Source organism: Onychomys torridus, chromosome 8, assembly GCF_903995425.1.
Source record: "Onychomys torridus chromosome 8, mOncTor1.1, whole genome shotgun sequence".
Taxonomy (NCBI): Eukaryota; Metazoa; Chordata; class Mammalia; order Rodentia; family Cricetidae; genus Onychomys; species Onychomys torridus.
Window position 1 is genome coordinate 80,283,193 of NC_050450.1, and position 72,089 is coordinate 80,355,281.

Here is a 72,089-nt window from a genome sequence, read left to right on the forward strand (position 1 = left end):
CATATATAATATCTTAGATAGAATATATTAAGTATTAGACTCAGGTTCTTTAGGATAGGATACCTTTTGGAATGATCTTTGTAACATGCCACCTACTCATGCTCTAGACTTCCCTGGATTTTAGTATGTGTTTTTTTGCTTGATATTGTTTGCACTTATTGTAATTCCAACTTATCTAGGTCATTATCCCTCATTACTCCTGGAAAATATTTGATAACCATTTCTTTGTATATAGTCTTGTATTAGGTTAGAACTTTCTTATTTATACAAAAGGGGGAGATGTAGTGGATAGCCATCCCAGCATTGGCCTGGAAGTTCCAACCCCCACTGAGGCTTCAGTAATGGTCACGCCCACAAGGCGGGGCGGAGGAGGAAGCAGAAGACCCAGGATTGAGAGGAGGTCTCTCTCTTGGTGCTGGGATGCTGGACACAGGAGGTAGACTGAGCAGAGTTCTCCAGAGAACACTGCCAGACTGCACCATACCTTTGCCAGACCCTACAACCAATCCCTTCATTTGTAAGTTACCCCACAAAATAAACCTCCCTTTTAACTACGTGGAGTGGCCTTAATAATTTCATCAATATAAGCACATAAGTTCAGATTGCAACACTCACATAAAGACATGGGCACTAGTAAACCTGGTGTTGTGGAGGGCAGACATAGGAGGACTGGTGGGTTTTTCTGATCTTTAGTTGACAGTGTAAGTTCAGGTTCAGAGGGTTCCAAGTTTTCTGGGGAATAAGATGGAGAGTGATGTTGCAGGAGAACAAATGTTCTCTTCTGGACTGACTGTGAACACACACACAAATATATGCCATATCCACATATGCACATGACAACTCACAAACAGAAAAGTCAAATGATGATGTAACAAGTTAAACTTTTTAACCCGAACTCTGTAGCTACAAAATATAAGAGGTAAATATCAAAGAAAAAATGAATTATAATCAGCAGTCTGTGTGGGAAAGATAAGTGTATACTCCTCATTCAAAAGCACAGCAATAATGAATAAACATAAAGAAAATGTGGACAACTAGAACGATTATAAAAGTCCTTCAAAATACAGCAGAAAATAAACAATGTATTCTATTTGTTACACAGTCTTAAGACATCATACCTGGATAGGTCCTGTGTGGTGGTATTGTGTTCCTCAAAACATTGTGTAGACTAATAAACTCACCTGGGGTGAGAGAACAGAACAGCCACTAGATATAGAGGCCAAAAAATGGTGGTGTACACTCCTTTAATCCTATCACTTGAGAGGCAGAGATCCATCTGGATCTCTGTGAGTTTAAAGCCTCACTGGGAACAGCCAGGCATGGTGACTCACACCTTTAATCCCAAGAAGTAAGCATTTAATCCCAGGAAGTGAGAGCAGAAAGCAAAAAGGTATATAAAGTAAAAACCATTCACTAGGCTGATTAAGCTTTTAGGCTTTTGAGCAGCAGTTCAGTTGAGATTCATTCTAGATGAGGACTCAGAAGCTTTCAGTCTGAGGAAACAGGATTAGCTGAGGAGTTGGCAAGGTGAGGTGGCTGTGGCTTGTTCTGCTTCTCTGATCATTCAGTGTTCACCCCAATAGCTTGCTCCAGGTTTGCTTTTATTAATAACTTTTAAGATTCAAGCTACAGTCCTAGAAAGAAGCAAGCTCTTTCCTCCCAGGAACTCTCATATCCTCATCAAAACATAGACACTAAACATGCACATAAACACATACATACTCATTTACACATATACATAGGTGCAGAACATTGATTTTAAGCATGAAATAAAGTAAGAAAAAGGAAAATCTGTAAATTTAGATAGGTATACTAATCTGTTTTCTCCAAGTGACTGATAGATTAGTAGGATACAAATAAGAAGCATTTCAAGTGTTAGAGTCTAAACAATATAGACAGATTTATGTCAGACAATTTCAGTGAACAAAGAGGCAAAGATGAGTGGGTACATCGCAGATTTAAGAAAAAGAGTATTCACATAGATGCAGATTTACAAGCCAATAAATTAAACCCAGAGGAAGATACTTACCAACTTTCATTTCATGTTTTTAAAGCTTGTTATATGTATATAGTTACATGTTTATTATTGTTTCATTTCATTCTTATAAAATATTCAGTAGGATTCTTTTTGTTTTGTTTTGTTTTTCTTTAATTTGCTTGTTTTGTTTTTGTTTTTGTTTTTTGTGTTGTTTTTTGAGACAGGGTTTCTCTGTGTAATTTTGGTGCCTGTCCTGGATCTTGCTCTGTAGACCAGGCTGACCTCAAACTCAGAGATCTGCCTGGCTCTGCCTCCTGGGTGCTGGGATTAAAGGCATGCACCACCACCACCCAGCGTTTAGTAGGATTCTTACAATCAATGAAAATTAATGTGAATAAAGCTAACTAACTCTCTTGTACTTAAGTGTTTTGATCAATATAGTTCATTGCCTTATGTAACCCTCTCTATATAATTGAGATTGCAAATCTCCATCCTTTTCATGTAACACAATAATATCAACTGAAATTATAATTTCTAGAGATCAAAGCATTCAAGATTTTATCATTGGTATTTTAATCATTCCAGATTGTGACTTTTTGTTTTTTCCTTGGTTTTTGTCTTCCTGTGGGTTTCTGTAAGGGACTAGGTGGTACAGATAGATCTCCTAAGGAAAGGAAATCAGAATAGATAGTTATGGTTAGACAACAGTACTGAAATGGAAGGATTGATTAGGGAAGGGAAGAGGAGGCCAAGAGAGAGAGATAATGGATAAAAGCAGATAAATTATGGGCCGTTTGAGAGGTAGTATGGAAACCAAAGAAAGAGAAGCTTCTTAAAATATATACAAATATAAATGTGGTCTAAATGAAATAACAAAATACTGGGGGAAATAGAGCCCCAACTGGGCATCTCTCATAACCAAAATAAGGCTTCCAGTACCAGAAATGGGTTAGATCTAGTTGAGTTGCTGGCCAACCTCCAAATAATCCAGGCTATAGTCCAGGATATTTGTTACTCTCCACAAACAAAAGACTAGGGCCTATTGTTGAAGACAACACCTTTACAACTCACTGAACACAGAGAAGTCGATCTAGTGCGTATCTAGAGTCTTCACAACTACTGACTAGTGTTCACTGTATCAAAATATACTCTGCATGCTACCAGAGGAGAAATGTAAACACCACCTGAGCTACAAACTCTTTGATCTAAAATGGTGTCTTGTATGCAAGATTTGCTAACTTCATGGTGGCACAAAACTTGTGGGAGAAACCAACCAATATCTGATTTGACTTAAGACACACTCCAGGAGATAGAACCCCTACCAAGCTGCTTTGGTGACCAAGAACCTGAGACTGTACAGGGCAGGGACCTAGGGAAAACACAAGTACTACTATTCTACTGAAAGAATGTAGCTACAAAATGACTCCTGGTGACATTCTGCCATACTCAGATCAATTGCCTGCTCAGCTATCATCAGAGAAGCTTACTCCTGCCACAGATGACATTAAGAAAGCTTTTCAAATAACATGTTTACATTCTTGCTGAAGAAGACAAATGTCAATGGTCTAATTAATATCATGAGAAATGTGATGCTGACAAATAGAAACAGTGGAAAGGGCTGCAGTGTTGTAACAAGTCATTCTTTGTACTGCCAGCCAGCACCCAAATAATGACACAGAGACTTCTTATCAATTATGAAAGATTGGCCTTTAGCTTAATCTTATCTCAACTAGTTCTTATAACTTAGAGTAACCCATTTATACAAATCTGTTCTGCCACATGGCATTACCTCTCTTCTATTTGCACCTCCTGTTTCCTCTCTGTGTCTCACTGGCAACTCCAACTTTCTTGTCCCTAGAGTTCTCTCAATCCCTGAAAGTCCTGCCTCACCTCTTCCTATCTAGCTATTGGCCATTTAGCTCTTTATTAAATCAATCTCAGTGACACACCTTCACATAGTATATAAATATCCCACAAGAGAGCAGGACATTATTGGAGGTGTGAGTCTGAAAGCAACACTAGATACTCTGGGGACAAATTCCAAGTTGGAAATATTCAAATATTTATGTCCACATTATTTGTTCTGGTAAAAAAAAATCTAGAAACATATCCTTGATAATCATTATGAGCAATAATAAATTTGATACACACACACACACACACACACACACACACACACACACACACACATATATATATATATATACAAACTGTGAGTCTTACAAATTGAATTCTTTTTGAAATATGTGTGAATCTCCCAAACATAGTTAAGAATGAAATAATACAGTCATACAACCAGAAAAAAAGAGCTGAGTTAACAGAAAACACAGCAACATTTTCGTTTCAGAGGGGACAACAACCTGAAGAGGTTGACAAGTTTCTTCACAGGAGCTGCCGATATCTGATTTTCTAACATCAACAATTGTTTAAATATACTTGCTTTGTGAAATTATCCATTCACTTATGGTTTATGCAGTTATGTGTCTTAGGATTCCTTCTACATTTTTTAAACTAACTTCTGTCCATTGATTAATTTCAACTTGATAATAGGGAAACATACAGTTCATTCAATACATTTGTTGCAGGAATCTTAAAAGTACTTGTTAATGAAATCAAACCTGAGGCCAGTTATTGGGGTGAATGCCGGAAGATCAGAGGAGCAGAACAAGCCACGGCTATCTCACCTTGCTAGTTCCTCAGGTGATCCTGTTTCCTCAGGCTGGGAGCTTCTGAGTCCTCATCCCAATGGCTCTCAGCTGAACTGTGCTGCTCCAAAACCTAAATGCTTATCCAGCCAAAATGCTTAACCAAATGCTTAACTAACTACATGCTTTACTCCGATATTGGTGAAATTATTAAGGCCACTCCACGTAGTTAAAAGGGAGGTTTATTTTGTGGGGTAACTTACAAATGAAGGGGTAGGTTACAGGGTCTGGCAAAGGTATGGCACAGTCTGGTGGTGTTCTCTGGAGAACTCTGCACAGTCTACCTCCTGTGTCCAGCATCCCAGCACCAAGAGAGAGAGACCTCCTCTCAATCCTGGGTCTTCTGCTTCCTCCTCCACCCTGCCTTGTGGGCGTTACCATTACTGAAACCTCAATGGGGGTTGGAACTTCCAGGCCAGTGCTGGGATGGCTATCCACTACATACATTGGTTAATGTTGTGATTGTTACAATATGTCTTTGAGTTAAACATAATGTTAACTACACACAGGAGCCATGTCCAGATAAATGGATAGATTTTAATAATTGTAGAATATGAATGGAGATGTTTCTCCTTTATATTCATTAGTAAATAAAAGCATTTTGCAAAGTCCCAACATATGATTTCAGTCTTGTGAAATTTGCTTTGGTGAGGATAATTTAGTAGCAATTTTTATTGTCTGCTTTCCTCATGAAATGAGATGTTGCCTGAGCCACACAATCAAAGATGAAAACTTGATGAAATAAGACACTCAAAACTTGTTGTACTGAATCAATGCATTTATGATGTTCCTTTGGATTTTTCAAATATTGTTTCCTAACATTCGAAGCTAATGCTGCAACTCTTCCACAGAGAAGAATCAAAATACATGACTTCTTCAATTTTTAACAAGAAAATGCTCAATAAAATTTGAATTGCTTCAAAAATTTAGAAAGTTCGAGCAAAAGGTAGCCTTGATGTGAAAAAAAATTAAGTATTCCTTTGATTCATCTACTTGGATAGGATACCATTTCTGGTTATGTTTGAAATTCTAATAGATTCAGTCGGGGTGGCATGTATTTAATTTGCTGGGAGATACCATCCAGATGCAACTTAACATGCTGTTTCCCACTACAAACATTATTAAATGACTTAAAATGAAATTGAAGGTTAATATTTTTAAGCATGATGAAATTATAAAGTTTACTACTAGGTCATATGGTCTGCATTGAATGTTTGTTCACAAAATTGTTTACATAAAATTTAAGAAAGAAAAATCTTAAGATGCTAATAAATAATTACAGATTTTAAAGTCTCTTGTAGAATGATTACATTCTTGAAGTTCTGCTTATTTCTTTGTTAGAGGACTCTCTTGCTTAAGATTGAAGTCTACCATGTCTGTCTGGACAGTTCTCTGTGCTGTCAAAATGGAGTAATCCCTTCCCCAGAAAGTCTTCCTGATCTCTAACTGACCTTATTTGAAGGCTATCCCTGATTCTGGATGCCTGATGTAAGTGTGATCTTTGACACAGTTCCATGCAAATACCTCCCCATCCCTCTTTCCATATGAAAATTAGATACTATGCTCCAGCTATATGTCAGGATCCCGCTGCCAAATGAAAATTAGGTGATGCCCCAGCCACTGTCGTCATCCTGTACATTCTCCTTACTCTGAAATAAAGTCTCAGTGAATCCCATCCCTGAAAGCTGATTCTGTCATACTCACAGGCTATACAAAACCCTGAACACTACCTCTGTTCCCTTTGTTTTCTCAGACAGGTGGGCAACAGGCCATGAGGAAAAGGGAGATCCCACAATTCTTCATTTATGTAAAACATCTTTCCAACTACAAATTTTGTGCATGTGCTAAAAGTAAATTTAAAAAATAAACAGAGGTTAAAAACATGAAATAAGACAAATTAGTAAGAAAAGAATCCAAGAGAAGGCATAAGAATCAGAGACCTACTCATTTACATACTCAGGAGTAACACAAAAACATTAAACTAGAAGCTATAATATATATGAAGACCTAGGGTTTTGGATGAAAAATAAAGTAAAAGAAGAAATAAAAAGAAGAAATAAAGATTTGCATGTCACTATACAATTGAACCATCAGTAGTAGTAAAGTAATTTCTAGTGTTATTAATCCATTTGTTAAAAGGGGTAATACTTTACATATAATTTTAAATGACATTCACTATATATTATTGTATTCATGTTTCAGTGTTATTTATCTATTTTAATGCACAAACTATAACCTGTTTACGGTGTACAATGCTGTAGCAGTGTATATTTATACAATAGATTATATTTATTTAAGTGTATTAAGTACTATTATAAATGAAACCTCTATATTAGCAATTATAGCTTTATGAAAGATTATCTGAAATTAAACTATCAGATCATGTGTATAACTAACTTTTAATTAGTTACTTCAGTAAAGTTTTTAAGCAGTTATTTGTCAAACCATCCATGGGAATATGATTGAATATTGAGTTATATATATCTTTGTCTACCAGGTTTTCATTTGTGTATGAAACACTAATTCTGATCATTCTACAAATACAGCATACAGCACTTTTAACCGAGGCATGTGATTGAAGAATGTTGTTTATAAATCATATTATACTACTTTTTCTTAGGCTCCAGCAATGTACCCTCTTATAATTTCATTTCAGATTCTCATATATCTTAATTCAACAGGTAGGTATATGTATAGATGGGTAAGTAAATATATATGTAGGAAGATATGTATGTGTATACATATATTTACAATACATACATACATGAATGCATACATACATAAATATTTAGATGCATAGATACATATGAATAGACACATAAATATGTAAATAGATGATAGATACATATGTACAAAAATATTTAGATACATGATATATAGATGGATGGTATATTGATGGATATATTCATATATAATATACACATATAAATACATACATATACCATCTGGCATTTAGCTAACTAGGTATGTGAAAATGGTTCTTGACTTATCTGATAGCTCACTGATTATAGATAAGGTGTAAATAATGGTAATTTGCTCTTCAGTTGGATAGTGTTTATTAATAAGTAAAGCAAGCTTATGAAATCCATATTCAAGACTAAAGTATCTATAGCACTTCACAGGTTATGGAATGTGAGGTCACACTAAAGAATTTTACATATCAAGTATCTTTACTGAAATATGTACTGTAACAAGATTGGTGTTATAGGAAAAAAATTGAATTTAGTTACAAGTGAGAGTCTAAAGGGTAAGTCAAAGAACATCAGCATAGAATATTCTCCTTTAATTGGCAATGAATCATAAATTCACAGAAAGTGTTTGAGAAAGACACACAGATCTTCTAAAGTTTCTGTGCTATTTGGAACTCCCAGAAGATCTGCTAGAAATCCACCATCATATGAGATGTGTGGGACATTTATTAAATATTTGCCCAGGATTCAAGATGAATTGCATTATTTAGGGATTATTTTACCTGTGTAGTGTTTGATTCTACCCAAAATCTTGAGCGGGTCTGACTGCTAGACAGTGTGCTGTCACTCAGTGTCAGTAGTCAACATTAGATCTAGGGGAAATTTGGTAAATTAGTGCCATTTTTGTGCGTAGGCAAAAAAAAAAATGTCTTTGTAGCTAGAGTTTTCTCTCCAGGTCCTGCCAAGGCCTGGCAATCTGACAGCCCACTTATAAAATAATCACACAGAGACTTATATTACTTGTAAACTGTATGGCCATGGCAGGTTTCTTGCTAACTGTTCAATCTATAAATTGCCATGTGGCTCATGACTTACCAGTACCTTACATCTCGCTTCACATCATGGCAGCTGGCAGCCTCTCTCTGCCTAAACCTTCCATTTCCCAGAATTCTCCTCTCTCTTTGACTCACTTATACTTCCTGCCTGGATACTGGCCATTCAGTGTTTTATTTATTAACCAATCAGAGCAACACATTTAACATACAGAACATCCCACAGCATGACAAGTCTTATTAGAGATGTGTAAAAGTCAACTAAGTGATTAATTAATTAACCAAACAAAACATAGTTCTTGACTCCTTAACCTGTGCAGTCACTTAGGAAGAAAGAAAAGGAGTCTCAGTTAGCATTTATACATAATCACTGTGGGTAAGGTAAAAAATTGAAACAATGACTGCCTATAAATCTGAACAGGGTTTTAGTATGTCTTTCCTATGTGCTCACTACTAAGACTGCATTTCAATAAAATTTGTTACATAATGTATATATAAAGCTATATTTCTTTTAGAAAAGCTCATGTTTACTTATGCAATACATGCCACTCCTAGACTGACACAGGGAAAGACTTAGCATTTGCATAAACAAAATGCCTTTGTTTGTAATAACAAGTAATCACATTATCTTACCAAGTGGGATCATGAACATGAAGGCAACTCACTGGTAATTGGTATTCCTTTTAGTTCATAAAAGATGGTAACCTATAGCAATGTTCCAGACATGCACACCTATTTTTATACACTTATAATATACGTCATTAAATTATAAGTGAACAACAATGAACAGAAATCCTATCTACTCGTAGGGTTAAATGTTTAATAAAGGCTCCATTCTGCTGGAAGACATTAGATGTATGTGAAATGAAAAGCAACAGTCATGGACATCCAGTGATAAATATCCATTCTTATCAAACTGTCACTAAATGTATCATTTTTAACTAATTTGATAAATTTCTACTCAGAAAGATTTTGAAATCCTAAGTAAATAATACCTGATCATTACCAGTGGAACATATTCTCTTTATAAATTAAAAGACTGTCACATGAGTTTCAGAGCTGACTCATGTTTAAGAGTGCTTGCTGCTCTTGCATAAGACCCAGGTTCTATTCCCAGCACCTGCAAGATAGCTCACAATCTTCTGAAACTCCAATTCCAGGGGTTCCAATTCCTTCTGCTGATATCCTTGGTTATTGCATGAAGATTGTACACATACACGCATGCAAGAAAAAAAAACAAAAAAAACCCCAAAAACCCACTAACAAGGGTTGGGGATTTAACTCAGTGGTAGAGCACTTGCCTAGGAAGCACAAGGCCCTGCGTTCAATCCTTAGCTCCAAAAATGAAAACAAAACAAAACAAAAAAAGCACTAACACATAAAATAAATTATCACAAAATAACTGTCATAGTACTCTTTTTCACAATCAGTGAATGTGATCTCTGAGGGTGGATTGTTGGTAAACATAAGTTTTTGAAGTCAACTTCTGGATTTAGAACTTGTCCTTGATGTATTTATCAGCATAATATTCCACTGTAAGACCTTCCTGAAACGTGATCCCTGCATTCATTTCAATGCGTGCATTCACCTTCAAACTTCAACTTACATCTTATAAAGAAACCCATAAAAGCCAAAATAGTAAACCCTGAAAAAGGAATCCTAGATGCTTCTTTAACTCTTTTGCTGCTAACTGAATGGCACTGAGAAATTTCCCTTGGTAATTGTGGTTTCAATATTATCATATGGAACACACATATGGGGAATTAGTTGCTTTTTGGCTCTTTCCTAACTGTAAATTCCATACTGCTGTGCTTTTCTGGATGGGGTAGCTCTCAGGAGTGACACAGATTGCAAACACAGTATCTGTATTTATAATGAGATTTGAGCCTCTAATGGTCATTATTGTTCATGTCTGCTCAATGATCCCAATTAAAAACACTGAAGTTGATAATGTTTAACTCTCTACTCACAATAATTCCACATATTTTCACGCAAGGTAAACTATTTGATTCAGGCAAGAACTTATAAATGAAAATTCCTGGAAAGATGCTGTGTCTGCAAGGACTAATTGTCTGATGAAAACTGCAGTGATGTGGAGAGATTAGACTATCGGAGGTCCAGAGCCCCATTACCTTATCTCAGACTAGTTTCAACTGATCAAATAGCCATCCTTTGACCACTTCTGTGTTGGAACCTAAATCCCATGACTAAGCAATAAAACTTATTAACAGACTATCCATTTCCACCAACTCAAATATTAAGAACACACACCAGCTAGTACCAAGGCCTACAGGACAGATTTCCTCCATCTTGGAACTGCCTTACATTTCCACCAATATATTTTAAAATTGCCTAGATTTATGACTTTCTTTGTTCTGTTCTGGTAAAACTGTTTCCATGTGGGAACATGGAACCCTTGAGTAAGCTAGCTCTATGTTTCTCAGACCACTGTTGCTAAAATTTGGCTTGCTAATGAAATTTATTCCCTTTGAGGTGAGAGTTGTATCATCATGTTGTTTCCCATAGTAATTTTGATTATTACACATTAAAAACTCATACCCCAAGCTGTGTAACTAACAATGTCCTGTAGGTGAAAACAAAAATAACCCTTTAACCTCGTACAAACATGAAGATAGAAACAAGTATTCAAGTCACAGCCACTGAAGACATAGGGACTGTGAGACTAATTAAAGTCACCAAAAGAAGAAACAGTGGAGTCTCAGCAGGTAAGTATAGTACAGACAAGGTTATGTAGAGCAAGCAGTTATTAGAAGTCTAGACATCAGGGCTTCTTCATTCAAAGGTTATTAGTAGAGATCACACCCTAAGTAGAGTCCTTGGAGAAGTAAATGCCTCAAACTGAGGGCAGTCCCGAATCCTATAAATATTAACTGGCATGCATTATATACTGAGGTTTAATTTACAAATTAGAGAAGTAAGCAATTGTAGTTAATAACAAAATAATAATTATGACAGCATACATTAATAAAAGTATGATGGTCTCTTGAAAAGTCTGATTGTAGTGCTCTTGCCTTTTTTTCTTGTGATGATGTGAGCTGAGAAAAGCCTGGGTGAGGAGAGGTGAGTAGGGTAAAGGGTGTGAAGTAACCTGGGCTACTACTGACTTTGTGGTGTTACCAGTGAAAAAGTATTTGGATAACGATGGATCGGCAAAGCATATAGAACACATTACGCAACTAGGATATAGCAGGGCCCAACTGAAAAGTTGTCAATGACTTATTTCTAGAATTCACCAATTAATAATTGCAGAGCATGATGGATCATAGATAACTGAAAACTCAGAAAGCAAAAATCTGAAAAAGGAGGAATTGCTATATACTGGTCAGAAAGTCAATGGGCTTATTATCATGGGGGAAAACAGAACCAATGTAAATGAGAAAAGGTCACCACCTACCATTCCCTTTCACCTTATGTTTAAAAGCATTGATTAACGATGCCCGCAACTTTGATCTGAGAAGGGTCCTTTTCATAGCAGGCAGAAAACAATACAGAGACTCATAACTACACACAGTTCTGAGAATAAATGACTGCCACATGTTCAGCCTTAAAGGCCAAATTCATATTACCCTCATAAGGCTTGGGAAATACTACAGAGTAGGAATAGAAATTCAAGAGCCCATGGCTAGTGAGAATTGCAGTGAAGTGGTGTCTTCTAGGCTTAGTTTATTCAATGAATTCATGAACTAAGAGCAGTCAAATTTACTCTTACATCACCAGTCTACACCAGATCAGACAGTAAATAATTTCAATAAGGATGAGGGAGGGGTTTATAATGTTCTACCACTAATTGAGTAGTTATTGTTAAATTGATGGTTCCTGAGGAAGGAAGAAGTCATTATTCTTTATGTGTGTGGCAGCTGGTAGATTACCCATGTGCATGAAGGCAGCCCAAACTATATTCAGTGAGTTTTGAAGAAGAAGGTGAAGACAAAGAAGAGGACACAAAGACGAGAGAGGCACAAGGTGTTATGTGGAAGCTGGAGAGTTGGGGGTTTATATAATCAAGATATATTGTATATAGGAACAAAATTGTTAAGGAATACATTAAAGTATTATAGAAATAAAAAAATTTAAAAAAACAGATCCATAAGCTAACCTTCATGGGAACAATAATATTCATAATAACAAGTATAAAATAAAGGACATTTTATGAAAAATTAATGGTTGGAAATAATGCTGGGTTCTTAATACAGTAATAGTGAGGAGCCATATGCTTTTGTAGGGGAGAAGCTGTGAGTAACTGAAAGACATTTTGAGGTAAAGTTAGAAATGGATAGTAGTAATATTTTAAAATTTCTTATTTTTCCTTTTTAGGTTGAAGATTCAAGTGTACATTTATCGCTCTAATATTATACCTAAAGTATTTTCTAACTATAGAGTTCCTTAAAAGTTATTACTAGTGTAGGGAAAAGGGGCTGGCTAGAGAAACCTACCCTGACCCTGGAGCCCAGAATTAGGGAAGGATGGCTCAGAAAAAGCCAGTGAGAGAAACACTGTTTAGTTAAGATCAGAGCCATCTCTGTCCCTGTCCAACTGACTTGTGAAATCAACCAATCACAGAGCAGGACAGCAGAATCCTGGCTCTAGGGCCCAGGACCAGGGAAAGAAACACAGCCTGTGTTGGGGACCTGAGCCAGAGAAATGAACACTTTATCCCCAAACCCAGAACCCAGGAAATTAAATATGCCCCGACTCTGAAACTAGTACCAAAATAACACTCTTGGCCCCTAAAATCAGAGTCAATGAATGAAATGTGCCCTGGCCTTAGAGGTAGTGTCAAAAAGCCAAGAAAGGCCAGTGAAAGAAACACAGTTTGGCCCTGAAATCAGGGCCATCTCTGCCCCTTGCTCACAAAACTGGCCAATTCCTGGGCAGAAAATAAACTAACCAATCACAGTTGACTCCACCCCCTAGACATCCTATATAAACCACCCTGCCTGCTTAGTTGTGAGTTGATCTCTGCATCCTGGTAGAGACAGCTACTCTCCTGGACTCCTCCTTCCCAAATAAATCTCTTTCTCAAGAGTATTGGGTAAAGGCCTTCATTGACTGGTGAGCAGAAGAACCTTGCTGGGATGTCCCATAGTGGACTGAGTGAGAAAGAGCTGGTAACACTGAGCCAGAGATTGTGGCTCTCCAGGAGAAGAGCAGGATTGCTGTGTCCTGCAGGGAGACCATCTTCCATCACACCAGGTATACCCTGATTTTCCCAAAGAGTCAGGATACCCTCCCTGACTTTCCCAAAGAGTCAGGATACCCTTCCTTACTGAAGCAATTCCAGGCCTGAATCTCCCGAGAAGTCAGAAAACCTTCCTTTCCAATGTTGGGCTCTTTCTTTGCAGTCCCAGCCATCACAGCTGTGCTAAACAGCTTTAGGTGTCCGGACTAGCATTTTGGTGCTGAAACCTGGGACACCAAACCCTGAGATTTGCAGTTTGTTTACTTACATTTGGTGCCCAAACCCAGGACACCCAAACCAGAGTTTTTGCAGTTCACTTACAACTAGGACTAGAGCCAGCATTGGGATCTTGTCATTTCTGATGGTTTACTTACCAGAGCTAATTAATAATACCCTAAACATTGTAGCCACCACACTTCCTAGATGTAATATATAGAGAAATTAGGTTGACACTAGCTAAGAGATTCCTCACTGCTAGATAGCTCTTACAATGCCAAAGAATGAAATACAGTCTTCTGGTAGTAAAGGTATCTACAGTCTAACACAAGTGTGAACTTCATGGACTATAATGCCAACCTTTAATGCAAGCTGATGTAATAGTGGAATGATTATTGGTGTAATAGTAACCAAACACTCCATAAGTGTATTTGAAGATTACTCTAAGAAGGAATCCAAGTCTAATATAAACATAATCCAAAATCTATGACAAAAAATATCTCAGACTCTGAGGGGAATGTAAAATGGCTGCTTAGCTTCATTAACATAGGATCAAGCTACCTCATCAATATTGGTGTCTATATCCACTGACAAAGCCTAATCTCACCCTAATAGAACTCTTATCTTTCAGAAAGTTGACATAAATGCAAAGGAAACTTGCATAGATGTAGGCTTTTCTAGGTTCTACTTTGTCCCACAACAGCTTCCAAATAATCACTCAAAGGTCTGTATTACTATTAAATGCCTGGCTAGCAGTTCAGGCTTATTCCTAACTACCTCCTACACTTAAATTAATCCATAATTCTTATCTTTGTCTAGCCATGTAGCTTGGTACCTTTTTTTTCAGTACAACTTTCTCATCTTGCTTCCTCTTTGGCTGGCTGGTAACTCGTGACACCACACTTCCTCCTCCCAGTATTCTTAGTTTGGTTGCCCCACCTATACTTCCTTCCTGGCTACTGACCATTCAGCATTTTATTAAACTAATTTGAGTGATAAATTTTTACAGTCTACAAGGGGATTACTCCATAGCCAACTTGGCTATACAAATGTTAAGAATAAAGAATGGTTGAGGTCTCAGCCCTAGGCAAGACATTTGTATCACCCTCTTAAAGTTCAGAGAACATTGTAGAACTAGAGGCAATAAAAAATGTAAGCACCTTGTTCCTGATTTTAGTGGTATTGCTTTGAGTTTCTCTCCATTGAATTTGATGTTGGCTGTTGGCTTACTGTAGATTGCCTTTATTATGTTTAGGTAGGTTCCCTGTATTCCTTCCTGATCAATCCAAGACCTTTATCATGAAGGGGTGTCGGATTTTGTCAAATGCCTTTTCTGAATCTAGTGAGATGATCATGTGTTTTTTTTCTTTGAGTTTGTTTATATGGTGTATTACATTGACAGACACCATTGCATCCCTGGGATGAATCCTACTTGATCATGGTGGATAATTGTTTTGATGTGTTCTTGGAGTCTGTTCGCCAGAATTTTATTGAGTATTTTTGCATCAATGTTCATGAGGGAGATCAATCTGTAGTTCTCTTTCTTTGTTGCATCTTTGTTTGGTTTAGGAATCAGGGTAATTGTAGCCTCATAGAAGGAGTTTGGTAATATACCTTCTGCTTCTATTGTGTGGAACAATTTAAAGAGTATTGGTGTTAAGTCTTCTTTGAAGATCTGGTAGAATTCTGCAGTGAAACCATCTGGTCCAGGGCTTTTTTTTTTTTTTTTTTTTTTTTTTGGTTAGGAGACTTTTAATGACTGATTCTATTTCCTTAGGGGTTATTGGACTATTTAAATGGTTTATCTGGTCTTGATTTAACTTAGGTATGTGGTACCTATCCAGAAAATTATCCATTTCTTTTAGATTTTTCAGTTTTGTGGAGTAGAGGTTTTTGAAGTATGACCTGATGATTCTCTGGATTTCCTACTTGTCTGTTGTTATGTCCCTCTTTCCATTTCTGATTTTGTTAATTTGGATGCTCTCTCTCTGTCTTTTGGTGAGTTTGGATAAGGGGTTGTCTTTATTGTTGATCTTCTCAAAGAACAACCTCTTTGTTTCATTAATCCTTTGTATTGTTCTCTTTATTTCTATTTTATTGATTTCAGCTCTCAATTTGATAATTTCCTGGTGTCTGTTCCTCCTGGGAGACTTTGCTTCTTCCTGTTCACGAGCTTTCAGGTGTGCTGTCAAGTCACTAGCATGAGATTTCTCCAGCTTCTTTATGTGGGCATTTAGTGCTATGAATTTCCCTCTTAGCACTGCTTTCATAGTATCCCATAAGTTTGGGTATGTGGTGTATTCATTTTCATTGATCTCTAGGAAGTCTTTAATTTCATTCTTTATTTCTTCCTTAACACATTGGTGATTCAGTGGACCATTATTCAGTTTCCATGAGATTGTAGGATTTCTGTAGTTTTTTCTGTTGTTGAATCTAACTTTAAACCATGGTGCTCTGATAGAACACAGGAAGTTATTGCAATTGTTCTGTATCTGTTGAGATTTGCTTTGTGCCCAAGTATGTGGTTGATTTTAGAGAAGGTTCCATGGGGTGCTGAGAAGAAGGTATATTCTTTTTTGTTTGGGTGGAATTTTCTGTAGATATCAATTAAGTCCATTTGAGCCATAACATCAGTTAAGTCCATTATGTCTCTGTTAAGTTTCAATTTGGCCGATCATCCAGAGGTGAAAGTGGAATGTTGAAGTCTCCCACAATTAATGTGTGGGGTTTTATATGTGATTTAAGCTTTAGTAATGTTTCTTTTACATATGCCCTTGTGTTTGGGGCATAAATGTTCAGAATTAAGACTTCATCTTGGTGGATCTTTCCTGTGATGAGTACGTAATGTCCCTCATCATCTCTTTTGATTGATTTTAGTTTGAAGTCTACTTTGCTGGATATTAGGATGGCTACACCAGCTTGCTTCTTAAGACCATTTGATTGGAAAGACTTTTCCAAGCCTTTTATTCTTAGGAGGTGTCTGTCTTTGAATTTGAGGTGTGTTTCTTGTATGCAGCAGAAAGATGGGTCCTGTTTTCATATCCATTCTGTTAGTCTGTGTCTTTTTATAGGTGAATTAAGTCCATTGATATTAAGGGAAATTAATGACCAGTGATTGTTCATTCCTGCTGCTGTTTTTTTTTTTTTTTTTATTTTTTGGTGGTAGTGTGTGTGTACTTCTCTTCTTTGGGGTTTACTGCTGTGGTATTATCTATTGCCTGTGTTTTAATGGGTTTGTCTGACTTCCTTAGGTTGGAATTTTCCTTCTAATGCTTTCTGTATGGTTGGGTTTGTGGATAAGTATTGCTTAAATCTGGTTTTGTCTTGGAAGGTCTTGTTCACTCCATCTATGATGATCGCAAGGCAAGGCTCTCCCATCTCCCCATACTTATTCAATATAGTACTTGAAGTTCTAGCCAGAGCTATAAGAAAACATAAAGAGATTAAGGGGATACAAATTGGAAAGGAAGAAGGCAAGCTCTCCCTATTTGAAGATGACATGATAGTATACATGAGTGACCCCAAAAATTCAACCAAGGAACTGATACAGCTAATAAATACCTTCAGCAACATAGCAGGATACAAGATCAACTCAAAAAAATCAGTAGCCCTCCAATATACAATATACAAACAGGCTAGAAGGAAATCAGAGATACATCACCCTTTACAATAGCCACAAATGATATAAAATACCTTGGGGTTACACTAACTAAGCATGTAAAGGACCTATATGACAAGAACTTTAAGTCCCTGAAAAAAGAAATTGAAGAAGATGTCAGAAAATGGAAAGATCTCCCATGCACATGGATAGGCAGGATTAACATAGTAAAAATGGAGATCTTACCAAAAGCAATCTACAGATTCAATGCAATCCCCATCAAATTACCAACATAATTCTTCACAGATCTGGAAAGAATAATACTCAACTTCATATGGAAAAACAAAAATCCCAGGATAGCCAAAAGAATCCTATACAATAAAACAACTTCTGGAGGCATCACAATCCCTGACCTTAAGCTATACTATAGAGCTACCATAATAAAAACAGCTTGGGACCAGCATAAAAACCGACATGTGGACCAATGAAATCAAATTGAAGACCCTGACATTAACCCTCACACCTATGAACATATAATTTTGACAAAGAAGCCAAATTTGTACAATGGAAAAAAGAAAGCATCTTCAACAAATGGTGCTGGCATAACTGGATGTCAATGTGTAGAAGGCTACAAATAGATCCATATCTGTCACTGTGCACAAAACTTAAGTCCAAGTGGATCAAAGACCTCAACATAAATCCAGTTACTCTGAACCTGATAGAAGAGAAAGTAGGAAGTAGTCTTGAACGCATTTGCACTGGAGATCACTTTATAAATATAACACCAGTAACACAGACACTGAGAGAAACAATCAATCAATGGGACCTGTTGAAACTGAGAAGCTTTTGTAGAGCAAAGGACATGGTCAACAAGACAAAGTGACAGCCTACAGAATGGGAAAAGGTCTTCACCAACCCCACATCTGACACAGGGCTGATATCCAGAATATATAAAGAACTCAAGAAATTAGACATCAAAATGCCCAACAGTCCAATTAAGAAATGGGATATAGACCTAAACAGAGAATTCTCAACAGAGGAAGTTCAGAATGCTGAAACACATTTAAGTAATTGCTCAACATCCCTAATTATCTGGGAAATGCAAATCAAAACGACTCTGAGATACCACCTTACACCTGTCAGAGTGGCTAAGATCAAAAACACAGAAGACAGCTTATGCTGGAGAGGATGTGGAGCAAGGGGAACTCTCCTCCACTGCTGGTGGGAATGCAAGCTTGTACAACCACTTTGGAAATCAATATGTCCCTTACTTAGAAAATTGGGAATCTGTCTCCCCCAAGACCCAGCTGTAGCACTCTTGGGCATATACCCAAGGAATGCTCAATCATACCACAAGGGCATTTGCTCAGCTATGTTCATATCAGCATTGTTTGTAATAGCCATAACCTGGAAACAACCTAGATGCCCTTCACCTGAAGAATGGATAAAGAAAATGTGGTACATATACACAATGGAGTACTACTCAGCAGAGGAAAACAATGACATCATGAGGTTTGCAGGCAAATGGATGGTTCTAGAAAAAATCATCTTGAGTGAGGTAACCTAGACTCAGAAGGACAAACATGGTATGTACTCACTCATAGGAGGATACTGGATATAAAACAAAGATGACTAGACTGCTACACAACTCCAGGGAGGCTACCTAGAAATCAGGACTCTAGGAAAGATACAGGGATCACCCAATGACATATAAATGGATGAGATCTACATGAACAACCTGGACGACAGGAGGAGTAATGAAGGGCAAGATTTGAGGGAAAAAAGCTTAGGGGAACAGGAGATCCCAGCTGGATCAAGAACAGAAAGGGAGAACAAGGAATAATAGACCATGATAAATGAAGACCACATGAGAACAGGAATTGGCAGAGTGCTTGAGAGGTCCCCAGAAATCCACAATGATATATCCTCTGTAGACTGCTGGCAATGGTCGAGAGAAAGCCTGATCTGACCTAGTCTGGTGATCAGATGACTAAACACCCTGACAGTCGTCTTGGAACTCTCATCCAATAACTGTTGGAAGTGGATGCAGAGATCCTCAGCCAGGCCCCAGGTGGAGCTCCAGGTGTCCAATTGTGGAGAAAGAGGAGGGACTGCAAGAGCGTGGATTGTTGAATCCAAGACTGCAAAAAGCACAGGGACAAATAGCCAATTGAATGGAAGCACATGAATTATGAACCAACGGCTGTGGCGCCCCCAGCTGGATCAGGCCCTCTGGATAAGTGAGACAATTGAATAGCTTGATCTGTTTGGGAGGCACCCAGGCTGTGGGACCAGGACCTGTCCTTAGTGCATGATCTGGCTGTTTGGAACCTTGGGCTTACACAGGGACACATGCTCAGTCTGGAAGGAGGGGACAGGTTTACACGAATCCCCAGAGGTGTCTTGGTCCTGGAGGACATGGGAATGGAGGGGAGGGGCTGGGGGGAAAGTGGGGGGGGGGGCATGATGGAGCTGACAAGGGAACCTATGGCTGATGTATAAAATTAAAACACATAATAATAAAAAAATAAAATTTTAAATAAATGTAAGCGCCAAAAAATGATTGCGAGAAAGACTGACTGTGATGTACCATGTTCAAAGGAGAACACTGACTTGTGGAACATAAAGTGACAGGAATGGTGCACGTCTGGTACTGGGTCCAACAAAGCTGGGACATACTCACAGTCACCTATGAAAGAAGAAGATACTTACAGGCCCTCCCACACACTGTTGACTTAGGCCCTATCACTGACCTGCTTTCAACGGACCAATTCTGAATGGCAGGGAATAAATTTGTAAACACACACTAGTGAGCTTACCAAGCTCTAGTGATTATTTCCGAATTTATAATCACACAGATGGTTCTGAATAAAATCCATAGGACAATAAACAAAAATAACAATATTACATATGTAAAAAATTTAGAGGGAAGAGGCAAGGCTGGTAGGATCAGGGGGGAAGAGGGAGGGGTAAGAGCAGAGGATCTAAAGTGAACAGTGTACATGTATGAAACTGTGAAAGAACAAGTTTTACCTATAAATAAAGTTTAAATTTCTCAATTTTACATGTATTTGACAGCAAAGATATACATAGACAATCTGTCAACTTTTAATCATGCTTGCATAACTATAGCATTATTTTGAGGTTTATATTTATAAATTGAAACTTATCCATTGCATGATTATGGGAACAGTTTACCCATAGCTTCATTCTTGGATAATTCATTCTTGAACCATTAGAAAGCTATCATTAATTATCATCTTGCTTTGATATATGGATGCCTTTGACAAGAAGAGCAGGAGAAATGCACTATAATGATTTTTATATGGACACTTTTTCCTTTCAGGTGGAAGAGTAGGACTCTAACCTCAGGTGTGCTGCTCCTACGTAAGGACTTAAAAGCATTAATAGTCAATAAACATTAAAGTTAAAGCCTAAAACAAAATGATTATAGCAGCAGGATGGTCCTGTGAGTGGCTTAGCCAGAATTCTTCCCAAATCTATCTTTTCAGTGAATTTTCTGTTCTTAACTGCTTGTGATGAATTACTTTAGATTGATATGACTGTGTGCATAAATGTATTTTCTGGTAGCATCTTCAAGAAATGAAATGCACACATTGTTTAATGATGCATAGACTCAAATCTTATAGGAAGCAGATATTCATATCACCCATTAAAAGAAGCAAATGTTGATGTCTCTTTTTCTTCTCTTAATATTTTTCTCTGTGTATCTGAGTAGCATGTTTATTGGATGTTGATTAATACTAAAGCTCATGAAGTGTCACAGAAGCAAAAAAGTGGATGAGTGGAATGCTGTAAACCACACTGTCCTCCAGGAGGACTTGGGTGGCTGTACATTTGAGCTCACAGCAGCTGGTATGACATGTTCTGACCTGCAAAAGATTGAACTTCTCTACATTCCAGAATGGATGAGGGAGGTCAGAGAACCGCACCCTTCTTTCAGGATTTATAGGCAGTTAATGCTTGGTGGGGAATGGGAGAGATACATTCTTTAGTGGGTTCGTCAACAATAAATTGGAGATGCTTCTGTAAATAAACCCTCACCCCTACAACTATAAGTAAAACTAGTCAGACTCATTTGGGTCATTAAAAACATAAGGTATTAGTTTGCAGGGATTCGTGAAGTTGACCTAATATAGCTGCCTTGAGAGACACATGTCATAGGTTTTTCAGGTTAGAGTCAATGGCTACTGGAACTTTTGTGTGCCTTTCAGTTCCTGAGAAACTGAGGCACTTCATCAGGCTGTAAAGCATCCAGGCCACCTCAGTTTCTCAGCATTCCCTAGAAGTGAGTGAAGCACAGTGAAGCTTTGCTGGGCAATTAGTCTTAGTCATTAGTCTTGTGTAACCTGTGTAGCTTGCAAATGGCATTGCATCTGGCAACTGTCACTGTATTCTGTTTCTGATAAGTGTATTAAAAATCTAATTATTTGCAATAAACTTGTCTCAGCCTCAGTCTTTCTGGGAATACACTGCCACTGACCTGGCCTGGTTAGCCATGGCCTTCTGACCATATGGATTAATTCTGGCTCAAAAAGTAAGTAAAACTTACATTAGCTCATTTTTGGTAAGGTTTAATCACATGATCCTTATAAAAATTATATACACAGTAAGCATACATAGACCCTCAACATTGCTGTTTGTTGGTATTGCATCTCCTATACTTATAATTGCAAATTAAACATAAAGACACGTGACAAACATATATCTATAATTTTATATGTATTATAGCATAACTTTCCTCGCCTTTCTGCTCTCTTCTTTTCTTTCTTCTTCCACCTTGTCTTACAAGAATTTTCAAGAACTTACTAAGTATTTGCTATCACTTGGTTAATTAAATAGCCCATAAGAGAGAATAATTCAAACTAGTAAGCAAGCAAATGAATCCATTATAAAACTTCTAAAAATGAGGAAAACAGATTTCATTTTGCACAGATAAAATGTTAATCCCTACAAAATATTATATATCTTTATTTCTTTGGGGCCTCAGAAACTGTTTCCTGTATATTGAGCACTTAAAAGTTTTTGGTGATTTATACACATGATGAATTTGTGTGATGGCTTTGTAATTACCAAAAGCAGTTTATTTTGAAAATGGATCTAGGTAATTTAATCTTTATAGTCTGCATTCACATATGAAAAGTTGAGTTTGTTTTATTGTATGTTAGGCCACTGACCATTGTTCTCAGCCTTGTGTGTTGTAAATCATACAATGTTATTTGGACACAATATACAGTAAAATTTAGCACAATTACCCCTTTTGCCACTTAATGGAGGCAGGGAGTGCAGAGAACAAGAGTGCTTTATTAATTCATAGGAAAAAGTCATTTCAACTTGCCTTGCAATTCCAATACTCCATGGGCAAACTGAAATCCTGCCTTAAGATTGTACTGGGCTGACAGTGTCATGCCCAGTTTAACAGTAGATAGATAAATGTGATTAAATAGCATTCTAAATGTGATTGTGCTGCTTTGGGGAATGGGGTAGTAAAGTTGATTATAATTATTGCATAATGTCCCAGTTATCTTTATATGCGTTGCTTCTGTTTACATAAGCAGTCAAGCCTCAGCAGTCTGCATACTTTGAAAATACAACTCAAAATGCCTTTCTTTCATCAGATTTCACCAAACCTTTCATCCAACATACACAAAACATACAAAAAGATCTATGTGTTGATGTTAACAATAGGAATCAACTCTCTAAGCTAATTAGTATTATTGAAACCTTTCCTATATATTTTGAAATTCATCGAAGTGGACCTAATTAGTTTGTTTCTTGTGCTGTGTGTTCCTTGGAAATAAAAAGAAATTTCTTCTCTAAAAAACAAAATTACAACATTGAAAAAAATATCAAACAGTCATTTTGCAATACATATTGGATTGTCTGTTTTCGAAACAGTGGACTGTGAAAGAAAACTAAATTATACTGCTGCATTTCCCTAACAATGTCAGATGTAAATATAAATGTCCCTTCCTTCTGATCATTAACATCTAGAAAGCTTTGATTCTTGATAATTTCTAATTTTCTCTGAAATGTTCATAAATCCTGTAATGTCTCCAAATGTAAAATTAGACACCCACAATCTAGTAGCTATGACCTACTTTCTTTCATTCAACCAATGTTCCCTGTTTTTATTCAATAATAAAAACCTCTTCCTACTTCTGATTTTATCTAACTTATTTTGAATTTCTATAATCTTCAGTATCACCCTGAGCCCCCTCATGATAATGACATATTCACTGTTCATTTATTCTCTTGTTGGCCTGAATTTTCATAAAACCAGAGCCTGTCTCTTCCACCCATGCATTGTAAGAGCACATTAGCTTAGTTCTGACATACTCTGGGCTTTCAGGGTATATTGAAACAATGTGCAAAGCAAAACCCTTAAAAACCTCTAGACATTAGGCTTAATTTAAAATTAACATACATGCACACACATACATATATGCATATATGTATTGTGAAAACTTTTTTCAATGCTGGAGGTCTATCATAAAGTATGATAAAGTCAAATATTCTCATGATAATTTAAAGAATCTATATTACAGTTTCACTTGGGAATATTAAAATAAATAATGAAGTGTACATCTTTAGATTGGGTTTATCTTCTTGTTTTTAGAATTTTGAGTAGTGGATGTTTCTCCCATTCTGGTTGCTCATGTTCATCCATGTTTGTATCATGCTATAGTTCTTTTAATATAGCTGACTTTAGTTGATGGAATAGATAAGAAGAGAAGACAACTGAGGTTATGGCCAGAGTAGCTAAGACGTCAGTCATCACTGAACCACAACAAAGAGACATGCTCTTCTTTTAATATATGAAATACTCAATACTGGATAAGGATTTCAAGGTAAATAAAACAGCATCACCATCTGAAAAAAAATAGAGCTTCAATATTAGTGTTATATAACATTGTAACTAACAGAGTGGAGACTTCATTCTCTAGGTTATTTCATTATGGTGGTATTTGTTTTCCATGGAGATGGCAACTTTAATCATGCATGCTAAGATGGAAGTGAGAGGGCTACTTTGACAAGTCACTTCTCTCCATCTAGCTTAGGGAGCCTGTGAATTGAAGGGTCATTCTGCCTTTTTACTTTTTGAATTACCTCACTGGCCCTTGGTTTCTCCATTCTCATCAAGCCCTGAATACAGCTATTCTTTCTTCCATGGTTTTTAAGAGTGTGATCCATCATGGCTGGAAAGTCATGGTGGAATATTGCAGAGGCTAGTACATTATGTCCACAGTGAGAGAGCAAAGAATGATGAATATGCATACTGAATTTTCTCTCTCTCTCTCTCTCTCTCTCTCTCTCTCTCTCTCTCTCGTAGGGCTCTGGCCCATGGAACTCTAATACCTGTACTTAGATTGTATCTTCCCACCCCAGTTTACCCAACCTAGGTAATCCCTTACAGTAATGCCTACATTCTAGATGATTCTAGATCAACTTTTGGTAATAAAGATGGTCTGATCCACAAGCTTATTTAAAGATAGTTAACCATCACTCTTTCAGGTGAAAGAAATGTAATTCCTTGAGGAGGGAGGTACATTAGCATATTTATACACTGGGAATTTTCCTTAATCCCCCATAGATAAACTGTACATACAGGAGAGAAATACCAACAAACAGCTATTCTGATAAGGATTATCTAGATGCTCAAACATCACAGGTTCAGCAATCAAGGTCAAGGGGTCTAATGTCTACATATCTGACTTAAACATTCTGCTGACAGAGTCTGTAAGAATAAATACATATATTGAACATATATCCATTACTGTGGTGGCTCATTTACACACATGAAGATGACTATGGATAAAACATTAACTATTTGCAAAAATAACAGCATATTGGGGGGAAATCACTTAAATTGGCATCAACATGAAAATGTTAACAAATTGGTATGTAAATTCTTGTCATCTTCCTATTTAGGACCCTATGATATGTCATCAGAAAAATACATTTACCTGGGAGACCGAGCTTGACATCTTAAACATGACCAAACCATGATTGGAATGCAGCTGCTGTTCCAGACACGGTATTACTGCAGGGTAGATCGATTTAGAAGCCAAGTAGTCATTGACCTGACAAATACTTTTTCTCCATTTCAGTAAGACGAAACAGAATGGGAGGATTCTTTTAGCCTACACCCCAACCATAAAATGTTATCATTTGTGTCAGGGTCATCTGCCCTCTGTAAACAAGTACCACTAGTCTTTAAAACACCATCAGTTTAAAGAAGACCTAAAATTAAAAAAAAAAGAAAACCTAAAATATTCTTGTATATATACAAATTAGAAAAATAAAATGAATATTGTGAAAAATGTTCTGTCGCCCAGAGGCAATTTGGTAAAAAGACAGTGTCTACCACTCCCCCTACAACACTTTTTTTTTTTTTCCATTGCAGACACAGTCTAGCTCCAAGGCCCAAAAATGGATGAACCAAGTGCAGTTTTAAGATCAGTTTATACCTGCTTCTTTCATTCAGCACCTACATTCAGTTCTAGCTGCATCTTTCACCAATCAGCCTGCTTGGGGGGGAGGGCGAGGGCTTTTGTCATACCTTCTTCCTATAGGTTGTGTCCATTTAATGCTTCTTCTATGTATATGTGGTGTATGTGTTTAGAGCTGAATACTTGGAACTAGATAACCTATATAGAGGCTAATCCTGGAGTAATCTGACTGTCTATATTAGTAGCCATTAATTAACTGTAGATCTTAGTAGTGTTTTGTGTGATTTCCTCCATCTACCTTGACATTTCAAGTTGTTATTGTACAAACTTGTTTAGGCAACTGTATTCTCATGGGTGTGTGCAGCTTTCCCTTTCTAAATAGAAGACAATATTCACAAGACAACCTGGTCCACTGCTGTTATATCTTTTCTTCTCCTCTTCCACAATATTCCCTGAGCCTTCGTTATTGGGATTGCATTGTAGATGTATCATTTGAGACTGGAACAACATGGTCAGTTGTTACCTGCAGTTTGACCAATTGAGGATTTCTGTACTGATCTTTAGCTGCCCCATCAAGAAGGTTGTTTAGTGACATGTGAGAGCTGCATTCATATATATATATATGTGTGTGTGTAAGGATAAGCATTTAGAATGCAGTTGGGTATTATACTGGTTTAGGAAAGCAGTAGGTTTTTCTCTCAGGCCAATGGCCTCACTATGGGATGATGGGTAGGTTTGCAGTACTAAACATGAATTCCTTACTATTGGATAGGCCAATGTCCGGTTAGACAATTAGTTACACCTCAAGACACAAGTGTCACTATTGCACCCTTGGGGATATCTTACCACTCCGGTCATTTGGTTTGTAGACTTCACAGCTTGGTAAGAATATTAATTATTTTTCTCCCTTAGGAACTTGCATAGCAACTTAAATATTATAAGAGCTAATACTCAGGAAGTAAGTTCTTCATTTTCCAGGTAAGTTCTTAATTCCCTCAATTCCTGTGTCCTCAATGTGTGGTCTCTTCAGAAATGGGGTCTTAACTTTATGTTCTGTGAGACAGCCAAGAGCAATGACAATATTATTTTGGGAGACTCTTTGATATCCTTAACCTATAACTTGAGTGGAGTTTCCCATGCCTAGCACACATAGTCTACCGTGTTTGGGAGAAAAGCATTGTTAGTGCAAGTGGCATAGCATTCATATTCATTATAAATATACATCATCTACTTTTACATAAAGTAATATCTCCCACCCTTTAAGTGCTGTCCATTAATGGTTTCTGTTTCTCTACATCTGACATCAAAGGCTTTTGCTCTTCTACATTTCTCAACAGTAAGTGGCTGAAGCAGGTGGGCAGGTGCAGGAGGAGATAGTATCACATTATTACAGCTCTTTTTTATTTTATAATTTAATTTAATTTTACATATAAGCCACAGATTCCCCTGTCCTCACTCCTCCCACCCTCCCCCAAGCACACACCCCCATTCCCAGCTCCTCCACGGCAAAGACTCCCCTGGGGATTCATTTAAACCTGGTGGATTCAGTACAGGCAGGTCCTGTCCCCTCCTTCCAGGCTGAGCAAAGTGTCCCTGTGTAAGCCCAAGGTTCCAAACAGCCAGCTCATGCACTAAGGTCAGGTCTGGGTCCCACTGCCTAGGTGCCTCCCAAACAGTTCAAGCTATTCAATTGTCTCACTTTTCCAGAGGGCTTGATCCAGTTGGGGGCTCCTCAGCTATTGGTTCATAGTTCATGGGTTTCCATTAGTTTGGCTATTTGTCCTTGTGGTTTTTCCAGTCATGGTCTCAACAATTATTGCTCATACAATCCCTCCTCTTTCTCACCAATTGGACTCCCAGAGCTCCACCTGGGGCCTGACCGAGGATCTCTGCATCTACTTCCATCAGTCATTGGATGAGAGTTCTAGCACGACAGTTAGGGTGTTTGGCCATCCGCTCACCAGAGTAGGTCAGTTCTGGCTTTCTCTCAACCACTGCCAGTAGTCTATTGTGGAGGTATCTTTGTGGACTTCTGGCAACCTTTCTAGCTCTTATGCAGGCCAAGAGTTTGGAGGCATGGAAGGTTTTTCCTTCTGAGTCATTGAAACAATGTTCCACAGCCCTGTGCCACAACCACAGACAAAGCATCCTTTTCATTGTTTTTCAAGTAAACATCCATTACAGTTTAAAGAATTACATTGGTGCATTTATGGAGTTAACCTCAAGGCAGCCAATCTCTTTGCTCTTCATTTCTGCTTATCCTAGGAAGTGTCTTCAGTAGGTGTAGGTTATACAACTTTTTTTTACTCTTAAGGATTATTATTTTATGTGCTTATCCTGAAGATGTGTCTCAGACCTACCTCTTATGTTAATGAAAAGCCAAGATGGGCAGTTCCAAGTAAGTTCCCTAGGGTTCTGAAGCTCTGTGGAGCACTGTTTGAAAAGCAACAATTATAATCTTTCAAAAGCAACTCAAGCTCCTAGAGGCAGTTTTGGAGAATGAACATCTGTTCATGGAATATCCATTGACTTTTTTCTAAGCAATTTTTGCTGAAATACTTGGATACTTACCTACTCAGGGGATGTCAGGATGGCTCATAGTAAAGTGTTAGCCATGTAAGCACAATGACCTGATTTGATATCAAAACTCATATACAAAAGATGATTCCAGTAGGTTGCATGTGAATCCCACCACTGGGGAGGTGAAGACAGAGGATGCCTGAGGCTCAGTGGCCAGCCATCTTCACCTACTTGGTGAGTTCCTAGACATCAAGAGAATCTTTTTTTTACATAATGGTACTGGAGGTGCACACATATGTACATGCACTCATTTATACACTTGCACACAAAAAGCCCATCCAGCCATTAGACTCATGTCCTCTCATAACCCAGTATAAGCAGTGGAATATAATCTATATGAAAGACCAAGTCCAGGTAGCTATTAAAAATATACTACAACCACAGAAGCAGGCTGCCACATTCTCAATGTGCCCATTGCTACTCTGCTATTGGGTCTCTTTTTAAAGCACACTTACAGCTTTGCATGGATCTCTTTACAGGCCTTTACAAGAGAAATGAAATTCCCATCCCTGCCTGTTTCTTAAGACTTCATATGCTTTACTCTTGTAAAATTTGCTGTTTGGTATTAAAGTGCCTGTATGGATACTCCTGCTTAGTGCCAGAGAAGCTTCACTGTGTGTTGTTATTCCTGGACAAGAGGTTTAGTGACTGGCTATGGTGTTTTGTGAGCCTGGTTTCTGCTCATGCCTTTTCTATGTGAGTGCTTCCAACGGTGGTGATTTCAGATTATACTTTTGATAGTGAGATTCATAGAGCTCTATAAATTCCTTTTATGCATTTCATTGCCTTCTCAAGACTAGGTATATTTTTGTGAGTAATCTTATAATTAACTGTACAATATTTTGTTATTCTTAGGAAATAATAATGACAAAATGTAACAAGGAAGTATAGTATCTAGAAGTTTCACAATCAGTCTATATGCAGAATGTTTTGACATTGTTGCTTGTCTACTCGGGAGATTATGAATACATTTGGTTTTGTTGTGAACTGTGTTGTTCCCACCCTCTTCAAGGAAATCTCTTATTGAAGCAGATAGAGACCATTATAAAAAGCCACAACCAATCAAAATTTATAGTTGTGGAGCCCACATCTAGAAGGAATACATCAACAAAACAACTACTGCACCCAAGGCTTAGGGAAGATTGTTGATGAGAGGGTGGATCAGAGCCAGAGGATCAGGGAGTTTGCTGTGAGATTGTGCCTCCCAGTAATGTCAGAAACTAAACCAATAAAGTCACACCAGTGTGACCACCTAGGCATGGCCTGAACAAGTATGATACCACTAGACATGCCAAATTGGATGAGGACAAGACCAGGTGGCCTCAATTCTACATAAAGAACTTCAGGCAACTACAGAATGCTGAGAGTCTGAGAAATAATATTGCACAGGGAAGAACATAGTAATTAATTATCCAAACAGTCAGCCTTGAAAACATATACAAGTAACATTATTCAAAGTCAGCATGCTATATTTCAGAATATGTATATATATGCATATAACTGCAATTAATTAATAAAAAGACCATGAATGTGAAAGAGAACAAGGAAGAGTATATGGAAGGGTTTGAAGGAAGAAAAGGGAAAAAATTATGTAATTATAATCTCAATAATAAACCAAAACACATCTACAAACATAAAATAAAAAAGTTAATAAATAACTATCAAATGTGTAAAAACACATACCTTGAATGAAAAATTGGCAGTATATAGAACCTAGAGAGAAATATACTTAACAGCTCTACTGGCTTCTGCTCTCCTTTGTGTCTTCAATACAATCCAAGTTTCAGTATGAGTGTGTGTGTGTGTGTGTGTGTGTGTGTGTGTGTGTGTTTGTGTGTGTGTATACACATTCATGTCTGTGTATGCTTCCATAGTAAATTAAATGTATAATCTCCTCCTGGTGAGTTTTATTTAGTGTACTGCCAAAAAATATTTTGATTCATTTTTGTCTTGTTCAAGTCCCATCTGCTGGAGCCTTCCTCAATCTTATATTTCACAATTCCTTCCCAAAAATGACTTACTTCTTCATTAATAAATTTTTGTTGTGTTAATCTTAAGCTTATGCCTTAGCCAGTATTTCCTTGTACACTTTCTCCCCTATTAAAGTGATATCATATATCAATGTATGCCCAAATTTCTGGTTTATTCACCAAACCATCAATTTGGAGTAACTGTCACTTATGTCTTGTTTTTAAAGCATTTTGAGTTTTTAAATTTAGAAACCATTGTTTTATGCCTGCAGTGATGTACTTATTGAATTAGATATTTAAAAACTCAGAAAGTCGCCAGGCGGTGGTGACACATGCCTTTAATCCCAGCACTCGGAAGACAGAGGCAGGCAGATCTTTTTGAGTTCAAGGCCAGCCTGGGCTACCAAGTGAGTTCCAGGAAAGGTGCAAAGCTATACAGAGATCCACTCACGAAAAATAAAAACAAACAAACAAACAACAACTCAGAAAGTAATTTAAATACTATTTTATGTAGTATGATTCTGTAAACATAAATGTGATCATTTAACATTCTTCCATGTCCTTACAATTACAAGTGTAATATGCCTGTTTTGCATAGCAACTGTTAACACAGAAATATGAACATGCTCCTGAGTAATTGTACATTTATTTATATTTCTCCTTACTTTTGACAATATTTGTTCAAATATTTTAGATAACATTTTGGATGAATGAAATGTTAAAATTTTCATATCATATAGATGCTTTTATCTATATATTTTTCCTTTTAGATATATTTATTTTTGTATTAGCATAGCCCCAGATTTTGTTTTTTGTTGGACTATATCTTTATTTCTTGTATTTTAACCTTTTTTTAATACATCTAAGTCAAATGCAACTTTCTTGGGTCACATGATATACTGCTTATATTAATTAACTCAGAAATTTTGTTTTTAATTGGAAATTAGTTCATTTATATTAATTGTTATGAAGTATGCATTTATATGAATCACTGTCTTGACACATGCTTATATACATTTCCTGTTATCTCTTATTTGTACATTTGACTGCTTTCCATTTTAATATTTTCCCTGAGATTATTTGCTTGACTGGCTATTTATGTATTTCCTTATTTATTTTACTCTTGGTTTCCAATTGTATTTAGGCTGGTTGGTCAGTGAATATCAGGGTTTTGTCTGATTTCTCTACCACAGCTCTGGGCAGCCATCTGAGCCATCTCCCCGGATAAAATTTCTTTCTATCAAATGTTGCTTTCATCTATTCTGATTAACCATTTAGTTAAAAGATGAAATTAGCTATAACTTTTAAAATTATTTAAAAAAAATAAGGACACATTTCTTAAATCAATATTTATTGATTAAAAAACTTAAAATAAGAAGTCAAAAGACTTCCTTATCACTGTTTTTTATCATTATATGTTGTATGTATGCTCTCAGAGGTGCTGCAGTTACTGGACAACCACCTGGAACTGGTTCCATCCTAGTGCTACTTTTGGCCTTGGCAGAGCTTGAACTCCGATCATCAGGACTGGCGGCCAGTGCCTTTACCACCTGACCCTTATCAATGTTCCAAGATTTGCTTACTTTTAAGTGGATTGCCTGTCAGACTTTTCAGCTTCTAACAGCAAGTAAGCACAGTGGGCATAAGTGCACCATGCAGCTTAGTGACTTATGTGAATATCATATACATTCTACATATCCTTTCAGTATTAGCTATCTGAATTTTTGGAAATAACAGACTATTCTTTCTTAATGCAGATTCTCAAGAGCTGATTATCTCATTTTTGGCTTTGCACTGATAACAAATAACATTAACTTTTTAGATTAATTGTAATTTTTAAGTTATGGACATGAAATTAAAAAGAAAGCACTTCTACTTGGTTGATATTTATACATTATACATCCTAATGATTCTTCATTATAACAAATAATGACCCAGAGCTCTATGACAGGAATATCTCAGAGTGTTTCTGCTACCGTGTGAATATATATCATTCATTCTTGATGTATCATGGACTTACACTGTGGTATAAATGAACTTTCTATAAATAATTTGTAACTTCTGTGAGTCCCTGTCAGAATACTGTCTAGATGCATTTGGCAAATCTTCCCAGACAATTGCTAAACAGAAAAGCTAATTACATTTGTGGTAATAACAATGTGGAATACATACAAATCTAATAACAGCATAAAAACTCTTTCTGTGGTCTTGTACAAGGTCTGTTACTTGAACAAGAACCTATGAAATGGTTTTTTTTTTGTGACTGCAATGGGTAACTTAAAAGAGTTAAGCATTTTGATGATAGAGATATGCTGCATATAATTTCAGCCATGCAGAAGAGCTCTTGTTTGGATGCACAATCTTCTTAGAAAGACAGAGATCTTGTGTTTCTGAATATCTTAAAATTAACTGCTGTGCATGACTCTTTGAGTGCTTTAGGAATGGCAATAGCAGAGAAGAAGGAGTAACTTGGAGCATATGTTATTGCTTGCTGTTCCGAAGCATTCCTCAGCCCTCAATAAGAGTCAAGGGGTTTCAGTTTATGAAACCAGAGGTTGTGGCTTCCCAACCAATCTCAGATAATGCTCAGCTACCTCACCCACAAACCAACACCGAGTTTCTGGACAACATAGTTTAAACAACACTAAGGGAGGCAAAAATACACAAAGCACCCAAAGCAAAGGCTTATGAAACTTACGTGCGTCAGAGACCTTTAAAGCAAAAAAGGTTTGGATGTATGCGGCCAGCACAAATGTACTCATAGCATGAACAGCAAAGCCAAAACGTAACTGCTAAATTACCAACCTCATAATAATAGCCACTAATGAGAGTGACTTAGATGAAAATCCACACAAAGATTTCATGAGAATGATTACAAGTATGTTCAAATATATCTAAGATGGTACAAATAAACAAGTACACAAATTCAGAGGGATGTTCCCCTGAATGAATTACAAGAAAATGCAAACAGCTGAATTAAATAAGGAAGTCAATTCAGGATATGAAAGTAGGATTTAATAAGGAAACAGAAATACTAAAGGAAAAACTAACTGAAATAATAGCAGAAGAGAAAAATTCTGGAAGTCAATAGTTCTGATCTGCATACATGTTGTGCTTGTGTAGGCTGGTGTCCTGGTGGGACTCCTAAGAGTGGGAGGAGGGCTGTCTCTGATCATTTTCTCTGCTTTTGAGCTCTTTGCTTTCCTTCTGGGTTGCCTTTTCAGCCTTGATATGAGGGTTTGTGTCTAGTCTTATTATAACTTGTTTTGGCATGTTTGGTTGATATCCCTGGGAGGTCTTCTCTTTTATGAAGGGAAATGGATGAGGAGTGAATCTGGGGGAGATGAAGGTGGAAAGAGTGCCAGAGAGAAGAGGAGGGAAGAGAATACCTCAGTCAGGATGTAATATATGAGAGAAGAATAAATAAATATATATATATATATGTCAACCAATAGAATGAGTTGTTTGGATGACAGATTATTAAGATTAGTGGAAGAACCAGATCAATCAATCAGTGACACATTTTTCAAAGATAATTTACAAAATCTATAAATAAGGCACCATAATTTACCAAAGTTATGAATATGCTCTTAGAAGAATGAGAAGGCATAGAAAATATTTTCAACAAAAACATAGGTAAAAATGTCTCAAATCTATTGAAAGAGATGCCCCGAGTTATACAGAGTATAAAGTATATAGGACCAGAAAAGAAATTCCCCATGCTATATTTTACTGAAAACATTAAATAATTCTGAGGGAAAAAATGCATTAAAAGCAGCAAGAGAGAAAAGTCACATCTCATGTTCAAGTACATATGAATAATAGTTGATTTTCCAATGAAAACACTAAAATCCAAAAGGACATGAAAGGGTGTATTTCTTGGAATAGAATGTCCTCCTTCCAGCCTAGTTACAGACTTGTTTACATGTAATATTTAATAAAACTGTACATTTTTCCTATATTCTCTGTTTAGTGATCTATATTCATTTCATTTGCTTTGAAAATTTACTGTAACTTTTGTGGCATGAACCATCTTAATCATTAGTTAAATTATAATGACCAAGAAATGATTTCCATTCAGTCAGTATTACCCCCTAAGTTCTGCAAATATTATAGCAGTTATTTACTTTATCTAGGAGGATGAGAATTATGGGCCATTTTATTTTCAGGTTTTTATGTCAAATTATATTCTAGCTCCATTAAATGAGATGAAACATCACTATATACATCATATGTAACTCTTTCTCCCCCCCCCACACCAATAAATTTGAAAAGTAAAGAATTCTGAATCAGATAAGAACCCTCCAAAGAACTCTGTATATTGGTACATATATTAGTATTAATCTTTGTACAAGTGTGCTGAAAATACAAAATGTGTGTGAAACTATCTGGAATCAGTGTGACTCAGATAATGTACTCATGTCTCCCCTGACCAATCAATTTCATTAAGTTAAAACATTTTAATGTAAGTTCTCATCTGAGATTTCTGAGCCTCTAAGCAGCTTCGGGTAATACACACACACACACACACACACACACACACACACACACACACACACACATCAAAACACTCTGAATTATCTAGAAAATAGTACGTTTGTGTCTGATCATATTCTTGGAGAGAGAACTTAGTTTTCAATGCATTTTAAAAGTGAAACTTTTCACCACAGTGTAAGAGATAAACACTGGTTTGAAATGACCTATTGCTTTTATACTCTTTAAGGAAAATAATGAGCAACAGCAATATGTCCTTTTTCAAGTTCTATCATAAATGGTATTTCCCATATTTCTCCCAGTTCCCTGAGGAGATAGCTGTATTTCTTTCTCTTTTTTCTAGTAATAATTTGAGTTTTATTAAATTGAAATATAAAAGCATTCTAGTTGTTCAATGCTTTTTAACTCATTAACTATTTCTCATTCTACTTTTATTTCTCAGTATACAATCTGATATACTTTTGGGAACATAATGAGGACTCTCAATATGTTAATGTTGTAGGCTGCTTCTTCTCTATAAATTATCCTTAATTGCTGCATGGCGGTAAACTGTACCACCGCCATGTTGGGTCGGGAGCCGTGTGTACCATCAACTATCAGAAGCAGTTCTATCAAAGCAGTGCATAGCCCAGAAACCCTTTTTTCCCCTTTTTTTCTTTTGATTAAAATAGAAAAGGGAAAATATAGTGATATTTTATTTGTATTGAAATGTGATTTTATTTGTATGTCAATAAAGTTGCCTTGAGGTTAGAGCAAGCCAGAGCAGAAGCTGTGTGGTAGTGGTGCATGCCTTTAATCCCAGCACTTGGGAGGCAGAGCTAGGTAGATCTCTGTGTGTTCAAGGAGGAGACACTGGCAGCTGCTGCCATGAGAAGCAACATGTAAAGATACCGGTAAGCCATGAGCCATGTGGCTAAGTATAGACTAACAGAAATGGGCTAAATATAAGAGTAAGAGCTAGACAATGGAAGGCCTGAGCTAATGGCCAAGCAGTTTAAATAATATAAGTGTCTGTATGATTATTTTATACGTGGGTTATGGGACCATGGGGGCTTGGTGGAACCTGGAGAGAAGCTCTCCAACTAAACTTAATATTGATTCCTCAACAAACACCAGTGTGTTGGTTGGAAAGAAAAAGAAAAAGAAAAATGTCAGAAGAAGAAAAGAAGCAGATCTGACTGACTGATGATTGACTGAATTTTTATTTGGTGACAGACTGCTATGGGATTAAAGTGATGGGAAGAATTTATAAATCACTCAAAAATTATTGTTCACATACTAATACAATTAGAGTTAGTCCCTGACTATTGCTCTTAATATTCACTTTAAAGAACTATCTGTCTCCTTGGACTATCACACTATACAGTAATCAACTGCAGATCATTGCAGGGTACTCACCATATCAGGGAACTGTTTAAACTCATTCCCTTTACATATGTAGTTCTCTCCTTCATCAGTGTGAATATTAAGAGTGATATTTCTTATTGTACATGCTGCATTTTCAACGGGTCTTTAGGTAAGTGAAGGAATTCTTTGATGTTGACTCTTTTTGTTTGTTTGTTTGTTTTGTTATTTGAGACAAGGTTTCTCTGTGTAGCTTTGTGCTTTTCATGGAACTTGCTTTGGAGACCAGGCTGGCCTCGATCTCACAGAGATCCACCTGCCTCAGCATCCTCAGTGCTGGAATTAAAGGTGTGTGCCACCACCGCCCAGCGATGTTGACTCTTTTAATGACAAACTGATTCTGCGTGAACATATTCCTTTGTTTTAATGAGGAGGAAACACAGTGATGGAGTGTGTGTGTGTGTGTGTGTGTGTGTGTGTGTGTGTGTGTGTGATGGGTACTTTTCCATAAAACGTGTTTACATGCCTCTGTGTGAGTACATGTTAGGAGTGGACTTAGCTTAATAATTATTGTAAAAATTAAACTATTCTGCTTCATGAAACGTAAGCATCTCCTTTCCCGTTTTATTCATTGCCAATAGGCTGCTTTACTTGTCTCTATCTTTAGTCCTCTCTGAACTCACTGTACATAATATACAATGTGAAATTATATATCATATATAAAACAGTTGAAGTAGAGCTATCTATATCTGTTCTGTCATGCTGAGATTTATATTCCTTCTGTATATTACATATTAATGTTTGAAATAAATATATGGTTACTTCTTTTATCTTTTATGGTTTTAGGCATAGAACCTAAACCTTATGCTTACTGAACAACTTCTCTACCACTGAACTATAATTTCCACCAAATTGATATGATATAGGTTTCTATGCACTATTTGTTTATGCTAGTTTCAAAGTATACACAAGACCTTCTAAAGAGACAGTGAGAAATAGATCAAAATCAATTATTTTTAAGTATAAAAATAAATGTCCTTGAAATATTTACATAATTTTTTATTTTTACCCAGACTGTTATTATGTTATAATGTCTTCTTTCAATGTACAAATTCAGAAGGGGAACTACACATCTCTGCTTCAGTATTCTGCAGATAATATGCCTATTTATGAAACTTAGCCTTGGTGCAGACAAATGTAAGTGTGGTTTAGATATTCCGACAGGCATAACTTTCATATGCACCACACCACATTGCTTGTACCCAAGTCTAGAGCATCTCTGGTATAATGAACCTTTTGCCACGCTGATAGCTGCTTCTTTTCTTCTTGTGACAGACATCTTGTCAAATTTCTAAAGATTTTGTTATTCTGAGTTATAGAAACATGTCTGCTTTATATAATTGAACTAATAATTATCCTTAGATTCATGATGAAGAGAATTATTATTTTGTAATCGTTTAGCTTTGGGACAATGGGTATAAAAATCCTACCCCATATGTGGAGGCCCACAAAGGTTCCTAGTGAGATCTGAGCTTGCTTTCCCCAGCAGAGCTGCATTACAAGATTGCTTGACCACATGCATGGTTACCAGGTGTTTGAAAGTGTCTGCACTTGGCTGTGCTAGGGGGAGGTCTTTTGCTCCACTCCTTGGCATTCCTTTAGAAGAGAAATAAAGGGCTGGTGGATCTTGATCCAGGCCCTCCTGAGCCTATCCTGTGTGTCTATATGTTTCTTTCCCCTTTATTCTTCTATCTAAATTTCTTATCCCTCTCTCCCCATAGTACCCTGGGTAGAAAAAAGTGGGAGCAGATCTCCCACACCCATACCTGATGTTAGTGGTTTTCTGAAGATCAATGAACTGGCTATATGTTACACTCTGAATTTATGAGACTTGTATAATGAGTTGCAGTTGTTCAGTAAATCACTTCTAAGTTCAATTCACTGAATATAAGACTAAAGATAACAAGAAATTATATACCACAGTCAATGAATATACAAAAGAAAATATCTACATCATTTATTTGCTAGGATTTGTCATAACTTTTACACATATTAGCTCATTTGTCCATGACAATGTTCTTATGAAAGGATGCTGTTATAAACACATTTAGTAGATGATAAATATAAAATATGAAAATGTTAAATACTAAGAGACATGTGTATAAGCCTGGACTCTGATACACATTAAAACTTCAGTCTCCGTGCTCTGCAAACTCTATAAAGTGCGTGTTTCAGAGCTCATACTTCTGTCACATAGAAAGATGACAAATCTCAGCATCTTGTGATCTCAGTAGTGAGCAGGACATTCAAAAGATAAAGTGAAGCAAAAAGTGAACAGTTTTATGGTGAGTAAGAAAGAACTTATAAATGCAAAATTTAGTTTCGGTAACAACAAAAATGTAACACTCTTTCTTCTTGTGTTCCATTCACTTGTATTACTGTTTTTTGTTTGTTTGTTTGTTTTTTGTTTTCTCTATTCACAGTAACCAGGATATGGAACCAACCTAAGCATCAAGTCCTTGATGGATGCATCATAAAGGAAGCATAAGGTAGATAGTGGATAGATAGATAGATAGATAGATAGATAGATAGATAGATAGAAAGATAGATAGATGATAGATAGATAGGTAATTTCAGCAATATAACATAGACTATTGCCATATGATACTACATGGTTGGAACTGGGAGGCATTGATTAAAATATCAGACACAGAACAGCAAATACTGAATGATCTCCACTGTAATATGAACTCATGATCCTCATGTATTCACCTCCTGAGTACAAGTCCAAAGGTAGAAGATGTAATGGCATCATGTATGCTTTTTTTCAACAAAATTTAACAATGTTAATGTTAAAATGCTTAATGGAAGAGCAAATATAAGGAGCATTAAATAAAAATTTTTAAAAAAGATAAAAAATGTTGAATGTACAAAAGCTTTCTTAGGGTTTGATTGCTATGAAGAGACACCATGACCATTGCAACTCTTATAAAGGAAAACATTTTTTTGAGACTGGCTTACAGTTTCAGATTTTTGGTCCATTATCCTCATGACTGGAAACATAGCTGCATACAGGCAAACATGGTGCTGGAGGAGGAGCTGAGAGTTCTACATCTTGCTCCACAAGCAGAAGGGAGTGAGCTGAGACACATTTCCACCAACAATGTCACATCTTCTCCAACAAGGCCATGCCTCCTAATAGTGCCACTCCCTATGAACCTATTGGGGCCAATTACATTCAAACCACTATATTCCACTCCCTGGCCTGCAATGTCTTGTGACTATATCATAATGCAAAATACATTTAGTCCAACTTCAAAAGTCCACACAGTCTATAAAAGTCCAAATCTCTAGTGAGATTCATGGTAATTTCTTGTTTTGTTTTGTTTTTTTGAGACAGGGTTTCTCTGTGTAGCTTTGCGCCTTTCCTGGATCTCACTCTGTAGACCAGGCTGGCCTCAAACTCACAAAGATCCACCTGCCTCTGTCTCCCGAGTGCTGGGATTACAGGCATGCACCACCACCGCCCAGCTTCATGGTAATTTCTTAACTATTATCTTATGTAAAACCAAAATCAAAAGGCAGATCACATATTTCCCAAATAATATTTCCAACATATAATGGCCTAGGATATACATTACTGTTTCAAAATGGAGGAAAGTTAGCCCATTTTGGGAATACTGGAGCAAAGTAATACTGAAAACTCACTGGGCAAACTCCAAGGTCTGCATCTCTATGTCAGATGTCAAAGTACTCTTCAGATCCTGAACTCCTTTCATCTTTGTTGGCTGCAACACCCTTCTTTCTCTTGGGCTAGTTCCACTCCCTGTTAGCAGTGTTTCTCAGCAAGTATTCCACAACCCTGGCATCACCAACATTTTGTGGTCTTCGGGACAATCAAGGTTTCGCCTTCACAGCTTCATGTACTGGCCTCTCTAGGCCTCTGTTTAGGGACACCCTTCACATTGGCCTGGACTCTAATACTTTCCTTAGTCATGAAGGAAGATTCCATAACTCCTTCCTTCTATCCTTGACTAGAAAGCTACTAAGTTCTGTAGTTTTATGGGGCTGGAAAATGGCCCCCTTGTTTAATTACATCTTCATCAACTTTCTGTTTTTGATGGTTTCCTTCCTTGCCTAAGCTTGACTGCCCTGAAACCCAATCTGTAGACCAGGCTGGCCTTGGGGATGGCTTAGAGTCTCAAAGATTTTGTCTATTATCCTCATGGCAGGAAACATAGGGGCATGCGGGCAAATATGGTGCTAGGGAAGTAGCTGAGAGTTCTACACTTTGATCCACAGGCAACAGGAAGTGAGCTGAGACACATTTCCCCCAACAATGCCACACCTACTCCAACAAGGCCATACTTCTTAATAATGCCATTCCCTATGAACCTATGAGGGCTAATTACATTCAAACCACCACAAAAGCCAAATATAGAATAGGGGTCTGAGAGAGGCAGAGCTATATGTACCTGCTATTTTGACAGGCATAAAACTTCTGATGCCTGTGGATCTTCATCTAGTGGAAGGCACTTGTGAAAATCCCCCCATCCACACTGGCATATACTGGCATTGCCACTATGTAAGTCTTGTTTAGGTGAATGTATTTTTGGGAATTCATGGGTGCAGTTTCCTTGTCATGTCTAGAAGACACTGTATAGCATATAGCAACAAGCATCCTGGTCCTCTGGCTCTCAACAATCCCCATCCCCCCACCATCTTCCATGATTCTTCTGTGAAGCTTACTTGTAATAGTTGTGTTGTAGATATATCAGCTGGGGGTCAGAAACCCCATGTCATTTATTTTCTCTTTTGTTTTGAGCATTTTTATTACAACTACTGGATGCTACATTAAGTTTCAGCTTTCTTTTCCCACCTGAGTAGACATATATCAATGGTTTCACTTTAAACCGTTTTTGTCAATATTCAAACTGAAATTCCTCTGGCTTCCAGATGGACCATCTTGAATATTCTGTGAGTATTTATAATTCAGCAAGTCAGTCTTCTATCTGGCCCAACTTCTCTTCTACATTATTTTGTTTGAGTGAAAAGCCAATATGTGTTTTGGAACAGCAAACATATGCACAAAGCTGTTTTTATTATTTGCACATTTTGCCATTTTATTTAGGGAACAGAACCTTCCTAAAATCTGAAGAGATGGTTCATGCATATCTCTAAAGGCTCAGCATTCAGTTTGCAAATTTTAATGACACTTGTGCTCAAACAGTTTTGGAGTACTTTGTCATAACATGCTAACTGCTTTCAAATTCAGCATAATGAAGCACAGGACATTCCCTTGTGGAAATAGTTTGGGAATGAATCTACAGTATGATGAAAAAAGTCTTCCCAAAAGATTATAATGAGGCTTATTGTACAAAAGCAAACAGCACCCCTTATGTTGTTTCAGGATCTGTAGAGAGTTGTATGTTAAAAAAAAAAGTGAGGATTTACTTTCCTTGGAACATCATATTACATTCTGAAGTAAAGGAGTAGAAAGTAATAATATTTGATTGTGGTCACAATGTATAGTAGACAAGTCATCTTTGCCCCATCCCTTAATTTTTGTTGTTACTCAAAAACTGTTTATAAGAATGTTCTTTATACAAAAAATAACTTAAATTTATTTGTATGCATCAAAAAATAGCAGGTGTCAGTTTAGACATTTTCTGCTAACAGTTGCATAATTTTGCCACACATTTTCTTTCTAACCATACTTTATTCCATGCAAAAAAAATGTAATTTATACAATAAAATACTAAAACAGAACGATTCAGTAGTTCTTTTCATTCCATGGAAAATGGATTCTTCTTCCACACAATACATCCCAACCACAGCTTCCACTCCTGTAACTTCTGTCTACCTCCTCTCTCCCTCAGATCCACTGAATTTCCTCTTCAGAAAAGAGCAGGCACCCAAGAGATGACAGCCAAACAGTACAAAACAAAATACAATAAGACAAGTCAAATGCCCTCACATTGAGGCTGGACAAGTCAACCCAATAGGAGGAAAAGGGTCCTAAGAGTAGGCAAGAGTCAGAGACACACAGGAAATAAATAATCTCACACCAGCAAAACCAAAGAAGGAAGGGAAATACAGACACACACAAATACACACACACACACAGACACCACCACCACCACCACCACCACCACCACCACCACCACCACCACCACCATCAACTACAACATGTCCTGCAGATGAAGGAGGATGTCCTCAATTTCCTTGCTGCAAGAACCCACTTAGGTGGCACCAACCTTGGCTTTCAGATGGAGCAGTACATCTACAAAAGGAAAAGTGATGGCATCTACATCATAGTTCTGAAAAGGACCCGGGAGAAGCTGTTGCTTGCGGCCGTGCTATTGCTGCCATTGAGAACCCTGCTGATGTCAGCGTCATCTCCTCCAGGAACATGGGGCAGCGAGCTGTGCTGAAGTTTGCTGCTGCCACTGGAGCCACTCCAATTGCTGCTTCACCCCTGGGACCTTCACTAACCAGATCCAAGTAGCCTTCAGGGAGCAGCGGCTTCTAGTGGTGACTGACCCCAGAACTGACCACCAGCCCTTCACAGAGGGGTCTTATGTCAACCTGCCCACCATTGCGCTGTGTAACACAGACTCTTCTCTGTGCTGTGTAGACATTGCTATCCTGCTCACTCAGTGGGTCTGATGTGGTGGATTCTGGCCGGGGAAGTACTCTGCATGCATGGCACTATTTCCCATGAGCACCCATGAGAAGTTATGCCTGATCTTTACTTCTACAGAGACCCAGAGGAGATTGAGAAGGAGGAACAGGCCACTGCTGAGAAGGCTGTGACCAAGGAGGAATTCCAGGGCAAATGGACTGCACCAGCTCCTGAGTTCACTGTTGCTCAGCCAGAGGTGGCAGACTGGTTCGAGGTTGTGCATGTGCCCTCTGTATCCATCCAGCAGTTCCCTACTGAAGACTGGAGTGCCCAGAGAGCCACTGAGGACTGGTCAGTAGCTCCTACAGCATAGGCCACCAAGTGGGTGGGAGCCACCTCCTGAGCTTCTCTGCAGACACCCGAGCAAAGGGAAAATGGTGGAATGAAAATGAAGTTCCTACAAGCTGGGAAAAAGGAAAACATAACAGGAATTAACAATCATTGATCACTGATATCTCTCAATTTCAATTCCCCAATGGTATGGTTGGTATACCTGGTTTTTGTTTGTTTGTTTGTTTGAGGTTTTTGAGATAGGGCTTCTCTGTGTAACCGAGCTGGGCTGACCTCAAATTCAGAGATTGCCTTCCTCTGCATTACCATGCCCTGCTCAATATTTGGTGTAGGATTTTATTTTTGTTTTAAATTCTCTTTCATACAATATATCCCAACTACAGCCTCCCTTCCCTTCTCCCAGTCTTCCCATCTCACCTCATCCCCAGATCCATCCAGACCAATAACACATTCAGCTCTACATTGTATTCCCATTTAATAATAAAATATTTGGTATAGCTTAGGACAGAAGAAAAAAGAGGGGGAAAGTTTTAGTCTATAAAACACATCTCTTCAGAGAAATTTTTGGTGTATTTATTTTTATTTCAGAATTTCCTTGAGAAATTAGTTCTTTTTTTCATTTTTGAGAATCAAATACTTATTTATTTATTAAGTATAATCATGAAATTATCTCTTATTCTTGTAACAGTTTTCTTAGTCTTTGGGGTAGAAAGTACAGCTGTTATTTGTCCATCCTTTCATTTAGGTCTCTCTACATCAACCTTGTGGGCCTCTGGGTAATCCTCACTTGCTCTGCTTTCTGTGGGCTTGCCCTGTACTCCAGATACCATGACTGTGTTCCCTGGACATCTAAGAAAGTGTCAGAAATTGACCAGGTTTGGAACCACATCTTTCTCACATGGGTACTGATGGCACTACAAAGCATTGGTGGCACCAGGAAGAAAAGCTCTTTTTCTTGAAGAGACCCAGCAAGTGGGCACAACACAACTAGACACCTTCCACTTTTATAAAACATTTGGCAAAAACATTATAATAGATAGAGCACGTATGAAGATTTCTGTATCTAAAACTAAATTCTTTGAGAATATGTTCTTGAGCCGGGCTGTGGTGGCACATGCCTTTAATCCCAGCACTTGGGAGGCAGAGGCAGGTGGATCTTATACTTTATGTTTTATTCTTAATTAAATTTCGCTGAGGCATAAAATTCATTTACATAACATCATACTGCCCTAAACATTTTCAATGCATGTTTTTAAAGCCATTGTATAAGATATACAAGTATGCAAGGTGTCAACTTAAAAAAATCTGTCTCTTCAAACATTTATGTTTTATCCTATGTGGCAAAATTATTAGCAGTCATTTTTGTAGATCTTTAACATGTACAGTCAATCATTGTTATTCGTGACTCTGCTATTTTGCAGCATAACACACTAGAACCTTGAATCCTAAGTGTAACTCAATTCTTACTGATAGATGATTCTCTGTCCCTCCCTCCCATCCTGCCCTTAACCACTCACTATCAACCTCTATGATATTAAATATTTTTATAAAAATTATTATTTATTTTATATCCTAAACACAGTCTTCCCTCCCTCCTCTCCTCCCATACCCTGACCCTCATCTCTGCTTTGCCTTTCTCCAATCCACCCCTCCTCTGTTTCTGTTCAGAAAAGGGTAGGCATCGCACAGATATCAGCAAAACATGACATACCAAGTTCAGATAAGACTAAGTACTCCTGTTGCATTAAGACTGAGCAAGGCAGCCCCAGAGAGTTAGGGATAGCCCCTGCTCCTACCATTAGGAGTCCTGTAGGAATACCAAGTTATACAACTGCCTTATATATGTAGAGGGTCTAGGTCAGCAGCATGTATTATTCCTCGTTGTTGAGTCAGTCTCTGTGAGCTCCTATGAAGCCAGGTTAGTTGATTCTGTAGGTTTTCCTGTGATGTCTTTTACCCCTCTGGCTCCTACAATCCTTCCTTCTTTTCTTCAGCGGGATTTTCCAACCTCAGCCTAATGTTTGACAGTGGGTCTCTGCATCTGTTTCCATCTATTCCTGGATGAAGCCTCTCTGATGACAATTGGGGTAGGCAGTAATCTTTGAGTGTACTAGATATCATGAGGCATCATAATATTGACTTTTTTCCAGTCTTTTGGTTCTATCCTTAGGTCTCCAGGCCATCCAGCCATTTGGTCCTGGCACTTTGTGTGTAAAGGTTAGGCTCCCTCTTGTGACATAGGTTTCACGCTGGCCACTCTCACAAGCTCTGTGTCATCCTTACCCCAGCACATCCCATAAGTAGGACAGACTGTAGTTCAAAAGTGATGTGGCTGGGTTGGTGTCCCAATCACTACAATGGAAGACTTGCGTGGTCACAGCAGATGGCCAGTAAAGGCTTTGTATCTGCTACTGTTAGGAGTCTTAGCTGGAGCCATCCTTGTAGATTCCTTTCAGTTTCCCTTGCACTAGGTTTCAATCTCACCCCAAAATGATCTCACCCCTTTCTAGTCATCTCTTTAAGTACTCTTCCCCTCCATCCTCCTAACCTTATACCTCACATTCCCTTTCTCACCTGCCTTCAGTCCACCCATTAAATCTCTTCTATTTCTCCATCCCAGGGAGATCCAAGCATCTTCCCTTGAGCCTCCTAGTCACTCTAGTATCTGTGAATTATGAATTGTAACATGGTTACGCTTTACTTTATAGCTAATATATACTTATAAGTGAGTACATGTGTGGGTTACTCTGTATAATTTTTTTCTAGTTTCATTTGTCTTCAGATTTCACGATATCATTACTTTTAACAGCTGAATAATAATCTTATGTTTAAATGTACCACATTTTCTTTATCCATTCTTCAGTTGAGGGATATCTAGGTTTTTTTTTTTTTAGGTTCTGGCTATTATGAATAAAGCTTTTATGAACATACCTCAGCAAGTGTCCTTGAGATATGATTGAGCGTACTTTGGATATATGCCCATGAGTAGTACAGCTGAGTCTTGAGGTAGACCAATTTTCATTTTTTTGAGAAACCACCATATTGACTTCCAATGTGGCCATACAAGTTTGTACTCCTACCAACAATAGCAGAATGTTCCCCCTGCTCCAAATTCTCTACAGCATGAGCTGTCATTTGTGTTTTATCTTAGCAATTCTGAGAGGTCTCAAAAAATTGTTCACCAGTTCAGAGTACTTGTTGTTCTTTTAGAGGACCTAGGCTCAGTTCCTAGCACCTTTATCAGGGGGTTCACAGCTCTCTGTAATTCCAGCTTCAGAATCTTACACCCTCTCCTGGTCTCTGGAGGGATTTGCATACACATGGTGTGCATACATACACTCAGCCATATTAAAACAAATAAATAAATATTTGAAAATACAAGTCTGAAAAATATCACGTATATTATTTTGAAAGTAAAATTAACTTATTCTCTTCAGGAATAGGTTCCTGGGAAATTAGTACATATAACTACAGTTAGAATAGCCTAGTTTTTTCATTTTACTCTTAAAAATTTTTTTTTATTTTTATTTTTTTTAGATTTGAAGGGTGTGAAAAGAAAGACAATAAAATGCATTTCTTTATATTTCTTTTGCTTTTTTTCTTTTCATCTTTGGAGTTTTCAATAGTAGAGTTTATTAGAGCATAGAATATCCAACACTTTATTAAAAACTATTCCTCATTTCCAGAGCTCAAAGGAGAATTAAAGTTGGAAAGAAAATAAAAGAAAAAGTTGCCTGCCCTTTACATAGATGGCTTAGCCTGCCCACATTGCATGAGTAATTGCTCACTGGGCCATAGAAACTTCACATAAGTAACTTCCTAGACACGCTTACTAAATGGTTTCATATGAATTAGCATTATCAAAACTTAAACCTTACAAGCAATTGAACTGTTCTTCATGCCTAAATACCCGTGAACTTTCATCCATCTCTTTTTAAAATATGATTGAATTATTTTAGTTAGAATTTCAGTAGGTTTACAGAAAACAGTAATATGAACATCATTAAGAATGAGATATAACCTTAGATTCCTGTTCTTGAGGCAATTTAAGCCTAAAAATGATGTGGGTTGACAACCTAGAGATGGACTATGGCTATAGGAAAACCAGGCATGTTGGTACAGGCTTTTTTTTTTTTCATTTTTCTTTATTAGGAAATTTGCTACTCACTCAACATGCTATCCACAGACCCTTCCTCCTCCCTCCTCCTCCCCCCAGTCCTCCTTCCTAAGCCACCCTGCATCCCTACATCCCCCAAATCGAGGTTTCCCATGGGACATCAGCAGAGCCCAGCACACTGAGACTAGGCAGGTCCAAGCCCCTTCCCATTGCACCAAGGCTGTGCAAAGTGTCACAACACAGGCACCGGATTCCAGAAGCCTGCTCGCAGACCAGGTACAGATCCCTATCCTCCTGCCTGGGTGTGCCCCAAACAGTTCAAGCCAAACAACCATCTTCCATATCCAGAGTGCCTAATCCAGTCCCATGGGGGCTCCACAGCCACCAGTCCACAGTTAATGGGCTTTCACTAGTGTGGCCGGTCATCTCTCCATGTCCTCCCATCATGAGCTCGAAGTCTCCCAAACGCAGTATCTCTCCTCTCTCTCATCAATTGGATTCCAGGAGCTTAGCCTGAAGCCTGGTCGTGGATCTCCGTATCTACCTCCATCTGTCACTGGACAAAGGCTCTATGATGACAGCTAGGTTATTTGCTAGGCTGGACACCAGAATAGACTGGTCCAGGCACCCTCTGCACCGTCAGCAGACCAAGGTGGAGTCAACCTTCTGGATTCCTGAGATCCTCCCCAGCACCCTGCCTCTTCCTGTTCCCATGATGTCCTCCTCATCTATCATGGTACCTTCCTCCCTGCCCTCCCACTCTGTCCCTGTTCCAGCTTGACCCTCCCATTTCCCTATGTTCTCATCCCCCACTCCTTGCCTTCTGCAACCCCCACCCAATCCACCCATGTAGATTTCATCCACTTTTCCTTCACAGGATCATCCATGTGTCCTTCCTAGGGTCTTTTCCTGTTAGCTAGCTTCTCTGGAGTTGTGGGTTGCAGTCTGGCCATCCCTTCCCTCCCATACCTCCACTGTTGGTGGGAATGCACACTTGTACAGCCACTCTGGAAATCAGTACGGCAGTTTCTCAGAAAATTGGGAATAAGTCTTCCTTCAGGCCCAGTTATACCACTCTTGGGCATATACGCAAGGAATGCTCAATCTTATCACAAGGACGCATGTGCAACTATGTTCATATCAGCATTATCTATAATAGCAAGGACCTAGAAACAAACCAGATGCCCCTCAACTGAAGAATGGATAAAGAAAATATGGCACATATACACAATTGAGTACTACTCAGCAGTAAAAAACAATGATATCATGAAATTTTCAAGCAAATGGGTGGATCTAGAAAATATCATCTTGTGTGAGGTAACCCAGACTCAGAAGGACAAACATAGTATGTACTCATTCATTAGTGTTGGTACAGTCTTATCAGAGAAAGAACCAGACATTCAAAGTCATCCTCAGCAGCATAGTTCTAGACTAGCCTGAGCTACATGAGATTCTGTCTCAAAAATACCCAAATATATATATAGAATTATAAGTTATCTGGGATAAAAATTCATTTTTGTATTTAAAGGGGCATAGGTATTACATTGGATTTGTGTTCAGCAAAGTCATCAGAAACCAAATAATGATCTTTATTCATAATTTTAAAAATGTCAACAAAATAATGAAATCTATCTTTTGCTATTTAATGACACATTTTCATTTTGTCCGAAATAACACACCTGGAAGTAGACAATGTGCATCGAAAGCTTCTGTAGAGCATATTACATGGTGTAATACCTGGTGTAAGAACCCGCAGCTGCACTTTTCATATAAAATTAGCCTGAGACATGTCTAAGAGAGAGCAGGTTTCTCTAAAAATGAGACTATTGTGAAAGTCTATAAGATGCTTCTTATTATGGAGATACATTTTCAGACTATGATAGACAATAGAAGACAGAAGGAGATTCTTTGCTGGGAGAAGTTCCACAAATTTATTATGACATAATATAATAAACTTGAAGAAGTACTGACTAGAGTACTGCTTACTAAAAATATGGTTTCTGGTGTGTGTCAGATCTGTTCAGTGGTATAAAACTTGTTTATGTGTTTATATATAGAGAATGACATTTTGATATGTACATATGTTTTTGTGGATGAATTAAATTAATTAATTAGTCTAATTCATTATCATTGACTATTTCTGAATATGAGCATATTCTATGAATGGGACATTTTATCTGTGCACTATCAGTGCATAGCAAAATCTAATTCAAAAACTGTGATTATGAATTTGACTAGACTGAGAAGCATTTGCTTGTTTAGTACATCACTGCACATGTCTGTGAGTGTTTCTGGGAAGGATTAACTAATAGAGGAAGACCTATCCTGAATGCACGTCCCACAGTTTTGTAGGGTGGAGGCCCAGTTGGAATAATATTGAGAGATGGACAAAGCTCACTCACACAGGTGCATTCTCTACTGCTTACTGACACTGGTGTCAGTGGCTTTGCTCAGCTAAACATTTCCTATCATGGTGGCAACGTTCTCTGCTATAGTGATCTCTTTTAATCTCTTTTGCTGAAGTGTTTTGCTATGACAACAAAAAGTCTGACTAATGTAAAATGGATGTAAAACATCTACATACAAGCATTATTCTTAATAGCCTGAACAACAAAAGCACCATTAATAGTAGGACATATAAATCACATTAATAAGTTATAATATGGTCATATGGATAAATATCATGTGACACTGAATCTGTGGGGATTGTACCTGCATGCATTATGATGGATTATTATCATAGATTTAAAATTTATCAACATATGTGTTTGAAATAAATGTTTTATCTTTAAAAATGTTAAGCTTTTTATAAAACTTTAGTTCAAGTGTACCTAATTTTCTTTCTTTCACTTTGTATTGAAAATAGACTCTTTTCTATCTCTTATTTAAATAGAACCAGCTTCTAAATGATAGCAACCAAACAACAAAATAAAATGTAATAAGATAAAACAAAATCACAACATCAAAGTTGGACAAGGCAAACCAGCAGAAGGCAAAGAGCCCAAGAAAAGCCACAAGAATCAGAGGCCCACAAGTTCACACACTGAGGAATTCCATCAGAATACTAAACCAGAGTAGGTTTTTATGTAGATTTTTTTTTCTCCTGCGAGGGATCCTAATCAGATTTCTAACACACACTCTGGAGAGCAGATAGCTGTTCATAACTTCAGCTCTTGAGACTTCAAAACTTCTAGCCCTGGAGGGAACTTTCACTGAAGTTCCCATTGGGATACAGACATACATATAATTTAGAAGTAAACAAAAATTGAATCAACTTCAACTACATAAAGCATATAAGTAGTGATTGAACAAATGAATGAATCATAAGTACTAAACTACTTCCAGAGAAGCCTAGGGTATTAGCAAGGAAAATAGATAAATAAATGAATCAACAGGGCAAAAATAAAAAATCTACAATGTCAGCGATTGCATAATCTAAAGCCTTATTTATTTGGCAAATTATATGTGAGTTAAATGAAAAACTGTCTTCATCAGCAGGGGAAAAGTGATTTTAGTGACAGGCATGCAATATTTTGAAGAATAGTAAAGTAAGAAACTTAAGCATCCCTTAGGTGTTACTGGAAAATTCATTGCAGACTGTCAGTCAATGTAATTGACATAAAGAGAAAATAAAATCTATTCGAATAAAATTGCTGAGACTCAATGTTAATAACACATGGCAGGGAAGACCAGAGTCTCTGAAATATTTTAAATGCAAGCCTCACTCTTCCTGTTCTTGGTGTAGAGGTCCATGTCTGAAGGGGTTTTTCTACAGGATTGCAAAGGGGAATAAAATGTGTTGACTCCATTAAAAAGAACCAGTGTTCTATGTTATTACATATGATATCATAGTGATATACTATCTAGTGAGCCTTAAGGCTGGTCTTCATCCTTGTGCAAAGTTAAGATTTCAGTTACTACAAGGACAGCAGCAAGTTGAGGATGCTGCAAGGATTTCAGCCAGAGTTGTATGTTTCGTCTGTCTCTATCAATGCTGATGACTATCTTAACGAAAAAGTTTGTTTGATCATTTATTCAAAACTGTTTTTACATCCCCAGAAATTTGGGCTACAGAGATAGGGATCTGTGATAATTTCTTTCTGTGAAAACCAGGTTTCTGGTTCTTGGTCGCTTCCATATTTTCAATGATATTGGATGAATTCAGGGTGGTATGGCTGTAAACTCTTCCAAATAAGCCTTTTGTAAAATATGTTTTACAAGTGTTTTCAAGTATAAGGATGATACTTTTGTTTTCTTAACAAATACTTACTTTTTTCTGCCCTGGAATATAACTCAGTGCTACAATATTTAGCAATAGTGTTACAAGTGTTCCTTACAACTTTGAGTTTGTTCTTTGATCTTATTCTTGGGTCACACTGGGCATTGAACACAAGACCTTCCTTGACAACTATACTATAAAACTCACTATGCTAACAACTGATTGTCAATTTTTATACAGTGTTACTGGATTTGAATTTGGCACTTTCCCCCAATTAAGAGGAACTATGTGTGTTTAGCAGGGACAGCAAGAAGTAAAGCAGAGAGTGGTCACATTCCACAGGCTGATAGACATCAGTCAGTGTTATGATTGGGCAGTGTTAAATCTATTAAACTAGGTAACTTGATCACAGTGGTTTCTGTTAGACTTCTCAATCTCAAAGTTTCTATTTTTCCTGTTTGTACAAAATTTCTTAGGATGTCATATCATCTTTTATTTTTACTGCATGACTGTGCGTGGCATGTGTTTGCATGTGTATATCTGTGCAAATGCACTTGCATATGCACATGTGGAGGCCAGACATTGATGGGTATTTTTATTGATCTCTCTCTTCCTATACTGAAGCAGGATTTCTTTCTTGAACCATCACTAATCCATTCAGCCAGTCTAGCTAGCCAACTTACTCTGAGGAACCTCTGTCTCTGTCTCTGATGTGTTGGGATTGCAATGAGACCACACACACACACACACACACACACACACACACACACACACACACACACACACACACACTTGGCATTTACTCCAGGCAAACAAGGGCTTTTCCTGTTGAGTCATCTCACTATTCCCTGTCAGGCCCTCTTAAATTTATGTTTTAGAACTCTTGTTTGCTCCTTTTCTTCCAGACATAGTCTACAAAGCAGTGTTTTTGGTATATTAAAACACTTGGGTCAGAATCTTTGTGTAGTTTTATATCATTGAGTACAATGTGTATGGTCATCACAGTCAGCATAAGTCGCTCTACTGTGATGTGAGAATCAGAACTGTGCATGGGTGTTTTACTGTTCTATAGTTACCCTGTTTTCAGTGTCATTTCAACCTCAGTCAACTTAAAACACAGATTTCCACAGCAACAGTATTAGTTGGTGTTCAGTGTTGATTAAATTTGGCACCCTTCTTCCTTCAGAAGTTATTTAAATGGCTTTATTCTTTTTAAAAGTTGAATTAACCTGACGCTTAGAAGCTCAAGTAAAAATCAAGCAGGAACTTTCCCAGAGTTGTATCCATACAGTCTTGGAGACCTTCTGACTCTTACTTCCCTTGAATTTCATAGATGCCTGTATCTTCCTTAGGTTGGATTTTCAAATTCTTACTCTTAGTTCTTGACATGAATGTGTGTTAGTTACATACTTGTTAGTTGACTTTTATGACAAGAAGAAATTTTATATTCTTGTGTAAGTAGTGTAGAACTCCTTGTTTAGTTTAATTTCAGACTGACCTGATGGATACAAATGAAACAATGCTGTACAGTAATTGGACTAGCATGACTGGTAGAATCAAAAGAATGAATTCTTTAAACTGACTTGATTTCACTTCCTGGATTCCATATCATGGAATGAACTCCTGAAAATTATACTCTAACCCTCATAAAGTCACTGGTTTCCATTTCTATCTCTCCTTCTTTCACACACAAACACACACACACACACACACACACACACACACATAATTGTAAAAAAATTAAAGATAAAAAGAAGAATGAATTACTGGTCCTGACTTTACCATTTAATATCTAGCTTTTCTTAGGTTTAATCCTTCATTAAACTCATCTTCTTTTATCAGTTCTGCACACTAAACAATATGCTAGAGCTGAAGAGAGAATCAGTGGTTAAGAACACTTCCTTATTTGCTTCCTAGCACCCACACTACAGTCCTCATGGCTCCAGATTCAGATGAGCCAACATTTTATTTGAGCTTCCACAGCACCCTTACATATTGTGTACCTTCACAAAGATAAATATGCACATACGCAAGTTTTTTTAAAATATGTAAATTTCCCTTTGGCTTGAGAGGGGAAACGAAGAATACAGGTGTTATGAATAGGAAAACAGAAAAATGAGAAAAAGAGCTTGAAATAGGGAGTGAAGAGTTCAATACCAAAGGAGGAGAGAGGCAGGACAAATATCACTATGGTTGCTTAACAAAGTCTCAAATCACTTTACATTATATTTATCATATATATATATATATATATATATATATATATATATATATATATATATATATATATATATATATATATATAGAGAGAGAGAGAGAGAGAGAGAGAGAGAAAGAGAGAGAGAGAAATGAAGTAATGCTACTTTGGCTGACAATGTTTCCCACAAGAACCATAGGTTAACATACAAGTCTCACCGCAGGCATGAGAAACCTCCTTTAAAGTGGTAAGTAAGGCTAGTCCAACTGATGCACAAAACCAAATGGTCTGCTATTGCTGCCTGCTGCACTCATTTTCTTCTCAGAGGTTGAAGGTAATTCCCTATTGCTGTGGACGCATCATAAGCATATTTCAGATACTCTGAGCTGGACTGACCTGAATGCTTCCTTCCTATGATCTAGCTTCCATGATATCAGAAATACTATGCAAGCTTCTGAGGCAGGAAAATGATGAACAGCCTGCTCAACTGTCATACCTAAGAATCATAACAATAACCTACATGGCATGATATCAGTAAAAGTGCAATAAGTGGCTACTATGTCTTGGTGGTAGCTTACAGCTCTCTAGTTGTGTCGAAGACCCACCCAACAGAACAGAAAACATGTCCAATATAGAATCCTAGACAAATCCTTGGAGCTAGTGAGGTCATAGTTCTCAGAAGAGAATCTAATACCACTCCTTTGATAGACCAGCATAATTCTTAACTACACTCTAAGTCTTATCTGTATACCCATACAGACAAGTCTAACTACTATCCCTCAACAAAGATGCCTATCTTTACAGAAAATGGAGACCATTACAGAAAACCACAACTTGCCACAAAGCAGAGATCAAGGAGCTGTAGGGAGCCATGCTGCCATTGAATACACCTAGATCAAGCTTCTGAATCTGTGGCTCAGAAAACATCATAGAAGAGGAAGCAGAAAGATTCTAAGAGCCAGAAGCCCAGGAAGCATGTTGTGAGACTGGCTGTCTTGGAAATTGTCAGGTAAGCAAGACATGAACAACAACAATATTAATGGGCATACTGATAAAGAAGAGGGAAAATGTAATGGGATCTAACCCTTAGAACGAGAACTGTAGGGACATTTTGCCTTTCCCAAGAATGAGTACTATAATCAGTTATTCAGTCCAAAGTGTTCAGCCCTGAAACTACATACACACACACAAAAATAATGAACTTCAGAGTGAGGAGAAGAAATGGAAGAGTTTGAAAGGAAGGGTCATTGGTGGTAGGAAAGGGAGGGGGGAAATCATATAATTATCATTTAATTAAAACTTTAAGTAAATAAACATAAATAACAACATGCAAATGATTATTGATTTTCTTTTTGACATTAACAATCTAGTATTTGAAATCATTACATTAAAATTCAAAATATTACCTTTTTCTTTACTAATAACTATCAAAATTAATAATTATTAATTTCAATATTCAATTATTAAAAATGAAAAGATCACTTACTATTATAATAATCCCTCTAAATTTCTGAATGATAATGACATCCTTTATTCCATGTTCATAATTTTCTGAAGAAAACCAATTATCTGCTACATATGGAAGAATATTTTTATTTTAAGTAAAGGCCAGTTTTTTTACATACTGTGTTTCAGGAACTAAAAAACTGTGTCAGTATGGATAAATAACTCACAATTAAAGAATTCACTATAGTTTCTAATTTTTTAATAGTGCAAAGGTGGGACTATATCTTGTCTAATTGTTTAGTCTAAACTATTTATATTATATATGAGTATATAAATGAATCATTTTCTAGTTTTATAGACCCAGAAAGAGTTAATAATGCATCAGATTAGTGAACAGAGTATGCTGTCTATATGTATTATGCACATATATGTGCTAGAATAAAAAGCAATTATTCTTACATATAAATGCATATGATTTTGTTAACATATGTTTATATATTTCCAGGCATATTTTATATGTGTATATAAATTTTGAATGTATCATATGTGTATAAAATTCTTATAACTATACATATTAATTACATGTTTTATATATATATAGATAGATGAATAATATTTATATTAAACTATCCATCTTTTCTAACTTTATTATGTGTCTATATCATTTACTTTGTATATTTATTTATGTGTGTATGTATGCACACCATGCCATAATGCAGTGTTGGAGGTAAGAACAACTTAAGGGAGTCAATTCTCTTTGTCCTTGTTGAATTGGACCCAGGGATCCAATTCAACTCTGTAGGCTTGCTTTGCACTGCTTCAACTCACTGATCCTGGAAGTTTTGTTTTAGCTTTTGTGACCATAGCATAGTTTACCTTGAGTAAACTACATACAGTTTATATGTTCAGCCATTCTTGTCCTTATACACCTGCAGAAGAAGAGTTATCTTATATTTCTATTTCTTTTTCCCCCATCAACATGCTCTCCATTGATTTCTACATATATAAAATGCATTCATTTAAATTATTATTGGAATTAATTCATTATTATTTATTTAGTTGTCATTCTAGGACACATTTTGACTTTGGTAAGTTGTTATATTTAAGACATAAAAGTTTCTGCATTATCAGATAAATTAGTTGATATTTCTGCCATGCTTTATAAATATTCTTAGCTTATTAATTCTGGGTCTTTTTTGCATAATGTCCAAAAATATACCTATAACGTTTGGGCTCTGATGTTGAACACTAAAATCAGCATAAACATATTTCACATTCTTAAAATAAATTAACTTTTATGTAGAAGCAGTTAATCCCCTATGTCAAGCAATGCTAATTTTTTTCCCTTAAGTAATTTAAAATATAATTTCCCTCTGGATTATAAAAGCACTGAGGTAGGCCATATTGAATAAAATCAACTCTACTTGGGCAAATGAATGACATCCTTCATATAGCCTCAGAACAAATTGCCATGGACTAATGGAGTTTCCCTTATAATCTATTACATTTCAACCTTTATTAGAAACATTTCTAAACCTGAAGTTAATTAGAAGCCACAATCTAGCAAATGGAAAAGCATTGAATGGTATTTATAAAGTGCTAAAAAATCTCTCCAAAATGAAATATATAGTGAAGGAAATAATTAACTGTGATTATTTGTATTTTTCAAAGAAACGTCATCATTTATTTGCCACTCTTATGGAATCATTTTACCAGAAGCCATCAAAGTCTATCTGTTCAGTTCTGTTGAGCACTGAAGCATTAGTGCTTACAAATAGACTCATGTCCTGTGAGTACATAAAGCAAAATGATGTTACAACAGGGAAAATGACCCCAAGTTCATATTGTTACTTGTTTACATTTCAAATTCTATTGTGGGTGGAACCTACTTCAAGTCATATAATATTCCTGTGTAGTGGTCATATTAACATAGTACAAACCCCACTATTTAAATTGTGAATTGAACTGCAGGATCAAGCAACTTTCAGTGGAAAACACAGGTAAAAATAACAGCACCATTGTTGCAAGTCATTTTCAAATGTCAGGTGCTAATTTAAGAGGAATATATATATCCACATACACTGTTTTTATATGAAAATGCAAGATTGCAATACAAGCTCAGAACATGTGATGGTTTCAGGTATTGACTTTGCTACTTAACGACTGTTTTACCTAATCATTTTCTGTGCCATCATCCATTTCTTTGCACCATAAAGATATTACCACAAGTGACTTGTTACAACTAATGATATAATTGAACTAAATAGAGCAGTTATTTGCTCAAAATGTTATCTTACATCACTACCACCATCATCACCACCACCACCACCAACAACAACATTATGCCTATGTTGTTCTTAATGGTTTGTGTTTGTGTACACATTGTGAAGTGTATATGTTTTTGGATGCATTTGTGGTTGTGTGTATACTTTGCAGGTGCACACATATGAGTGTGCCTATGGAGTCCATAGGTCAATATCAGGTTTCTTTTTTATATTTTACAAATGTTTATTTTTATTTAAAGGAAGTTGATAATAAATGTAATTTCTTTATAAAGGAGAAAGGGGGATATGACATAGAAATGTAGGTTAGATATGATAGGATAAAAGGATAGATTATTGAATCTACTTTTAAAGAGCAACAACTTGCTTGAAATGTTTTACATTCCTATAGATTTTAGTTTATTGATACAAATTTAAAGTTAATTTTGTTATACTGTATGTATATTTCTACCAGTTACTTGGAGGTTGGATAAGAGGCCTCTTCTTATTAATTAGTGGTTAATGGCTGTTTGAAGATTACCTACCTAATAGAAATATATCTTTGTATACCTAAAAAAACCTTAACTAACATAACTATAAGTTTAACTGTCCTAGATGACTATTAATCTGTATTTCTTAATTATACATTACAATTTCAAATGAGCTATACAAACAAAATGCTTTAAAAATCAGGTTTCTTAATCAGTAGTGCTACACCTTAGTTTTGAGTCAGGGTCTCTCATTGACCTTGAAGATCACTGACTAGTATAGCCTAAACTGTCTGGCAAGAAAGACCTAGTGATCCTCTTGTATCACCCTCCTCCTAAGTACTGGGTTACAGACATGAATTGCCATGTTTTTAATGTGATTGTTGGAGATCCATACTATGTTCTCATGCTTATATGGCAGGTATTTTACTCATTGAAGCATCTCCTCAATCCACAGATTTTTGAGAACAGAAAATTTATAGAAGTATTTCTGTCTGTATTGATGATCATGACTGTAAATAAAACATAATAATCAAAGTATCTTAACCAACATATTTTGATTTCCTACCATCCTGATATGGACGGAGTAAGTAAAACTACAGTTGCTGACTGACTTGGTTCACAATGAAGGTTCTCTTTCTAGTGCTTAGTTGGGCACCTTCTTCCTGTGTTCACATGTTTGGTTCTTGATACTCTCTATTCTGCCTCCTCCCTGTCTTCCTTCTCCTCCTCCTCTGTATCTGCTTTCTACCATTAATCTCAACACATGAGATCTGCAGTTACCTAATAGAACCCTAATTATTTCTCAGAGAATCCATTTCCATATACCATCACAGTGGGTTTAAGTGTTTGACATATACATTTAGGAGAGATATTAATATTCAGTCTATAACAATTCCATATTTTATTTTATTACTGGTCAAGGTATTTTAATGTTTCATGCTCTATAACATGTGCATTTCTATTGCTATAACTCTGCTTCTTAATTAGATGTGGTTTTGTTCATCTTGATTTGACAAGGTTCCTGTTGCAAATTATTGTTCTCACATGGTTCTTTATGCCTGTAATCCCAACATTTAGGAAATGGATCTATAAGTATTAGAAGTTCAAGGCTTTCCTCAGATACAGAGCAAATATAAGGCCAGCATGGGCTATAACAGCTAGTTTTTTAAAATAAAAATTCAAGTTATCCATTTATATATTTGAACAAATTATCTCCTAACTAGCAGACTATGGAACTCTTCATTTTACATACTAGTTTTCTTTCTTTTTTTTTCAACTTATCTTTTTAAAGAATTATTTATTATGTAAACAGTACCCCCTGCAGGCCAGAAGAGGGCACCAGGTCTCATTCAGGTGGTTCTGAGCCACCATGTGGTTGCTGGGAATTGAACTCAGGTCCTTTGGAAGAGCAGTCAGTGCTCTTAACCACTGAGCCATCTCTCCAGCCCCATATTAGCTTTCTTTATAGCAGTTTTGGAAGGTGACAAAGAGCTTTTCATTGTGGTTTGGATTTGCAAAGTTCTCAGAGAAAACCTTTTCCATTTCATTTGAGTTACCTTTTGTGAACTGTTTGTTCTTTGCTTAGTCTGATTTTGGCAATGTGTGGTTTCTTAATTACTGTAGCATTTGCTTTAATATCATAGACTTGCCTTTGTTGATTTTATGAATACAAAATTCCTATTCTCATTTCTTTTCTTAAAAGTTTGTTTGGAATGACCTCTCTCTGCTTCTGTCTCTTTGTCTCTCTGTCTGTCTATCTCTATATATGTGTGTGTATATGTGTGTGTGTGTGTGTGTGTGTGTGTGTGTGTGTGTATCCACACACATATATACATACACACACACACACACACACACACACACACACACTCACAAACACATATTTAAATCCAAAAATATAAAATACATTTTCATGTGACTTCAAATATGATTATATACTAAGTTTCTTAAATTGACATAACATGCAAATTTTCTTCAATTCATGAAGTTAAATAGGTGTGTTTTGGAACATATTTATGGTTTTCTTTTTCTGTTCTACTTAAGTTCAATATTTCCTCATAATTTTGCTTGTAATTTTTTAGGTTATTCTAATTTAAAATTTGAAAAACCCAACTTTCAGTACTTGTATAATTTCAAATATCAGGAGTCATTATACCTGTGTAATAGGACTATGTTGAACTATGTAATAAATTTTGAGATTCATCAATCTTGTCCTCAGATTTAACTTAATCAAATTTAGCAGATTTTTCATTTGTGAGTACAGCCTATTATGTCTTGTGAAAAAAAATGCCTTACTAATATAGTCTACAAACTATTCTCTTTTACACTGAATTAGTACCAGGGACTGTATTAGGCACCAGAAGAATAATGACATGCTCATAGATAAAATGTCATGACCACACATTTCTTCATAGGAACTGGGCATAGTCATTGTGAGATTTGTGTATTTGGTAAGAGTACTAGAAAAAGCCATGGACAAAAAGCAAATAATTTAGTTGCAGGGTACTGTGATATATATAATTTCTCCCTTACTTTCCTTGCCTTATCTCTATACAAACCCTCCATATACACCTCTTCACTGTCTTTCAAATTCATGGCCTCCTTTTTCAGTAATTTTTATTACATGAATATATGTATGTCGATATACCTGCTCGGTCTGTATAATGTTACTTAAATATATATTTTCATATCTGACCATTTAGTGTTGGATAACTAGTTGGTGTGCTCTTTCTTGGGTAAGAAATGTCTTCACTCTTGGCATTCTTTGTTGCCCATATTTCTTTATGTCTAGTTGAGACTTATTTATATTTGTTATTTGAGAATTTCAATCAATGCGTTTTGATCATTTTCACCCTCTGCCAAAACTCCTTTCATACCAACATTCCTTCCCCACCTGCCCAACTTTGTGCCCTTTAAAAAAATATCCATCAAGTAAAATTTGTGCTATCACAAATATTCTTAAAGTGGAATTTCTTGAGGACAGTAAACAGAATAGCAAAAAACAATGAGCGGTTTATTTTAAAAATATCAGTGAATAATCCCAGCACTTGGGAGGCAGAGGCAGGCAGATTTCTCTTGAGTTCGAGGCCAGCCTGGTCTACAGAGCGAGATCCAGGAAAGGTGCAGAGCTACACAGAGAAACAATGTCTCGAAAAGCAAAACAAAAACAAACAAGCAAACAAAAAATATCAGTGAAAACTAAATACTTATCTAAATGCAAAGATACTGTAAAATGTATCCCATATAGGAAGTACTATGGTTGTCTGGAAAATACAAGATGAATCTCCAATCAAGGATATGGAAAATATTATTTAGAAAGAAATATCAAGGAAAGATGTACTAAAAATTCATTCACAGAATTTAGTGATGGTTTAAATTTATGCAGTGACAATTAGGTTGCTATTTATTATTAAGAAGTTTTTGCCATATATAAATAGCATCACTTGCTCTTTCCTCTCTTTTTCTTGTGATTCATTATTGTTTAAGACTTTGAATGTTGTATCATCTGGACATGTAAGACCCACAGGAAGGTAACCACTGAAATTTGCAAGGCAAGATAGTCCTTCAGGTTCTTGCTTCACAGAAGAAACTACCAGATATTCTACAGGACACAGGGAAAAGTGATTGAGAAGCTCCAGGCTTATATGCTGAAGATGGATGGCTCAACACTGCAGAGGAACTTTGGATGACTGTCCAGGCTGCCAGCTGTCTCTGTCATTCTAGATTTTTTGGAATTTGCTTATAAAGTTCATCCTGTTTACTAGGTAATATTGTGCCCTTCTGAGGTCTTTGATGTAGTTAAAGACTAGATATTTATAATTTTTCTTAGTTGTGATAAAAGATAAATTAGATATGAAACTTTAGACTCACAAATATAGGATAGAATATTTTCTTTAATTTTACAAAATAGAAATAGACTAGATATTGTAATTGTAACTCTTGTTTGTTATATGTAATTTTACTATGTTAAAGTTAAAACCTTCCTTTTTAATTAAACAGAAAAGGGAAAAAAAGATTTTGTGCAGCCTTGTGAGTGAAATTCTGGTTGATTTAAGCTGGTCATTGTTGTGGGGCTCCTTGCATTTAGTTCAATTCTACACCAGAGAGATGAGGAAATGTCTGCTAGAGAGTGGAATGAGAATTCAGTTATTTTCATTAATTGATTTAGGAAGGAAGAGAAGGAAGAGGAGGAGAAGGGGGAAAAAGTTGAAGGAAGAAGAACAGAAAAAAACAACAAGAAGGAAAAAGAGGAGGAGGAGGAGAAGAAGAAGAGAAAGAGACTTAAGTGAGATAGAATTACAGAAATTTTATCATAGGATTTACTACATTCCAAACATTGAAAATAAAGAGTGATTCATGGTTAAAAATAATAATAATAATAACAGTACAAAAAGGTAGGTGAAGAATGGTAAGGTGATAGAGAAGTGAACTATACCTACATAATCTAATGAATCAAGTCAATGTAAAGTATTTGCTTTACATCTGTGTCAATCAAGACAATCTGATAGGTGTTAACAAAGAAGGAAGACACACAGGAACCACTTTAACAGAACAGTGAATTCAGAAAGTCTTTACAAATGTGGTAAATTACTGTTTAGTAAAGGAACAAATGGAATGCAATGAGGCAGGAGCAGTCCTTTTAAAGAGTGGACCAAGAAAAATTCAATGACTTTGGAAGTTTAAAGGAAAAATCTTGCATAAAGTGATCCCCCCCCGCCCCGCTCAAAAATTCAACCAAATCTAATCACAGGCTAAAATGTAACCTGAAAACATATAAAACATCTTCAAGGGGATGCAGGAGAAAATTGATGTCATCTACTATTTGATAATGAAAATGAATACACCGTATACCCAAACTTATGGGACACTATGAAAGCAGTGCTAAGAGGGAAATTCATAGCACTACAGGCCCACATAAAGAAGCTGGAGAAATCTCACACTAGTGATTTGACAGCACACCTGAAAACTCTTGAACAGGAAGAAGCAAAGTCTCCCAGGAGGAACAGACACCAGGAAATTATCAAATTGAGAGCTGAAATCAATAAAATAGAAATAAAGAGAACAATACAAAGGATTAATGAAACAAAGAGTTGGTTCTTTGAGAAGATCAACAAGATAGACAATCCCTTATCCAAACTAACCAAAACAGAGAGGGAGCATCCAAATTAACAAAATCAGAAAGGAAAAGGGGGACATAACAACAGACAATGAGGAAATCCAGAGAATCATCAGGTCATACTTCAAAAACCTCTAATCCACAAAACTGGAAAATCTAAAAGAAATGGATAATTTTCTGGATAGGTACCACATACCTAAGTTAAATCAAGACCAGATAAACCATTTCAATAGTCCAATAACTCCTAAAGAAATAGAATCAGTCATTAAAAGTCTCCCAACCAAAAAAAAAGCCCTGGACCTCATGGTTACAGTGCAGAATTCTACCAGATCTTCAAAGAAGACTTAATACTAATACTCTTTAAATTGTTCCACACAATAGAAGCAGAAGGAATATTACCAAACTCCTTCTATGAGGCTACAATTACCCTGATTCCTAAACCAAACAAAGATGTAACAAAGAAAGAGAACTACAGACCGATCTCCCTCATGAACATTGATGCAAAAATATTCAATAAAAATCCTGGCAAACAGACTCCCAAAACACATCAAAACAATTATCCACCATGATCAAGTAGGCTTCATCCCAGGGATGCAAGGGTGGTTCAACATATGAAAGTCTGTCAATGTAATACACCATATAAACAAACTCAAAGGAAAAAAAAAAAAAAAAACACATGATCATCTCACTAGATGCAGAAAAGGCATTTGACGATACCCAAATTTGATAATACCCAAACTGTGATCCACTGAGCTGCAATGTAGTTCATTGGTAAAGTGCTATTTTAGCATGTATGAGGTCCCTGGCATAATCCCTAGCACCAAATGATCAAGACTTAGAGAGGAGAGTGCCATCAGTTCTTGATCAAATGGGAGAAAGGTACTTTATAGACACTAAAATTAGATAAGCAAAGTACCACAGATGGTATCATCTAGAATTGAACTTGCTTCAAAGGTCAGATTAGTCTTGTCCTCACCTATATTTCCATCTCCACACCCAAATAGACTCTACCATATAAGGATTAAACTTGTCAATAAACACCCAAAATAGTGTCTATATGTCTCACCTGGCCTTTTTCCCCTTTGGGTAATATCCTCAATTATTTCATAAATAATCATTTCCCAATTACAGTGATTGTCATTAGTTTATTTTATCAATGAAAAATCCTTCAAAATTTTAATTGATCCTGTCAGTTTTAATCACATTCTCTTTTTTTCCTCCTTTTTTATTTATTATATTTGTGTTTTAATTTTACACATCAGCCATGGGTTCCCCTGTCCTCCCCCCTCCTGCCCCCACCCCCACCTTCCCCCAGCCCCTCCCCTCCATCCCCATCTCCTCCAGGGCCAAGACTCCCCTCAGGATTCATTTAAACCTGGTGAATTTAGTACCGGCAGGTCCAGTCTCCTCCTTCCAGGCTGAGCAAAGTGTCCCTGTGTAAGCCCAAGGTTCCAACCAGCCAGCTCATGCACTAAGGACAGGTCCAGGACCCACTGCCTGGGTGCCTCCCAAACAGTTCAAGCTATTGAATTGTCTCACTTATCCAGAGGGCCTGATCCAGCTGGGGGCTCCACAGCCTTTGGTTCATAATTCATGTGCTTCCGTTTGTTTGGCTATTTGTCCCTGTGCTTTTCCAATCTTGGTCTCAACAATTCACACTCTTATAATCCCTCCTCTTTCTCGATTACTGGAGTCCTGGAGCTCTACCTGGGGCCTAGCTGAGGATCTCTGCATCCACTTCCATCAGTTACTGGATGAGAGTTCCAGCATGACCTTTAGGGTGTTTGGCCATCTGATCACCAGACTAGGTCAGATCAGGCTTTCTCTCAACCATTGCCTGTAGTCTACAGTAAATGTATCATTGTGGATTCCTGGGGACCTCGCTAGTACTTTCTCTCCTGGTAGTCATTTTGGTAAAAGCTATGTATCTATTTTGCCACCATGCCACTTGCATATCAAATTATCTATCTATCTATCTATCTATCGGCAAATAGATATAGATACATAGATATAGGTGCACATTCTATCCAGGGTTGCAAGATATAAAAGATTGCCATTGAAATGCTTCCTTTTTCATCCTTTCAGACTCTCTCTGTCAGAATCTTAAAAGCAGCCACACATCATCAATAGTTTCCTTTCTCAGGCAGATCTGACAGTCCCTCTTTGATCCTGTACTGCATGTTTCTTCCTTTTCACCCCAGGCTTTCTTGTTGTCATGACACTCCTTTGGAAACCTACTAAATACAAAAACACATACAACCGAGAAGTGTGGGAGGAATCTCACTGCTTAGGCACTTTGATCATATAGGGATAAAATTTAACTTTGGTGCTTGCACTATGATTCAGTATTTCCTATGACTAGGAATTCTCTCAATATTAGATGTAGCCACTTCCTAATTCACCTACTTTTTAGATTCTCTTTTCCCTGCAATGGTATTGTTTTTGTAAGCAAAAACTTGCTGAAGTCAAAATTGCATTGTGATTACTTTGGTGGTTGATTAATGCACTATGTTTGGCGGTGATTATGATTATTTGTTTGTTTCTGTCTTTACTTTCGTTATAATTCTCCAAATTATCCTCTTTTAAAAGAATTTTCTCAATAGAGGCAGGTTCAAGCCCCTTCCCCTGCATCAAGGCTGTGCAAGAATGCCCACCTTGTTGGAGGAGGACGTGGGGGTGAGTTTGGAGGGGAGGCTGAAAGAGCAGGATGAAGGAAGAGAGGGGGAATCTGTGGTTGGTATGTAAAATGAATAAAAATTTCCTTTTTTTCTTTTTGAAAGGCAAGACAAAGTTTTACTTTTAAATGATTACAAGCATACCAAATAACACATAACACATTCTTGAGTCCTAGTATCTAGTAATTTGAATTAAGATATACTAACAGCAGCTGGGTGGTGGTGGCATAGGCCTTTAATCCCAGCACTCAGGAGGCAGAGCCAGGTGGATCTCTGTGAGTTTGAGACCAGCCTGGTCTACAGAGAGAGATCCAGGAAAGACAGAAAGCTACACAGAGAAACCCTGTCTCCAAAAAAAAAAAAAAAAAAAAAAAAAACGGCAGCCTGAACAAGCATATTCACTGTCCTAAACCAGCCAGAATGGACTACTGTAAGGCTGGCTGCTGCTGCTTCATAGGAGTTACAAATGCTATTTACTACTTTTTCATAGATAATGCCCCTGACCCTTTAAGAAAGTGGAAGGGATCAATTTATTCCCTTTCTTTCTTCCAAGACTGTTTTTTCCCTACTAAACTAATAAGAAGAAAAATCAACAGTGAGACCTGCTGCTTACACAAACACACAGGACACATATACTCCTTAAAGACTTAATAAAAAATAAAAAGAATTTTCTCATCAGATTCATTCTTTTCTACATATAGAATATACTTTTAGTATATGCTGTTGCCTAGCATTGACTCTTCTGCTGTGGTGGCCTGTGGACACAGAAATGACACTCCCTAAACTCACTGTTACACAACATGTTTTCACACAGCATCTGGCCACAAATGACCTTTAGTCATTCCAATCAGTATTCTCTTCACCGTTTAGAAACTTTTTTGATTTTGAATGAAAATATTACAGGATAATGTTTGCAGAGTACATAGCTGATGCCTGGTGGTCTTCCCTATGTTTCCCACCAAAATGCATTACTATTTTTACAACTAAAATGCTATAATTTATTTCATAAAAGAGAAGAGCAATTGGACTCTCCATGATGATAAATAGTTATGTAATGTTGATTCGTATAGGATAAAGCAAGTTCATGGATGCATTTGGAATCATTCCAGAGATCAAGTTCTTAGTTTGTATGCTATACTATGGTCCATGCTGTATTACTTTGTATAGTACATTGGGTCTTCAGAGTGCCTATTTCCACTTAGAATAATTTTCTGGTGTGAACCAACTACATTGAAGAATTGCCAGACTGAAGCACAGAAAGAAGGCTGTAGAAACCAACAGAGTAAAACAAACTGCCTATTCAACATGGAAAAAAATAACCATTGGAACAAAGTCGTGAACTGTTTTCTTTGGTGGTCCTTAAAAAAACTAAATAAAGTGCCAAACAACATCCCTATAACTTCTCTTATCATTAGTTTATGTGCTTATTAATGCCTTCCTTAACCATCCTTTTTGTCTTTCCCCATTTTGTAAGGTTTCATTTTCAAGTGTCCATGAAAAGATAAATGTGAATGGGCATCCCATGAGGTTCAGAGTTTAAATTCTAAAGTCTATAAGTCATTACTATTTTTTTTACATGAATAACACTAAACTATTTGTTTTGTGTACTCTGTGTTCTTAGTTACAAGAAGGCATTATCTGTGTGAGGGGAGGAGGCAGACTCAGACAGACTCAGAATGATGGAGGAATATGCTCACACTCAGTCTTGGATTCAGAAATCTGACATAATAAAAACAAGAATGGCTGGATTCTAAAAATAGATGGAACCACAAGCAGAAAATAAATAAACAAACAAACAAACAAATAAATAAATAAATAACTGCCTCAGGTTGTATGCAGAAAATGGGTCAAGGCAGAAAGAAGGTAAGCATAGCCTGATTCAGGTGGCTAGATCTTAATATAGTTGTCTGGCATTTAAAAAAGAGACTTTATAATAGTGTTTAGGGGATTTTCCATTTTAGAAGTCTGGTTAAATTCAATTGCAAAAGTTATTTCCAAAATACTCACATGAGTATCAGTGTTGGTCATATCTGTTATTTGCTTTTTATCTTTGGAAGGCATATATATTTAGTCAATCATTTGCAGATATATATTGGTAAAAGATACAGCTGGGATTCTCATTGACCATTGTCATTGACTCACCTTGTAAATTCAGAATCTTTTAGTCTCTTGGAGCCCCTGTTTTTCTTTTGAAAAGGAGAAGAGGTATTTTGCTGACAATAGAAGAGCACAGTTGTGCTAGCAACATTTCATGCCCACCTGGATCTACTAGCATCCATTTTTAGCAATTCTGCTTGCATGCCTACGTCTCAGCATTGCTAATGCTTTAGCAAATGGCTTTTCCATGCATAAACAGTTGAAGCCATCTCTCCGGAATGTCTTGAGAATTAGACCCCTATCCCACTCCAAGGTGTCTGTGGAGAAACATATTTTGAGTAAAGCTATCTTAGGCAATGAAGAGAGGACAAAGGCCTCCTTCTCTTGTTTTCAAGTTAGAATTGACACTGAGAATCAATTAATGTTCCAGACAGGAGGCTGATTGATTCCACTGTCCCTACCCAATTACTACAAGCTTCCATATATTCTTCCTGAAAGATTATCTTAACAAGCAAGTTCCCAGCTGAAACATTGCATTGAATGAACCCAATCTGGGACCACAACAGGTACACTGCCTGACAGAGTACTGGCTGAGAAAGAGGAAGTTTCAACAATAGCTAGAAACGAGACAGAACACAAACCACAGACCCTTGTCTCCTGACACAGTGTGGCTTTTGTCCTTTCAGTTTACTTTACATGGCCCCCAAGAGGGACCTCAATTTCAAGAAGAAGAGCTTGAGGAAGAGAGAGAGATTCTTTCCTTTGTTCTTAAGTATGTGTGTGAATTTTCATACAGGGAGGTTATTAAAGCATCTCTCTTGAGGGTGACATATCTAATTTGTAAAAGATATACTCCATAATGTTTATTGCTAGGGTCTTGGTGTTACCAACAATGGCAATGACAGCAATAGACTTTTGGAAAGATACCAGATTATAGTCACCCACCTGGATGTAGTCTTTGTTTGGGCTAAATATTACAGGTCTCATTTACACAAGAAGCCCAGCTGAAATAACACTAAATGCTATTACATTTTGCTTTGTAGAAGAAATATTTATTCAAGTATATATTTTTATATGCAGTTTCTTCTAAATACAGCCAAGAAGAAATGGAATAAAATGAGAAGTAGCATCATTTAATGGCAGATTAAGAAATTGAGTCAGAGATAGAATTAATAATTTATTTTTGTACTTGCTTAGTTGCACAGGAAATACATAAGTAAATGACTTTTAAAAACTCAAATGTATACTTTTAATAGGTGCAAAATTAATGTCTCCATAAGGTTTATTTTTATTTAAATCATGCTTACCTCCCAGTGTTGAGTGATAATTAAATAAAAACTTATTAGCTATAATACTGTATAAGTTCCATAGATTTAAAAGTTGTTAATTGCTATGCTAAAAATGCTATCATCTTGTCATCCTTATATATTTATAGAATGGGCAAATTCATAAAACCATGTCATATACATGAAATAACTTCATTTTCCCTGTTAATTGTCATTTTGTTCTGTCATACTGAAAGGTAGTTCTGAGCTTGTAGGGAATGAAGCATCAGTTGGAATTCCAGAAGCTAGTTAATTGGTTGACTTCTGTCCAAGCTTAATTATTAAAAGCCAAACTCATGTTATTTTATTTTTTCTGGTTGGCTATTATTTACTTGTACAAATTTACTCAAATTAATTTCACCACATTAAAAATTCATTTAGCGTACAGTTGTTGAAATGTATATCTTTATTTCATTATAGTTTATTACAAAATAACCATAGTTAGAGGCTCCCAGTAAAATCAGGGATAAGAATAAACTAACTGTCCTTCCATTTTCTTTTATTCAAAATGATATAACATTCAGAATAATTAACATCTCTTAGGAAAATAATTTACTATTGGACACAGCTGAGAAAATATTTTCTTAATTGATTATGATCCCAGGAACAATAATCAAGGTGATTTGACAGTCTGGAGAAAAATGAATTTAGTAAACGAGAAGATTGAACGTGTCTTGGTGTCCTGGCTAGTTCTATGTCAACTTGACTCAAGCTAGAGTCATCTGAAAAGACGGAAACTCCGTTGAGAAAAACGCTTCTGTAAGATCCAGGGATAAGGTTTTCTAATTAATGATTGATGGAGAAGGGACCAGCCTAGGCTGCTGATATTGGGTTCTATAAGAAAGCAGGCTGAGCAAGTCATGATGAACAAGCCTGTGAGTCGCACCCCTCCATTGTCTTTGCATCAGCTCGTCCCTCCTGGATCATGCCCTGTTTGAGTTCTTATCCAAAATTCCTTTGATAATGAGCTATCATGTGGAAGTTTAAGCCTAATAAACCCTTTGCTTCCTGATTTGTTTTTGGTCATGGTATTTCATCACAACCATAGAAACTCTCACAAAAATGAAGGAGGTAATGCTTGCATGATCCTCATCCAGGGTAAACTGTTGTGATAATAGGAGTGGCAGACTTCCTCCCTCAAAGATACAGCCACTGTTGTAGATCATTTCAAAGACAGGAGGATGCATCTATCAAATAGTTACATCATACAAATGATTTAAATTAGACAGTCTCTCGTATGTTCTGGAGGCCAATGGATGTTGGTTGGCAGGTATGGACAATATTTAGATAAAAGTCGGAGCTCAAAGGATTAATAGTTCATTGCCTTTTAGGTGAACTTGTTTCCTAAAGATGAACTTGGCCATTTCTTGTATGTTAATATGTACTTTAAGCTAGAAAGAGCTCGGAGTTTCAGAGCAGTTTCATAGCAGATTAGGAAACCTCGGACAAGAACCTGAGACTAGACTAGATAGGCCAGGGATAGACCTACAGGAAAACCAAATGTTACTATTTTGCTAAAGGAATATAGCAATAAATTAACACCTAAGAAAATTTTGATATACTCATGCATCTATACCTTTCTCAGCCATCATCAGAGATGCTTTCTCCTGTAGCAGATGAGAACAAATACAGAGACTCACAGTCAGACAGTATGAAGAGCATGGAAGACCTTGTAATACTCAACCCTAAAATGGATGTCTCCATCAAATCCCACCCCTCTAGGCTCAAGGAACCCTGAAGAAGGGGCGACAGAAAGAGAGTAAGAGTCAGAGTAGAGGAGGACACAAAGGAATCAAAGCCTTCTACATACAACAAGGCTGACACACATGAACTCACAGAGCTTGTTGCAATATGCACAGGGCCTGCACAGGTCTGTACCAGATGGGGACCTAGAGTTGAAGAAGAAGTAGACAGGCATCCAGTCCCTAAGCCAGAAGCTCTCTCAATTTATACCCACTTGTAAATGAAAAATTAGTTTTCTACAGTGCAGTTTCACTAGAAAAACACACCAGTCTTAAGGGTAGAACCCATGACCACCAGTAGCTGGCCAACAGAAAATGAACTCATCAGCATCTTTGGAGGTATTTTCTCTTACAGGTCCTCTGAGTTTATAAACTGAGATCCTCTGAGTTTATATTATGGCTTCGAGTTCTCGTTTTTTTAAGGAAATATCTCTCTGTGTGAACATGTGTGTCTGTTCATTTTTTGTGTGTTTCTTGTGCATTTTCTTTGGCTCTTTTTCTCATTTGATTGCTTTGTTATATTCTTATTTTTTATTTTATCTTACTATATTTTATTTTATGGGAAATACTAAAGTTCTGTAATTACACACATACATACCACATGAGTGTATGCACATATTTGCAGCAGGAATAATTATAGAAGAGGTCATGAAACTGAGAGGAGGTGGGGGAATACAAGAGCAGTTGGAGAAGGAAGAGTGAGGCGTGGAAATTAGGTAATTTCAGTACTCATATATGAGATTTTCAAAAATAATAAAAAGTAAATGTTTAAAACAATAGCAAAATCAGGAATTTCCAGCCAGACTGATGAGAGATGAATGTCAGTCACTGATGGTACATGAAGCAAAGCCTCCACTTATTTGCCTAAAGGCTGCAATGAATCCAAACATGTCTGTAGATCTACTGTGGTGGGTCTGATCCTAGTCTGAAAGCAGAAGCTAGGTCTTGTTAGTAAGGAAAGTCATTCCACGGTGGTACTTCAACTTAAGAGTTTCATGTTGTTTACTACAGATGCAGAGTAATTTGGGGTTTGTCATCAGATTATGTTCAGCCTTTCCATGCACTCTGAGTCCTAGGGAATTAAAATTCAAATAGAAGCACTTGATGTCACCTTTTCACTAAAAAG

The 72,089-nt window shown here is 36.9% G+C and overlaps 1 pseudogene; it reads left to right on the plus strand.

The window, feature by feature from the left end:
• The first annotated feature begins 42,483 nt into the window (after nucleotides 1-42,483).
• On the plus strand, nucleotides 42,484-43,329 carry LOC118588741 (annotated as a pseudogene).
• The last annotated feature ends 28,760 nt before the right edge of the window (nucleotides 43,330-72,089 follow it).